The sequence below is a fragment of the Rhincodon typus genome, chromosome 10 (genome assembly GCF_021869965.1).
Source record: "Rhincodon typus isolate 14 chromosome 10, sRhiTyp1.1, whole genome shotgun sequence".
Lineage (NCBI taxonomy): Eukaryota > Metazoa > Chordata > Chondrichthyes > Orectolobiformes > Rhincodontidae > Rhincodon > Rhincodon typus.
This window is the reverse complement of record NC_063341.1, coordinates 30,627,684-30,699,772: the sequence shown is the minus strand read 5'-3', so window position 1 is coordinate 30,699,772 and position 72,089 is coordinate 30,627,684. Positions and strand designations below refer to the sequence as shown.

The following is a 72,089-nucleotide window of genomic DNA, read 5'->3' as shown; positions in this document are numbered from 1 at the left end:
AATTAGGAAAGCAAAGAGAGTGCATGATAAAGTATTGACAGGTAAAAAAAGAAGAAAATGCAAAGGGATTTTCTAACTTTATAAAAAGCTTGAAAATAACGAAGGAAAGAGTTGGTCACATTAGGGGCCATAATCTGTATGTGGACCCAGAAGACTTGGGCACAGTTCCTAAATTGTGTCAGTCTTCACAATGGAAAATGACAATGCTGGTATAGACAGAAATGTGGAAGACTGAAGAAATTAGAAGAAATAAACAGAGAAAAAGGAGTTACTAGACAGTTTAGCAGGCTTTTATCAGCTTTAAAATGAATAGGTCTGCAGGCCCAGATGAGAGGTTATTGTGGGAGGCAAGCGAGGAGATGTCAGGGGTCCCAGCAATAATTTTCAAATCCTTTCAGAGATAGGAGGAACTGCCAATGCTGGAGAACCTGAGATAACAAGGTAGAGCTGGATGAACACAGCAGGCCAAGCAGCATCAGAGGAGCAGGAAAGCTGACGTTTCGGGTCTGGACCCTTCTTCAGAAATGGGGGAGGGGAAGGGGATTCTGAAATAAATAGAGAGAGAGGGGGAGGCGGGTGGAAGATGGATAAATGAGCAGATAGGTGGAGAGGAGATGGACAGGTGGGGATGGAGCCAGTAAAGGTGAGTGTAGGTGGGGAGTTAGGGAGGGGATAGGTCAGTCCAGGGAGCCCGGACAGGTCAAGGGGGCGGGATGAGGTTAGTAGGTAGGAGATGGGGGTGGGGCTTGAGGTGGATAGGTGGGCAGAAGGATGGACAGGTTAGGGAGGCAGGGACAAGCTGGGCTGGTTTTGGGATGCGGTCAGGGGAGGGGAGATTTTGAAGCTTGTGAAATCCACATTGATACCATTGGGCTGCAGGGTTCCCAAGCGAAATATGATATGCTGTTCCTACAACCTTCGGGTGGCATCATTGCGGCACTGGAGGCGGCCCAGGATGGGCATGTCGTCCAAGGAGTGGGAAGGGGAGTTGAAATGGTTCGCGGCTGGGAGGTGCAGTCGTTTGTCGCGAACCGAGGATAGGTGCTCCACAAAGCGGTCTCCAAGCCTCCGCTTGGTTTCCCCGATGCAGAGGAGGCAACGTCGGGAACAGCGGATACAGTATACCACATCGGCAGATGTGCAGGTGAACTGACACCCCTATCCGCTTAGCTGAAGTCGTCCTCACCCTTAACAACTTCTCCTTCAATTCCTCCCACTTCCTACACACAAAGGGGGTGGCCATGGGTACTCGCATGGGCCCAAGCTATGCCTGCCTCTTTGTAGGTTACGTGGAACAATCCCTCTTCCGAAGTTACACTGGCCCTATACCCCACCTCTTCCTGCGTTACATCGATGACTGTGTCGGTACCACCTCGTGCTCCCACGAGGAGCTCAAACAGTTCATCTACTTCACTAACACCTTCCACCCCAACTTTAAGTTCACCTGGACCATCTCTGATACCTCTCTCTCCTTCCTGGACCTCTCTGTTTCCATCTCTGGCAACCACCTAGAAACCGATATCCATTTCAAGCCCACCAACTCCCACAGCTACCTAGAATACACCTCCTCTCACCCACCTTCCTTCAAAAATGCCATCCCCTATTCCCAATTCCTTCGCCTCCACCGCATCTGCTCCTGAGATGAGGCATTCCACTCCTGGTCATCCCAGATGTCCTCGTTTTTCAAAGACCGCAACTTCCCCTCCACGGTGGTCGAAAAAGCCCTCGACTGTGTATCGCGCATTTCCCGCAATTCATCCCTCACATGCCCTCCCCGCAACAACAACCAAAACAGAATCCCCCTTGTCCTCACGTACCACCCCACCAACCTCCTGATCCAACGCATCATCCTCCGGCACTTCCGCAATCTGACCCCACTACCAAAGACATTTTTCCCTCCCCACCCTTATCTACCTTCCGCAGGGACCACTCTCTCCATGACTCCCTTGTCCGCTCCACACTCCCCACCAGCAATTTTCCCTGCAACCGCAGGAAGTGCTACACCTGCCCCTGCACCTCCCCCCTCACCCCCATCCCAGGCCCCAAGATGACCTCCCACATCAAGCAGATGTTCACCTGCACATCTGCTAATGTACCGTATCCGCTGTTCCCAATGTGGCCTCCTCTACATCCGGAAAACCAAGTGGTGGCTTGGAGACCGCTTTGTAGAACACCTACGCTTGGTTCGTGACAAATGACCGCACCTCCCAGTTGTGAACCATTTCAACTCCCCCTCCTACTCCTTAGACATGTCCATCCTGGGCCTCCTGCAGTGCCACAATGATGCCACCCGAAGGTTGCAGGAACAGCACCCCGTATTTCGCTTGGGAACCGAATAGCCCAATGTTATCAATGTGGACTTCACAAGCTTCAAAATCTCCCCACACCTGACCACATCCCAAAACCAGCCCAGCTCATCCCCGCGTCCCTAATCTGTCCTTCCTCCTACCTATCCGCTCCTCCCACCTCATCCTGCCTCCTTGGCCTGTCCGTCCTCCCTGGACTGACCTATCCCCACCCTAACTCCCCACCTACAATCACCTTTACTGGCTCCATCCCCACCTCTTTGACCTGTCTGTCTCCTCTCCACCTATCTGCTCGTTTATCCATCTTCCACCCGCCTCCCCCTCTCTCTCTCTATTTATTTCAGAATCCCCTTCACCTCCCCCATTTCTGAAGAAGGGTCCAGACCCGAAACATCAGCTTTCCTGCTCCTCTGATGCTGCATGGCCTGCTGTGTTCATCCAGCTCTACACCTTGTCATCTCAATTTTCAAATCCTGTCTGGCAACATATGAGTTGCTAGAGGATTGAAGGACAGCCAAGGTTGTCCCATTATCAAAAAAAAAAGAGATGGACCAGGAAATTACAGGCCACCAAATTCAATAATTGTGACATTATTAGAAAGAATTCTAAGGGATAGAACATATCTGCACTTGGACAGACATGGATAGTCAGCATAGAGGAAAATCATGTTTAACAAATTTGATTGAATGCTTTGAGGAGGTAATCAGGAGTATTGATGAGGGTAATGCTCTACATGGACTTTAGTAGGCTTTGATAAGGTCTCTCATGGCAGACTAATCAAGAAAGTAAGATCCCATGGGATGGTGCATTGGATTCAAAATTGGTTGAGAGGCAGGAAGCAGAAGTCGATGGTAGAGGAACACTTCTGTGTCCGGAAGTCTGTTTCCAATGAGGTTATACAGGCCTTGTGCTGGGGCCCTTGCATTTTGTGGTGTACATTAAGGATTTGGTTCAAATATAGGGGTATGAACAAGACGTTTGCAGATGTTATAGAAGTTGGTAGTTTGGTAAATAGTGTGGAGGATAGCCGGAAACTGCAGGAGGATGTGAATGACTGGTCAGGTGGGCAGAGTTGTTACAAATGGAATTCAAATGTGAAGTCATGCACTTGGAGAGGGCTAACAAGACTACATTCTAAATAGTAGAACCCTGGAAAGTACTGATGATCAGACGGACCTTGGTGTGCATATCCACAGATCCTACAAGGAAGCAGGGTACGTGGATACGGTGGTTAAGACAGCATATGGAACAAATGAAACACAGAAAACAAGAGCAAGGAGGTTATGCTGAAACTGTATAAACTGCTGGTTAGGCCTCAACTGGAGTACTATGTGCAGTTCTTGTCACCATGTTAGAGGAAGGATGTGATTACACTAGTATGGAGAATCTGAGCTATGAGGAAATATTGGATAGACTGGGGTTGTTTCCGTTGGAGCAGTGAAGGTTGGGAGGGGACCTGGTAGGGTGTGTAAGTTTATGAGGGATATAGATAGTGTGAGTAGGAAGGCACTTTTTCATTAGTAAAGGGGTCAAAACTAGGGGTCATAGATTTAAGACAAGAGGCAGAAGGAGTGGTGAAGAGAACGTTTTTCACCGAGAATGCTGGGATTCTGGAATTGACTACTTGAAAGGGTGGTTGAGTCAGAAACTCTTGTAACATTTAAGCAGTGTTTACTTATTCACTTTTATTTCCACAGCCACCAGAATGACAGGCCACAAGCTAGAAAATAGGATTAGTGCAGTTGAATGACATGGACATGATGGGCTGAGTGATCGCCTTCTGTGCTGTTAACACCTATGAGTCTATCCTTTCTTAAATAAGGAGATCAAAACTGCACACAGAATTCCAGGTATGGTTCCACAAACGTTCTGTACAACTGTAACTAAACATCTGCATGCTTATATTCCATTCCCCTTGCAATTAATGGCAATATTCTATTTTCCTTCGAACTCGCGAAACCTGCAGACTGACTTTTAATGATTCATGTAGTAGAACATTCTAATCCTTTGCAAAGTGAAGTAGGGAATTTTGGGTGGAATCCATGAGAAATAATTCAAAGCTGCAGACAGCTACTGAGGAAGAGATGTGACTGTGAAAGTGAGAAAAGCAATAATACAGAAGTGTGAATCTCATTAGTGAGAAATAAGTTTTCTTCCTTTAGTTTGAAAAATAAATCAGCTCTTCTTATGTTACAAAACAAAAATACAAGTAAACTAAATATTATATTTAAGTATTTAATACTTCTATTCAGCACAAACTAATGTTTTGCCTTTTCAATTTCAGAGTACACTTCTTAAATTTTAACCTCAAACAAATTAGTGTTGTTGTGTCTTCTTTATATTTTACTTTCCACCTACAAGAGACTGAACAAATATATTAGCAGGATTCAATAAACCTGGTGCTTTGGCATGATGGAGCTAGGGATCTATACCAATTAAAACAATCTGGTCATTTTACTGCCAATAATATTCTGGCCACAACAGAGGTTCTGTTACATGGGCAGTACCAAAGATGCCTCAAAGCTGTGGATCAGAAACACAGTTTACGGCCACTACCTTCAAACGACATGTTTAAACTGCTTATGGGTCAAATTAGATGAAATATTCTGGTGTTATCAAGTGTTTTTCAGACAGTTTTTAGAAAAAGACCCCAAATAAACATTAGTTGCTTCCATCCTGGAACACTGCCGCCATCACCAGACTATTGCTCCTGCTTTCCTCCTCTCCCTTTATATAAATCTTGCAAAACTTCATTCCACGTAAGTTACACAGTTAAAACAACCCAGAAGTACATTACATAACATGCTTGAAATACTTGCTTTCTTTTTATTTGTATTTATTTAAAGCCACATTGTTTGAAATCTGAGCAAATTATAAATTACACTTTAAAAATACTGAGTTAGAGAAAACAAAGCATCACACTGTTTCCTGTTTAAACTGTGCAAATTCCTACTGAAGTTATGGCGATGCCCAGATTGTAAACAGAGTGTGATTCTCTACCTTTCCAAAATCCTCCAGCAACAGATGTTTCAAATTATCCTTGACCCATGCATGGACTATGCCAGAATTGTAAGGTGCCATTTGAAGCCTGATTTTCAAAATTGCAATAAATCTTGGAAGCACTAAGTAAATAAGAGCAGCCCTGTTGACTGGTAGGACTATGGTGGCATTATCTCACCTTAGATAAGGAGTTCAGAGCGTTCCCTGTAGAAAACTGTCATGGACTCTCAGCTTCTTTTATCAGTTGTCTCCTTAAACCTTTTCCCCACCTCTTCCACCTCTGCCTCTGAGTAGTACATGGGCTTTTTTATCACCCAGGTTGAGACCAGCTTTTGGTGCTTTCCTCCTTTACTCAATAAACTAAACTTTTGCTCTCAGCTCCCTCTTGGCCTAGCTGGTCCTGACCAGATATCTCCTACAATTCTACATATTTCTCCCATCTACCTCTACTCAACCCTACTCCTGGACCCCATCTGAGTAAATTGTTGAACCATCCAACTCCTGGCTTGTCTCCCGCATCTCTGAGACATTGTAAATGGCCTCCTTTGCTCAGGTATTATCACCTTCTCTTTCAAAGCCACCATTTTTTGAATGGTGGCAGACAATTAACAACTCACCGAAGGAGGTAGCTCCACAAACTCCTCAATGATGGGGGAATCCCAGCACATCAGTGCAAAAGATAAGGCTAAAGTATTTGCAACAATCTTCAGCCAGAAGTGCTGAGTGGATGATTCATCTCAACCTCCTCCAGTGGTCCCCAGCATCACATAGAAACATAGATGATAGGAGCAGGAGGAGGTCATTTGGCCCTTCGAGCCTGCTCCACCATTCATCATGATCATGGCTGACCATCCAACTCAATAGCCTAATCCTTTCTCCCCATAATTTTTGATCTCATTCACCCCAAATGCTATATCTAGCCGCCTCCTGAATACATTCAATGTTTTGGCATCAACTACTTCCTGTGGTAATGAATTCCACAGGCTCAATCACAAATGCCAGTCTTCACTCAAATGATTCACTTCGTGTGATATCAAGAAACAGCTGGAGGCGCTGGATACTACAAATGCTATGGACCCTGAGAGCATGCCGGTAACAAGACTAAAGACTTGTGCTCCAGAACTTGCCGCATCCCGAGCCAAGCTGTTCCATGACAGCTGCAATACTGGCATCTACCTGACAATGTGGAAAATTGCCTCGGTATGTCCTGTACACAAAATGCAATCTGATCAATTACCATCCCATCAGTTTGTTCTCCATCATCATAAAGCTATAGGTGTCATCGACAGTGCTTTCAAGCACTTAGGTTCTGACTGAACCACTCAGATCTAGACCTCATTACTGCTTTCGTTCAAATATGGACATACAGTCGAATTCCAGAAGTGAGGTGAGAGTAACAGTCCTTGACATCAAAGCCACATTCGACTGAGTACAGCATCAAGGAGCTCTAGTAAAACGGAGATCAATGGGTATCTAGGGTAAACTTTCCACTTGTTTTAATCATACCTGCACATAGGGAGATGGTTGGGGTTGTTGGAGGTCAGTCATCTTGGCTCCAGGGCATCTCTGCAGGAGTTCCTCAGGGTGGTGTCCGAGTCTCAAACATCTTGAACTGCTTCATCAATGACTTTGTCTCCCCATCATAAGATCAGAAGTGGGTATTTTTGCCAACGATTATATAATGTTTAGCGCAATTTGCAACACCTCAGATACTGAAGCGGTCCATGTCCAAATGCAGCAAGATCTGGCCATCCAGGCTTGGGCTGAAAAGTGGCAAGTAACATGTGCACCACACAAACGCCTGGCAATGACCGTTCCTCACTATAAAAATCCTTGGACTTACAGAAACTGAACTGGACTAGCCATATACATACAGTGGCTACAAGAGCAGGTAAGGGGCTAGGAATCCTGCAATGAGTAACTCACCTCCTTACTCCAAAAACCCTGTCCACTACCAACAAGGCTCAAGTGACGAATGTGAGGGGACACACCCCAGATAACTGGATAATTGTAACTCCAACAACATTCAAGAGCCTACTTGATTGGCACCTCATCCACAAACATTCAGTCTTTCAACCACCTGCACTCAGTAGCAGTAGTATATACCATCTACAAGATGCACTGCAGAAATTCACCAAAGATCCTTAGACAGCATCTACCAAACCCATGGCCACTTCCATCTAGAAGGACAAGGGCAGCAGATATATGGGAACACCACCACCTGCAATTTCCCCTCCATGCCACTCACCATCCTGACTTGGAAGTACATCACCATTCCTTCAGTGTCTTTAGGTCAAAATCATAGAACTCCCTCCCTAAAAGCATTGTGGATCCACTTACACTAAATGAACTGTAGCATTTCAAGAAGACAACTCGCCAAAAACCTCTCAAGAGCAACTAGGGATTGGTAATAAATGCTGGCCGTGACAGTAACAACAATTTCACATAAATGAATAAAAACAGAATTCCCCTCTTTTTTGACATCCTTTCCTTTTGGCTTTGTGAAACATCTTAGGATGTTTTTATCTGTAATTAGTTTTGTTTTTGGAGCTGTATCTAACTAAGCAAGAGTTCTGATATCTGACATGAACCCTGTAGATGGTGAAGAATCTGGAGAAGATCAGGATCCATAAATGGTTCCTCTCCAAAAAAAGAGACAAACATACATTGCAATATGAGAGATATTAGTAAGCAGTATACAAAGTAAAGATTCTTTGTTGCAAACTGCATGGAATACTACTGTTTCATTAGATAATGATCCATAAATATGCCCTTTAGCCCATAAGGGGAATGAAATCTTCCAACAGGATGGCCACAGACACCAAACTTCAGAGGACCCTGGGAGGTGGTGAGGAGGGGAAACAATGGAGCAAGTTGGCCCTGGAGAGAAACTCATCCCTTTCATGCCACCTCAATAATTCAGTTCTTGACAAAAAGGTCCAGTAATTCAGTTCTCGATTCACCAGCAGCTGAGATCCTTAAGTGGTCAATTAATGGTGACTTTGGGGCCTCAATTCTCCACCTCCCCAGTCACCTGCCTTCTTAGCCAGCAAGATGGGTGATTAGTTCCTAACTGGGAAAACCAAATCAACCTGCCTGCCAAGATAGGACTGAGGCTTCCAGAGGAGCAGCCAACAGGATGGCTTCTGAAAGTCACCCCTCTCTTGCATCTGACCTCCGCAACCCTCCTCACTTCATGGCCGCACTCCACAAAGAGAAGAAGAATAAAATAATTTAGCTTCTTACAGCTGGGTCCTCTGAAGTGTAGGTTTTGACCAGCAAACCTTCGGACCCAGAAACTGCCAACCTCTGATTGAGTGGCATGCATGACAACCTAGGTCACCAATGTCAAGGCCTGTGATAGGATGAAACCTTGCCTTCCTCTCAGTACGTAATGGACAGATTAGCAGACACTGTAGTGAGTTCTCTCATTGGTAGAAATGGCATGTTTGTCACCAACTAACATGCTGGCCCCCAAACCTAGAAAAGATATTGGAAAATTCCACCCACCAAAATCCAAGCATTGGAACAAAAAACAAAATAAAAAATAAACTGATTCTGCCTAAGGCTACATTGAACTTGATTCATGCCAAACAATGAAGAATATTCCTGTGAGTAAAAACATAAAGTAGTTTCATTAAATATATAACTGAACATAAACTCTTCCAAATTTAATATAAAGAATCATGGAGATAATCCCTAGATTCATTCCAAAGATGACATCGTACACTCCATGACGTTTCTAGAGACAAGCTTTTGGTTATTTGATGGTACTTCCTGTTAGTATCCTCTTTCCTCCAGCAAGAACATTCTGTGTCTGAGTACATTATGTCTAATCAGCTCAGCAGTTTCCCTGTCCTTTATAAGCAATCGATGAGGAAAGGACATATTATCCAGATGGAGTCATGCAACTAAAAGCTATACTTAACGTACATTATCCCAAACAATAATTGTTATTCAGTTTATTGAGGCTGAGTATAATTGCCAAGTAAAGCACAAAATCACTGATCACATTAATTTTAATATCCCCAGGTATTAAAGGGATTAATGTAGCCATTTTTCACAAAGAGATAGAAGTGTACAATTTACTTGCCACAAATTATGCCAATTATGCCACATTAAATGGGTGTCATATGCTTTTGAATTCATTTTGCCTCTGCTGCCCACCTGAATTCTGAACCTGGAGAGATCAGGGATCTGTCATTCATATGCCAAAGTATACTAGAGGTACCGCTCACCAGCCAGACTTATGGTGCATTGTTAAAGGATTAAGCAATGGTCTTTCCATCACTATAATGTGAGTAGAATATCAATCTACATAAGTGCGAGTTTATCATCAGATAATCATGTTTATTGCAGATCTTTGCTCTCATATCGCAACCATTGAGCATCTTTGCTAGTCTAATACCTTTGAAGAGATCAACTGAAATCACCCATTTTGTCTTCAGCTTTGGCACAGTTTGATGCCCAAGAGAGTGCTACACATATGAACTGTGTAGTATTATGCCGCCAGATTAGAGAGCAAAGAAACAACTTTGTTACTATATTAGCTTCAGCTGACATTTCTTACCAGTGAATATCAGCATATTTGTATTCATAATGGGCTGAATTTTCAACTCCTACAGGAGCTGATCAAAGATATGGTTTTGGGAGTTTAAACTGATTGTGCCAGCTATATTAGTTTCCTGTTGTTATTGCTGGGGCTGGCCGTTTTCACTAAGGGAAGGAGACAGTGATCTCACACAATTATTGAGAAGCCTAATTAAGATGCTTAAGGAGTTCATTGAGAGATAATTAATGAGTGATGTTATGAATATAGCAGGAACACTCAGATTCCAATCACAAGAGCAGATCAGCTGACCAAGGTAACGACACAATTTTGGCCACTTAAGAAAGTTAGCTAAGCCCCATAAAAGGGTAAATGGCACAGAGAAGAAATTATCTACATGGAGACAGGGGCACCATTGGTGCAGTGCCAGTGGTCTCAATTTTGGGTAGTAAACACTCAGGTATTGCAGGAGGTCATCACCCTCCTAGCATAGCCATTAGACCTGCAGAAGCAAGGTTGCCAAGCACAACTAGGCAGTCACCACAAGGATGTCAGGGCTGACAATGAGGGCACTGCTCAATTTCTGGGCCCAGTGCCAATGAGTGGCAACACACTCCTCAGGAAAAGCAGAGTCATCAGGAGGGCAAAGAAGAGGGGCAGGAAAGACAAAGAGGCCATATCATCAGTATTGGATCTATAACCGAAGGTGACCAAGAAGCAGCACTGCAAGGAAGTACCACCCTCCAGGAAGCTAGTCAGAGACACTTTTGGTTTCATTGCTGAAGACCTAACATCTCACAACACTGCTCACCATGTCCTGTCAACAGCTAAAGTCACAATCACATTCAACCTCTTCAATTCTCATCCCTTTCAAGAACAAGCTGCAGATCTTGGTGGCATCTCACAGGTCACTGATATACTAGTTGCTAGTGCCTGAGCGTTCATTCAATTCATGCCAGATTGCGGGGGGGCACATCACTACTGAGGGTTGTGGGTTTTGCCACCATTAATGGATCTTCCCTAAGTGTGGAGCATCATTGGTGCAATCAATGAGTCTATGAGACCACTCAGTGATAGTCCACTCAGATTCACTGACAGGAATGGTCTCACGCTCTCGATATTCAGCTCGTCTGCAATCGCAACAAAACTTCCTCCACTTGCATTCATTTTCTTGTCATGTCCTTCAGCTGCTGTCATACAGGTTGACAAAGATCATACCTTCAATCTGCAAAGTTCATTCATAGATTCTAGGATCAAGGGATATCCCTATAAGAGAGGGGCCTCACCTCACTATAGGAACCTTGGAGGAGATACATCAAAGCTACCTGCCTCAACAGAACCCCCAGTAAGCAGACAACTTGGCTACAACAGATGTGGTTCCAGTGCCTGGACCAGTTGGGTGGTGCCCTCCAGTATCTTACCTACAAGGTTCCTGCTTGTTGTCATGGTCTGCTGTGTTGTCCATATTATGATTGCCCAGAGAGGTATGAATCTGAGGATGGGGAGGAAGATGTAGTAGATGGGGAATTGGAGGAACAGGATGCAGAACACCAAAGGGCCCTGGCTATGTGCTGGGCTATCATCGGCGGGACTATCTGATGCAGGAACTTTTTAACTGAATGCCTCTGACCTAGGATAAAGGGCATTTTCTCATGGCAATGAAAGCAAAGCCAGTACTTATTGCCATCCCTATTTGGCCTTGAACTAAATGGCTTGCACGGTCATTGCAGTAGGCAAGTTAGTCACATTGCTGAGGGTCTGGGGTCAGTAATGAACCAGATGTGTTTCTATAACATTCAAAAGTGGTTTCATGGTGATCGTTAGACAGGCTTTTACTTTCAGATTTCTGTATTGAGTTTAAAATCCACCAGCTGCCATGGTAGGATTTGAACCCAATGTACCAGAGCATTAGCCTAGGCCCCTGAATTATTAGTCTAGTGACATTATCATGATGTCACCGGGATCTGGTATACACCCTGAGGTGCTTACATTTTTATTTTCATTCAGGACACAGTCTAGAACATGTCAACTTAATGTCAATGAAGCAAACTCATCTGCACAGAAGTTATGCTGTCACTAGTCAGGAATATCATCTTCTTCATTACCTCATATCTTTTCTTTTATTCTGACATCAATAAAAAGTTATGTCTTATTAATCATCTGCTGCCCCTAAAAGGAGAACAAAACTCAGTTCTGGGTAAAAGACACAGTAGTCACTACACTCACCCGCTTCTATATGCTGCTGCCTCATAGCCTCAGAAGAGTTGGAGACATCCTGCTTATTTGCTGCAGTTTGCAAACAGATGCCTGTGGGCTCATCTGCAGAGGCTGCCATTCCTGAATCATTTCTTTGTCACCAGGGCCCGCTACACATATGTTCTGTCTATCAGAGAACTTGGAGGGAGAGCCAGCTGGAATGCAACTGGCATCTCTTCCAAAGGTTTCAGCATCACCAGTAACACTAATTGGTCCACAATATATTGTATCATGTGCATTGTATGTACATCAGTGCACAATTCCTGCAGGCACTCCAAATGTTGCCAGATATGGCACTCTGATGTTGGCCACTCTCATGGAGGAGTTCATATTCTCAAAGTCGTGATTCATTGTGGTGAGTATAAACTGGGTGGACTTATCCTTTCTTTATCCATGATACCACATTGTCTTAAGGCACTCTGACATATGTAAGGACATATATTACTGCAGTTCCAGGCACAGCCATCTTTCCAACCACTCCAGAAACCACCCTCAAAGCCCAAATAAATGGGGCTACATTTATCCTCTGTCCTCTAAAAAAATTACCTCTACTTCTGGTACCATCTACTGTCCATTAGTTTCATTCTCTTCAATAATGCCGCCTTTATAAACACATCCAAAGACCATGAAGATAAGAATATCTGCACAGGTGGAGAGGGCAATTAGATGATGTGATGGTACTTGCTCAGAGCTTTGCTGCTCCTCTTGGCTGAGGGAACGAGGTCCCCTCACAACAAGGTCTGCAATCTGTGGAAGATAACCCACAGACTGGCTCAGAGCCGCTGAGGACTTTGTAACCCATGATACATGTCCTTCTAATTAACTGTCATTGGCCCTAGCAATATCTGTCTCTCTCTCTTTCTCTCCCCCTCTCTATGACCTTGCAAGAGAAATAGGCTATTACCCAACAGTCTCCTACCTTCATATCATCACCACCATAGGAAAGGGAGCTCTTATCAAGGCCAGGTACATGGACCACAAACAAGTCTTCCCCGTTGTGATGCGCTTTCATGGCGGACATGTGATAGTAGTGATTAGAGACGGCATAGTATTCATCAAGGAAATGTTCTGCACTCCAGCCACTTCCAGGTAGTACGTGCCTACTTCTACAGTGCAAGTCTGTAAATATTTAACAGCATTCGGTATCCTGAGGATCCTCAGCTGGTGTGTCTGCTGGAGGATGACTACCCAAAGGCCTGTCCAGAGGATTCTGTGGTATCACTCACCTAATCAGGGTGTGGCAGGTCACCAAATTTTTTCCTGTGCCGCATCCAAATTCTTCTCACTACACTGTTCTGCTGACTATGGCTGTGATGTTCTTCCTCACTTGCTTTGGCTGAGTAGGTGGCCTCCTCCTGTCACCCTCCATGAAGACCATAAGGAGAAAATAGAACAACCATAAGAATCTCCCTCCTCTCCTCCATCAGGACCTGCAGGGTCTGCATCTGAAAATTGAGAGACTGCCCTGTCACAGAGTCCAGAGCTCTGACTCTACTGAGCCATCATGGAATTCAAGTATTCTGTGATCTTCAATTCCACTGTTACCCTAGTTGAACAGTAGCCACAGTAATGCAACCTTAAAGTTTCTGCATAGAAATTGCGTCAAAATGTTATTAAAGTTTCATTGTGTGTTCTGTTCTCTCAGCATGGAGAAAAAAAGCTCCTGTTCTGAGCAATGCTGACAAATGGCAATACACAGTATTATCGTTGCTTGCTTTTCTCTGTACCCTTTCAAAGGCAATAGTATTCTTCCCAGAATTAGGTGACCAGAACTGCACACAGCTCTCTAGAGGGCCTAATCATACGTCATTCTATAAAATTAAGATATTTTATTTTTCTCAGTACATTACCTTATTTCCCCATTTAAACTTCACACATTCAAGCACTGCGTGCGTTTTATCTGTTATAAATTGGAGACTGAGTTTCCCAATCATTAGATTGTGCCAATGGTTCATTTAACACAAATTCCTCTTTTGGTTTTTTACTCCCATGATAAATAATTGCTTTATGTACACTTTACACTAAATACAATTATTGTGATTATTTAGCTATTCTAAATTGTTCTGAATTGTAATTGCATTGTTATCAGTCATCTGTTTAGACACCAATTTTGCATTTTCTCCAAACCTGGTGATTTTACTTAAAATATCCCATCCAAATGGTTCGTACACATTAAATGTAGTTTAGAAATTCTCTCCTGAATTTTCCCTTCACAGTCACTTTGTTTCCGGTTTCAAAGCCAACTTCTATGCAATTCCACATTTACTCCATTACCTTTTAGCAATTAATCACCAACAGGAACGTGTTTCAAAAGCTTTTAGAAAACTGAAGTACGTCAATTATATTTCAACATTAACACTTCACAATTATCTTCAGAAAACGTCAACAGTTCAGTTAAATATAATTTCCCTTTATTCTATGCTGTTTGTATAGAAAATAATTAACTGATAAAAGTATTTACCCACTAGACCTTTGAAAAAAAAATCATATATAATAGATGCTAAACAGATGGTACAGAAAATGGAGAATTAAACAGCAGGATCATTGTGCCTAACTACAGTTTGAAGTAGGTAAGGCTCTTTATACAAAAATAATAAATGTGTCACTATTTCAAACATAAGCTTTAATTTTTCAAACACTATTGGACCAGTTTCTATTTATTTTACATTTCTGGCATTTTCTATTATTTTTAAATGAAATGTTTTCCAGGTACGGTTTATATATTGTTTAAATCAAACAAAGGACTTTTTAAGCAAACTTCCAGTTTCCAAAATATTTCCTACATTTGGAAATTTACAAAACCGTAGGCTAAAGCTTTATTGATTTCAGTCTTTGTCACTTCCAAAGCGCTTTACAGAATTATTACAGTACAGAAGGAAGCCACTCAGCCCACTGTCGCTGCATCAACTCTAATGCTGTTCATCTAGTACCATTCTTCAGTTTTCTCCTCATACTCCTGCACATTGTTTGTTTTCAGTTAACAGTCCAATATATGCTTGAATGCCTCAACCGGACCTGCCTCCGCCACACTCCGAGTCAGTGCCTTCCAACCATAACTACTTGCTGTGTGAAACAAACATTTCCCTTATATCACTTTTGCCATGACTTTATATCTATGCCCTTATTATCAATTGTTTCACCAGTGGGAACAACTTCTCCTTATTAACTTTGATCAGATACCTCAAGAGTTTGAATTACTTGATCAGATTTCCTCTTAGATTTCTCTTCTACGAAGAAAAGTCTTAACTTCTCTATCTTCATAACTGAAGTTCTTCATCACTGAAACTATCCTCATATATCTCATCTTAATTTAGCTTCATAACAGAGGCTAACTGTTGGGCAGAGTACAGTTGCTTTCCTGCATCTGAACTAGGAAAGCTTGATGCTATCAATGGGAATCTGAAATGGAAATTGTTCCTTTGCCATACCTAACATCATTGAACATAAAGATAAACCTCATATCCTTGAGCAGATAAAGGAAAATTTAGAAAAACAGATGAGACAACCAGATTATGTAATTATGGTTTAAGCAAATGTTCCAAAAACCATGTTGTATTTTCCCAGATGACCCACTCCTGACAGCCTGTGATATTTGACACTTCTACCAGCTGTGATACTGGATAAGGGTTGTTTCAGGTAGTTCACTCCCACCTAACTTCCTGTGTCTTTGCCCTATGTAGTGCTCTGTGGAAGAGAACACACCAGGGAGTACCTACAGAAGAGCACAGGTTTAATGATTGATAGCAATAAGTCTGACTATGTTTGCAATTATCGTAATCACTATGACCTTAGGAGCTGGTATGGATTCATCTGTTCCCTCCATTAGTTGGAGCAGAACTCCTAATCTCTACACAGACTGTGTGATATCCATAGGATGAACATTAACTCCTTTTGAACCATTACCTTGTACAAATCCCAAACCCCAGCCCCACAAAGTTTTGTTTTTCTCAAGGTTAGCCCATTTTACAATCATGTGCATAGTAACATTACATTTACCACCACCCCATTTCCACCCAAATCTGACTTTACATACACAGGTGGTCTGGAGATTTCACAATTCTCTCAGAACGTACTCTCTTCGGACTTCCGAGAATGAATCTTGGTGAATAGTATTGACCCTGGGTCTAATCTATGGATCAGTTCTTCACTGAGAGGTCTTTTATCTCTTGGCTATTCTTCACGGAAGACAATGTTTTTCGTAAATGTTATTGTTGGAGAACGCTTAATCTCCTGAATTTCCTTTACAGATGCACTCTGCTCTGCTAAGTAGTTGACCCAAAATGTCATATGGTAGACCTTTAATCTCATGAATGTCCAACTTGGAAGATAGACCTATTGAAACAAATACTTTCTTTCTTACAGTATCCTGGATTTCTGGATCAGCCATTATCTTTCTATTTGGAAGAAATAATCTCTTAACTGCAGTATTTGGATTCTTAGATCAGGTTTTTTCTTCTTCTTGACCATATCCAGAACCAATGGACATTGGTCTAGCTCCTATTAAGTCACCTTCAGCTTACCTATCTCCTACTGTTGATCAGGCTGGACATTTTCAGTCATGCATTCTGGTTGTTTAACTGGTGAAGTAAGCTTTTGTCAGATTCTTTTTTGTCACTTAAAGTGTGTTGTTCATTCAACGTATCTTTGGCACTGGCATTGACAACTCTGCTGCATCAGCCTGTTCATCAAACTTCTGCTGTCAGAACAACATTAGTTGAATAACCCGGAATTAGCTGGTGAGTTGCACTGTTCATTTTCATTTTCAAAGCTGCTATGTTTCGTCTTCTGATCTTTCTGCAGTAATAACAGGAGTGTTTTCATACTTAAAAATCCTGTTTAAGTGCAGACTTCACAACGAGATATGATATCTTCAATCTCTTTTGAGTTCTCCAGCATGGCTATATACCTGGCAATTCCTAAATGTCTCCAGTGTAGAAGCAAGAATAATTAGCCATTTTGTCATACACTAGTAAGTCATCAATAATTGTGAAATGTTGCTGGTGCTCAATGTGTTCTCAACCAACTCACTGGATTCTTGGTCCAGCCATCAAAAAATACTGGTGAATAAAAGCATAATGTTAGTCACTCTTCTGTTGGAGACTAGTTTGATTAAGCCTCTTTGGCTGGCTGGTCACTATTTATTGTTAGCCGTATGAAATATTTCCTTTACACATTGTAGGTATTCTCAAAAGACTCTTTCTTCTCCCAGTGAATGATTTATTTCTGGACCAGTGGTTCAACAACTGTTAGACGGAGATAGCAAGAAGTGCAGATGCTGGAGTCAGAGTCAATAGGGTGTGGAACTGGAGGAACACTGCAAGTCAGGCAGCATCAGAAGAGCAGGAAAGTCGTGTTTCGGGTTTACACCCTTCAATCAGGATGGGGGTGTGGGGATGGAAGCTGGGAAATAAATAGAGGGAGGAGGGGTGGGGCTGGGAGAATGTAGGTGGGATGGTGATAGGTGGATTCAGGTAGTCGATATTGGGGTTTGGTCAGTGGGAAGGGTGGGTCAGATAGGTAGGAAAGAAGATGGACAGGTAGTGTCAGGTCACGGAGGTGAGGATAAGGAGGAGGGTTGGACATGGGATGAGGCCAGGAGAGGGGAGATTTTGAAATCAGTGAATTCTATGTTGAAGCCATTGGGCTGTTGGCTCCTGAGGCAGAATAGGAGGTGTTGTTCCTCCGGTTTGTGTGTGGCATCAATGAGACATTGGAGGAGGCCCATGATGGACGTGTCACCAGGGGAGTGGGAGGGAAGTTAAAACGGTTGGCAACCGGAAGGTGCTGTTGATTATAGTGTACAGAGCGCAGACGCTCCATTAAAATCGTACACCGAGCCGGCACTTGGTCTCACCAATGGAGAGGAGGCTACATTGGGAGCAACGGATACAGCAGACCAGGTTGGAGGATATACAGGTGAATCCTTGTCGGATATGGAAAGGTTGTCTGGGGCTTGGACGGAAGCGAGAGGGGAGGTGTAGGGACAGGTGTAGCACCTCCTGCAGTTGCAAGGAAAGAATACAAACAATTATTTGTTTCTACACGAGTTGTTCTCTTGGAACTACTAGGACGACTTACTTCTTAAGGCAACTGAAGTTGAAACATGTATGCTGGTTTAAAAGGGAGGATCGTTAATTATGAACCACATATATTAAATTGTCTTACTCTTCTTGTGTTGTGTAGCTTTGCACATTCCTATGCTTATACCATACAGTCTCATCTTTTTAAATGGTAGCTTCTGCAATGATGTGTTTCCATTTCTTCCCAAGCTCATTGCTGTGGCCTTTATAAATCTTACTGTTAAAATTTCCAGTTCTTTCAAATTTATTTTCTTGACTTTCTTCTGCTAGATCCTTTCACTAGATTTAAATTTATTTGTTTACAACTTAAATCATTCAGATTCTGTAGCCCCGGTCTAACATTTTTCCCAGATTCCTTCACCATCTGTTCTCTGACACAATCGTATGTTTTTATTCTTCTGATGCCTTCCCAGTTATTCCAACCTCCTGCTATTGTCCTGGTCTCCCTATTTAACCCGTTTAGGCCCATTCCGACAGCTGGTTGCATCTGCAAAGTGGGCCCTGAGTGAACTCTTGGCAGCAGCGGTGGAGTCGAGTTCAGGCTGGCAGGGGAACCCAGTGGCGGCTGCGAGGTCCAGTGAGAACTTGTGGTGGCGAGATGGCGCAAGAGAGAGTGGTGACTCTTGTTCTGGCAGCACGGCGAGGTGACTCATAGCCAGCTGCTCCATGCGTATGGCCGAGCATTTAACAAGGAGGACAGTAAAGTTGAACTTTATTTATTTTTCTGCCTTTATATTCTACGTTTTGATTTATTTTTCTGCATTTTAAAGATGACGCTGGAGAGTGGCAACACTATACAAAGTACAGTGCAAAATGTTGTAAAAAAATATAAATAAATCAAATCAAAACTTGCACTTACGCCTCAAGGTGGCAGATTTCCAGGTTGACAGTGCTTAATGTGTGAGGGAGAATTCTTTTACATCTCCTTGCCTTTCCTTCTCATCTACTGCCTTTTTTTCCATACAGATCCCATTGGAAAAAAAGAGAATATATTTAACTTTACTTCCTGCAATCTCCTTAAGACTGCCTTTGACTAACACTTCTGTATTTTCTAAGTATGTCTCACTTTTCTCTCTTTTCCTACCCCATGCTCCTACTCCATGAGTATTTACCTTTGGATTGCTGAGCTCACCATTTCACTATCACTTTCTCTTTTGACAATCACATTTCAGCTGCTGACAGTCGATCTGCCTTAAGGCTGTAATGCTGTTAAGAGGGTAACTCATTTACTTGAAATATTTTCTTCGCTTCATGGTGGGACGGAAGGTCCGCACCACTACAACCCCGTGGTATTTTGCCCGATGACCATTCCTGGTAACTGGTGTTTTTGGGCACTCTTTCCACTAGATGGTACTGGACAGGGGTCATTTAAGGTAATTCACTGCTAATATTCCTTTGCTTAGACCGTGCCTAGTAATCAGTGATATTTACTCTATCACCATAGAGTAGAGTAGAGTATTTACAAAAGGACTGATCTCAGATAACAAGCAATGACAGCAATAAGTACAACCACATTTGATCACTCAAATACTAGGCCTCATGGAGCTGGCAGAGGTATATCTGCTCCCTTCAACAGCTGGAAAATAGAATTCCTTCATTTCACTCTCGGACTGTTTGTGACATCAATATAATGAACATTAACAGAAACATTACCATATACAACAAATCCAGCCTCTGCATATCCTTGTACTTGCTGACCGACACTGACTCCCAAGCAAGAATGTCTCATTTTAAAACTATCTTCCTTATTTTCAAATCATTCCATGGTCTTACCACCCCCCCCACCGTCACACACACACACACACCTTCATAATGTATTTGAACCTCACAGCATGTTGAGATATCTACACAGGGATGTGTAGAGCAGGAATGTGGAGATATCGACGCTCCTATAATTCTGACCTCAAACATCCCGATACAAATGGCTCCAATTGGCTATGTCTTCAGCTGTCTCGGCCCAAAGCTATGAAATTCCCAGCCTCAATCTGCACTGTCTATCACTCTTGTCTCATTTAAAACCTATCTTTTTGACCAAGCTTTTATCAGGCCAATATCACTTTCTGCTGTTTGTGTCATACTTTGCTTTACATCTCTATGAACAGCCTGGAAAGGGTTTATATCAAGGACACTATACTAATAACATGAGCCACAAGAACAATTGCTGTGTGGAACAGTTTATAAAACCAATCTTCATTTCAGCATACTATGCACATCATTGAAGAATGACTAATACTGTAGGTTAAAAGGAATAAGACGGATTCTTAGGCTTCATCTGCCAGCACAAAACTACCAAATAACGTCATTAAATGTTAATTATAAACAGTTGTGTTTGATGAATACCCGAACTTAAACTGAAACAAATACAATACAGGCGTTCTCTCAGAATAAGCACAGAATGTCTTTTTTAGTGACAGTAATGGAGGCATTAGGGTGAGAAGCCAATCAACAATCTTGGATTCCAAAATTTCAGCTCTTAGAAGCAATATGGTATCCAGAATTTCCTACAGGCTAAAATGACAATCTGTGCTTCAAAATAGCAGATAGACCAGAGGATGAAACTTGCTGAGTTAAAGCATTTATAGAATTCCTACAGTGAAGAAGCAGGCCATTTGGCCTAAGAGTCCACAATGATCCTCCAAACAGCATCCCACCCAGAACCCTAGCTCTGTAACCCTGCATTTGCCATGGCTAATCCACCAAGCCTGCACATTCCTGGACACTATGGGCAATCTAGCATGGCCAATCCACCTAACCCGCACATCTCTGGACTGCGGGAGGAAACCACAGCACCCAGGGGAAACCCATGCAGGCACGGGGAGAATGTGCAAACACCACACAGACAGTTGCCTGAGGCTGGAATTGAACCAGATCGCTGGTGGTGAGACAGCAGTGCTAACCACTGAGCCATCCTAAGATACATCACGTAAGGAATCACCATCCAGAGCACAACCCAAATGACACATTCAATTGAATCTCTCTAAATTGATTCCACTTACTCGTATCTCCTGCTAATGTTTAATCGGCGATAAAGTTTCACAGATATAAGCACGCCTGTGACTATTCTTCTTGGGTGTTGTCTAGAAGCATTGCAACTAACTTCAATTTTGCATGCAACTAATTAACACATTAAGATTGCTTGTCAGTTGAATTCCATAAAGTAACCGAGAATAGAAATTTTTGCCTGGAAGTTCTTATGGTGCAGCAGTAATGTCCCTACCTCTGGGGCAAAAGGCACAGGTTCAAGTCTCATCATCTCCAGAATGTGTCATAACATGTCCAAACAGCCGCCTTGCAATAGTTGGGTTCAGGATCACCTTCATCCAACAAAGAAAAAAGGGACCTGGGAGGAAATACCTCTGCCACAATAAGCAATCCTCTAATCTGAGAAATCTGTCCGCAACTTCAATCTTCATTCTAAACACAGCCCTTCATTCCTTCTTTTATGTTGAAGTGCCCTCTTGATCAGTAATCTGTTCAGGAGCACCAAGCTTTCCCAATGTGATTGCTTAGGCTTCAAAGTTGTCATTAAAAGCATTGGGGGAACCTGCCTGCCTAATCTGGATGGCAAACTCCAGGGTGACCAATTAGGAGGCAACCTCTGGGACAATTGATCTCTCAGTCTCATTGTTGGCAAAGGCTGGCTCAGGATCTAACACAGAGGTTCAGTGCCAGGGTGAGACCATTCTTCATTGGTAGGCGATCAATGGTGAGTTGTTCGTGCTACTTCCAGCACAATGAATTCCAACAGTTCCTCTTTGTCCAGAGCTGGATCATCTGCTGGTGTTTTGTGAGCCATTCCAGCAGGATGATACCTGGCAACTGACTGGAATTCTTCCAGAAATTATTTATGTCTTGTGATTGGCAGCCATGTTTTAGTTCAGGAAAGTTCAGATCTCTCCATGTCTTGTGGACATAACACAACCAGCATCAATGGATTTAGCAAATGGCTTTGTTGCTCTCCAAGCATGGTATGTTTGAGAATTGGTTTATTCATAGCCAGTGGCCATTTAGAGATAAGAAAAATGCTTAAGCAGTTAATACATCCAACTAGCAAATTATTGTGGGTTAACTTCTTCATCCATAACGCAAGAAACATGTGCATCCTAGTATTGTAGATGCTAGGTGAAACATTTTAAAAAAGCCGTGGGAAATATTTCCACATTGAAAAGGTAGTACATACACAAATATAACTGCTGTTGTAAATGGACAGGTTCACAATTTGTTTCAATGCAGGTTAAAAATTAGGATGTCACATTAAATGCCAAAATAGGTAATGAAAAGTGGAGAGCAATGATTGGTTTGAAAGACCTTTCCTTACACAACTTTTATCATGAATCATTTAACAAGTAATAACATAGCAAGACAGTGAAACAAATTAATAGTGTTAAAGATTGAGTCTCTCTGTTGCTGGCAATCTAAGTAAAGGTGACAATGTAAGTGACTCTTAATACCCTCAAAAGCCTCTTGAGCATTCTCGTTTTTTTCCATTTATACTATTTTAGTCATTACTCTTCTAAATATTGCATTCATGTTTCTCCATAATTCAAACACACCATCCTTACTTCCTACAGTTCATTTTGCCCAAGGGATCAGGGAAGGTTAGAATGGGCCGGTATATCTCGAGAATCTGGGTTTCAATATAACCCACATGAATGTAACAATACTTATTTCTTTGTAACAGAAGGCCCAAGTAAAAAATGTTTAGAGCAACTGATATCAGTGTTGAAATGGGAAAATGTTTAATTTCCAACCATTAACATTAATTAGATGTACATACAAATAAACAAATAACAAAAAAATGTCTATGTTTGTACTTTATTCACATATATTTAAATCAAAACATAAAACTATTTAGAAATAAACTACAGACAACCTAATTAATATAGTTTTACGATTAGTTTGTTAATTTACATTGTATACAGTGAAAAAAGTATTGAAAACTTATTGACAATAACATTCAGTAAACAGTTCACATACAAAAGTTTAAAAGTAGTTTGCGATGTTTGAAGTTTACTATGTTCCCACAGTTAGAATAAATTTCAACCAAAGGAACAATATTTAACAAAAAGTATCCTCCTCCCAAAAATAGCTCAACTCCTTTAAAAAAAATAAATTTGTCAAATAATTTCAAAAAGTTTTTATTTTGAAAAGATCAGTAACCAATATGCCTTTCTAGAATGCTTTATACCAATTGCACAAAAGGGGAAAGTTAAATTTAACAGATTTGTTTTCCAACCAAACGCAATATTTAGTAAAAGCAATCTGAAGGCAAGAAATTGAGTAGAGATCTGTCAACATACAAAATAATAGTGCCAACTATTTTATAAACTATAATTTTAGGCTTGTCTTTTATTTCATATAAGCCATAACCAAAGGCCATTATTTAGGGTACACATTATTTCATTCCCAATGGGCATTAATATCTGGTAAAAGTTCAATTTACAATTCAACTAACTTAGTAAAAAAGGACTATTACTTAAAGACATTAAAGGAAACAAAAATAATAGAATAATAGAAAATGTAACTCATATCAGAATGTTTTACCCCAATTAATTTTGGTTGTATTTTAAAAGGCAAGGCCAGAAATTACTGTTGGCAATATTAATACATGAAACAAAAAATACATACTTTGACCACAGTTCTGTTTTTATTAAAGTCATTCAACACCCCCATTAAAATAACAGAAATATCATGCAAATATATTCGGCATTCATCTAACTCTCACCTTTGATAATTAGATGCACGTTATACCATATTGTGAAACTGAGTGGTCAAAGCTTCCTGAAAAGAACATTACTTGGTCTAGGTTACAAGTTATCAGGTCATTCTAGAAAATGAGAAAGCAAATGCAGTAATCGTTTAAGTGCCCACATGATTTAAATGTAATTTTTCTTTTGTTCTATTTTAAAAAGCAAAGTTGAAACAAAAAACATAGTAAATGCTATTCCATTTATCCAAACTGACAAACATATGATAGCAATGTTTTGAGCAAATATGCAAAACCGTAAGTACTGTATTCAAAGTTGTATCTATATGTAGTTCTTTCAGCTTGGCTTAATGCTAAAATTGAACCATTTGTCAAGGGGACATATCATACAAATGCAGAATTGTATATCATCTATAATTCACTGCCAAATTATCTCAATTTGCAAATACTTCATAATGCAAGGTGTCCATTTTCATAACTCCTTCACATAAATTTCAGGTGCTTGAATTAAGTACATTCTTAAAACAGATGGTTTAATTTAATGTAGATATACAGCCAAAATGATAAAGATCTGAACTCAGCCAAATAAATCACTCTTCAAAATAGGAGTCAGTATGAGAAAGGGTAGGACATTTTGCTAATACAATAGCAAAAATGTCCAGTAGTATTGTTTTTAATGCTTCAATTTCTGAACATAAAAAGCCCTTTGACTAGCGCATAACTGATAAAGAAACATTTCCTGGGGATTGAAGATGCACTGCATTTTGTTTTCTAATACAATCTGGTTTTTAAAGCATTAGAATCTTTCCACAAGCATTCAAAATGGCAGAGATGGGACCTTCTAAAGGACTAAATACGAGCATTCTATTCACTGGAAATTACGTATATTGCCGCATAAGGTGCATTGTAAAAGGTTTTAACACTAGGATATATATTAAGGTTAAAAGATGCACCCCTGAAAAATGTGTTACCAAGTCAACACTGATCAATGGGTGTTCCTTTACCTAAAGAGAGGCAGCCCAGGGTGGGCTAATCAAATAAATTTCAAGCCTGTTACAACTGCATGCATGCAACATTGATCACACATCATGACTCATCAATTTTTTTATTTATACAATGCATTAAGTAAACTATAACTTTAAAAATGAAACTGAAATGGGCAAAGATTTAGAAGCGACTTAGGGACAATTTTCTGCTCAAAATTGTAACATTATCACCACAAAATACAAAAAGTAAAATGTTGTGGATTTGTGTGATCACACCCCATGTGAGTAATTTCTTTCACTGGACTGTACAAGCAATTATTTGCATTTTCCCATTTTCAGTTCAAGTAAAATTGCCATTTTGGAGAAGAGACAGCTTGGTGAAGCCCCAGGTAATGAAATCTCTAAAATACAGTCATGAACTTTACTTCTTAATGTTTACAGTTAATTGAAAACACAACATCGAAAAATAGTGTTGTATACTGCACTTTAAGTTTGGAGTTTTAATAATACAATTCAGTTTCAATGCCAAAGGGTCATCAAATCTACTACCACTGTTCCCAGCTAAAGTCATCACCTCTACCAAATACTAAGAAAAAGCCCAAAATGGTGAGGAAGATTACTGCATTGCCTGCCAGCACGAGTCCACAGGCTCCCCACTGGATCTGAAACATGGAACAGAGATTAAAAATCTCAACATGATGGCCTGACTAAAATTCTTACATTATTTGTCTCCTTCTACAATATGACCATTTAATAAGACTAAAAAGTATTTTGTATGCTGCCTGCAAGGTTGTCATTATGTTCTGGCTGGGTTATATTCTCTTACAGCCCCTTGGAGGGCTTTCCATAATGAAGGAACCAATTCCAATACTCAAAACAGCAGGAGCCCTAGAGAAGTATATAATGTGCAAGGGAAATTTAACAAGCAAATTAAGGGAACAAAAAGAGGGCATAAAAGAATAATGACAGGTAAAATAAACGAAAATCTAAAATTATTTCACAAGTACCATGAGGATAAAAGAATAACTAGGGAAAGAGGGGAGCCCATTAAGGACCACAGTGGGTAGGGTTCTAAGTGAATACTTGTCTTGGTATTTGCTAATGAGAAGGATCACGTAGGTATAGAAATCAGGGAGAAGGACCATGATCTCCTTAACGAAATTAACACAGACACAGAGGAGGTACTACGTGGTCTGACAGGCTTAAAAGTAGATAAATTTCAGGGTTAGATGAAATGTCTCACAGGCTGTTGAGTGACATAGGGAGGAAAAAGCAGGGATGCTGGCAATCATTTTCAATTCCTCTCTGGCCCCAGGAGAGGTGCTAGAGGACTGGAAGAGAGCCAATGTGGTACCAATATTAACAAAGTGAGCAAAAGGATAAACCAGGAAACTACAGGCCATTCAGTCTAACCTCAGAACTGCTTCCAATAGTTTCCCCATGACTCAGGGACAGAATCTGGGACTAATCAAGAACAGGTGGCAAAATTCTGCAAAGGGGAGGTTATGTTTGACCAACTTAATTGAATTTTTCAAAGAAGTAACCAGGTGTGTAGATGATGGCGACGCATTCGACACAGTCCATTTGTACTTCAGCAAGGCTTTTGATAAGGTCCAACGTAAGAGACTGATGGCAAACACAAGAGCCCGTGGGATCTAAGGAAATTTGATTAACTTGATTCAAAATTGACTAAGTGACAAGAAACAGAGAGTGATCATCAAGGGGAATTTTTGTAACTGGAAACCTGTGTCCAGTGGGATGCCCAAGGATCTTACTGTTTGTAGTATGTACACAAGATTTAGGTCCGAGAATGAGATGGTTGGTCAGTAAACTCACAAATGATACCAAAGCATGGGGATTATGTTCAGCATGGACTGGTTGGACCAAAGGGTCCGTTTCCATGCTTTATGACTATGACTCTGTAAACGGTTGGGATGCTAAACATTGAGGATAGCCTTAGATTACAGGAAGACACAGACAGGCTCGTCAGTGACAAATAGAATTCAATCCGAACAAGTGAGGTGATGTACTACCGCAAGATAAACAAGGAAATACACGATGAATGATAGGACCCTGGGATATACCGAGAGTCAGAGAGACATTGGTGTGTATCCAGTCTCTTAAAGTACCAAGACAGGTAGATAACGTGGTTAAGACAGCATATGGGATATTTGCCTTTACTACCTGAGGAATAGCATTTAAGAACAGGGAGGTTAAGCTGAAAAATGTTGGTTAGGTCACAGCTAGAATATTGTATGCAATTCTGGAACCCACATTATAGGATAGATGTGATTGCACGGGTCAATCTGTACAGAAGATTTACCAAGATGTTTACCAGGAGAATTTCAGTTATGAAGAAAGACTAAGTAGATTGGGATATTTTCCTTGGAGCAGTGGAGACTGTGGGAGACATGATTGAGATATATAAAATTACAAAGGGCTTAAATGAGAAGGAACAGTTCCCCTTAATGGAGGGATCAATGACAAGGTCGCACAGACTCAAGGTTAGGGGCAAGGTGTTTTTCGGGGATGAAAGGAAAATGATTTAAAAAAAATCACCCAGATGACGACGGAAATCTGGAATTTATTGCCTGTAGGGTGATGGAAGCAGCAACCATATCACATTCAAGTAGTATTTGGATGTCCACTTGCGATGCCAAAGCATACAAGGCTATGGGCCAAGTGCTGGTAAATGGGAATGAGAATAGTTAGGCAGTTGATTCCAACTGGCGCAGACTCAATAGACCAAAAGGCCCTTTTTCTGTGAAGACCTTTCTGACTGTATAATGAAGCATTTTTGAGTCAACAAACAGATTATATAAACTGCTATTTATATTACCCAAATGATAATCTTCAGATCCAAAGGAAGGAAGAACATTGCTGGATAGTGACAATTTTAATTATCATTTTGAATTATAGTATATAATAACGTAAACATTTCATATGTAACAAATGCATAAAGTGTTGGAGTAATTCAGCAATCTGGCAACATCTGTGAAAGAGAAAGAAGTTTACATTGAGTCCAATGATTTTCCAGTTACCTCTAAGACATCTTCCCTCTCCAGCATTATCCCTGCTCCTTTTCCTTCTGATCATCTTGGAGCGAGAAATATTCAGCACCTAATTCTTTCTTTGTTCGAGTCAGATCTTCATTGTCGTCACATTATCAAATTCCCATGTGACTATTCACATGTGTAGTGGACCAGGGTGCTCACAAATTTGCAAAGGGCTACAAACAATTAAAACTCTCTCTCTTTCTCAGTCAGAGAAACGATTCGTCACTTGGGACAGGGGAATTAAATTGATGTGGTTTTGGACAACTAGTTATTGGAACACCCTCTATCTTGTGTTTCATTAACTGTTCTTTTTTTTGCCTCTGATAGAATTTAATAATTTACAGACTCTATTTTCAAAATTTAAAACAAATAATTAACATCCAGAGTAGTCTACTTTGGACGTGGGGGAAAAACCCACTAGTAAATGTTAAAACTAAATAAGACGGCATATGGTGGTTGGTACTTGACTAAAAACTTACCACTGAAACTCGAGCAAGAATTATTGGGAGCCCAAAGGCAGAAACAACAATTCCTGTAGTGAAGAAGTATGCAAGTTCACGACAAGCACTGCTCGCTGCATCAGTGTCATCTCCCAATCTTCGTGCAATAAAACTTGGAATGGGCGACAGGAAGTAAAAGATCAGCACAAACAATGGCCAGTAAACACTGTGGAGGGATTAAAAATGAGAGAGAGCACAATTAAAATGGCAAGATTATTGTTAAAAGCCTAACAATAAACTCCAATAGAACAGACATTTGTATGTCTCTGATGGAGGCAGGACTTAATGTTATCCCACAGCCATTTCAGAAAACTGTCAACAAAGCTAATAATGCTTGATCAGAGGTACCCAAGTTAATAGACACAATGTAAACAATGTTGCAAGCTGGTATAAAACATGAGGCAATTAAGTAAGACGCTTTGGTTTGAAAACTTGCAGACAGTAGGAAAAAGGTAATAGAAAGTTGCACTGAAATAAATTCTCACTTTGGCAGCATATAAAAGCATTAACAAGGAATCTGGTAATGGTAATGTTTCACCTTCCATTTGGTGATTTCCAAGCATCTGTTTATTTAAGACTAAATTTCCTCTACATCCCTTGAGAGTTCTAGCTCCCTGACAGAAGTCCCTTGTGTAACATTGCTTCCAATGTTCTGCCAACCAGGAAGTTGTTTTTGGTTGGATGCACAAGGGATGTTCTGAAACTTTAAACTCAAAAATGGAAGGGAAGGCCCGTAGCAGGGCAAGGGAGAGGGATATAGGACAGCAGAACAGAACAAAATGCTAACCAAAATGAACAGGAGAGAGCACAAGAATTCACCAATAGTGGAGAAAGCAAGGTGGTGTAATAGGAGCTAGAAACTGGTTATGGACAAATGCGATTGTTAGGAAGGTTCTGAAACCGGCAGTTTGGGTTCCATTTTTCACAAAACTGCTACACTTTGACTACACTCACCAACCCCTACAAACTTCAAATATTGGTAACTCCCAGTAGCCCATTAGTCCTACCACAGTCAATCCCCTTTAATGCTCCCTACTGTCAAATCTCCCCACTCCTACCACTAGTTCTGTTTGGACCGGTTTTGTCTCCCAAACATGTTAGATATCAGAGCATTTGCAGTGTTCTTCAACCACAACATTTGTGAAAATCTTGAATCACCCTTCCCAATGCACACAGATCTAAAACAAATCGCCCATTATTTCAGCCATTGACCAGATTTCATAATTCGCTCTTCTAGGTTCCCAGGCCTTGGACTATCATCAAGGTGCTGCTACTCTCCAAGGCATCTATCTCATTGCTATCAGAATCCAGCCCCTACTTTTACAAGACTGCTCCTCATTTCCCCTGTAATAAGGAAAAGCCAATCTCCCTAATATTATGACTTAACATTGAGAAGCGTTCACTAACTAGTAAATAGGAATCACTACCTCTGGTTGTTTTTCACCCCTCCGCTCTCTTCCCTGACCTCTGGTTGCTAAAGTTAGAGACTTGCACCATGGATTTTCAGCATTACACACATTCAAATCAGAAACTGCATGTTATTGGAATGTTTTTGATGTTTTGAAAATAAACATTAAGCTTACGAGGCGACCAACACTAGGTTGTTTTTGGCTTTATTTTCCCTGCATATTTGAAGCCAGAGAAGCAACAGCAGCAGAGTGGTAAATGATCGAACAGTAGGATGGCAAGCAATAAAACAAAAAGAGTACTGAACTATTTCCAAAGACCTGCCCATTCTGTGCATTAAATATCAAGATTTTCTTGAACAAACTGGTTTTTACTCATTAAAAAAGAATCTTACCCATACTGTTCAAGGGCACAGCCTAACATGAGGAAGGTTAGACCTATGGCACCACTGAAAGATAAGCCAACCAGAGCTGCAATAAAAGTGAGAAAAGAGCAAGTTATAGTAGTATTGTACCAGTACACTATTAGAAATATTTTACCTCCAGTAATGGGGCTGAGTTATTATTCCTTGTGCTTAACAAAATGAAGTAGTTTGTTGCAAGAGTGTTAATTCTTCTTTCAACTACCACTTCTTTGTTCATCACAGCTTTCAATAGCATTTTGTTTTATTACAAACACAACAGTTTGTATTGCCACAATTTTCCTTCTTTTTCTGTTCTTCCTGCACACCCTTCCTCCTCCCTATACTGAAATAGAGGCTATTGACTCATCTCTTGTCCGAACTCATTTTTTTTCTCAGCCTCCTAAAACTGGAATTCCATAACTTACAAGGAATTTCTTGAAAGCTATAAACTTTTTTGGAACCCACGTTAGCAACAATTAACTTTCTTTGATTTCCTTGCTTTTTTAAATCTTGCCGATAGCTTTCACATAAACCTGGCCTTCCACCAAGGTACACTGTGTAACTGTTTTGCCGTTGACCATTTTCATGTTATTTCATTCAGTTTCTATTTTAACTGTATTAGCAATATTCCAGAGCAGATGTCTTCTATCAATCTGTATTAAATGTATGGATTTGAAGCAGCATCACATTCCAATTGGTCCACAGGGAACTGGTTACCCATCTTTCCATTGAGTGATTAGTGTAAACTCCATGTCATCTCTGTCGATCAGACTGTTTGTCAGAAACAAAGTTAACTCTGGGGGATTCAGTTTGCTTTGTTCATAGTATGGCAGATTTTCTAATGCCTAACTATCCCAAACTCACTAACCTGAAGTGACAATGACTCTCTTTTTTCCCTTTATTCATTCACGGGGCAAGGGCGTCGCTGGATGGGCAGCATTTATTGTACATCCCAAATTGCCCACAGGGCAGGTCAGAGTCAACCACATCGCTGTGGGTCTGGAGTCACATGTAGGCCAGGCCAGGTAAGGATGGCAGTTTCCTTCCCTAAAGGACATTAGTGAGCCAGATGGGTTTTTGCAACAATCGACAATGGTCATCATTAGACTGTTAATTCCAGATAATTATTGAATTCAAATTCCACCATCTGCCAAGGCAGGATTTGAACCCTGGTCCCCAGAACATTATCTGGGTCCATGTATTAACAGTCCAGAGATGATACCACTAGGCCATCGCCTCCCCTATGCCAGTGGTTTGACTTGCTCTATTTTGTCCCTCATTGAATACTCCTAAACTCCATGCTTCTCAATGTAACCCTCATCTCCACCCATCAGAGTAAATTGCAAATCAACTAGAGTCAGAATCAATCCCTGTCCCTTCTCCAAATTAGAGGTGTCAAAACGACTTGCAACATCTCTCTTGCATTAGCTAATTCAGGACAGAAGTTCTAAGTTTGACCCAGTGGGAGTGCTCATGCTTGTGTCCAAAGGTTGTGATTCCAAGCTCCCTCCAGAGCTGGAACATAAAATCTAAATGAATACTTCAGTAGAGCACGGAGGAAAATTTGCATTGTTTGGTAGGAAAATGAAAGATAATTTGTCCATTAAATGTGTTGTATCATTCAGTTAGATTATGATGGAACTATACTCAACTTCATTTAGTATCACAGAAACATACAGAATGAAGTCATATGGTCCATCATGTCTACACTGGCTCTTGATCCATATCACTTGATATCTTTATCAAATGAAGTTCTCTCAAGAGAAGTCCTGAAAATTTCAAAAGACTCAGCAGGCACAAGCACCAAATGGAGAGTATTCCATACTGCTTCGTGATTTCACTCTTGAATGGTTGAGCTCTCAGTTTAAAATTGCATCTCCTTGTTCTGGAACTCCTCACCCAAGGAAATGGTTTCTCTGTATTTACAGTATCAAATCCTTTTATCAAGTCAAGCACCTGAATCAGACCATTCTTCAATCTTTCTTGGGCCAAACCTCATACTCCCCGACATCAAAAGTCTTTTGCCACAATTTAACCTGCTCACCTTTCAGATGAAACAACAGACTGAGCTCCATTCTGTCTGTTCAGGTGGTTGGAATGGATATGACAGAATGTGAAGAGCAGGAAGCTATCCTAATACTCTTAAGTAACAATGACAAAACAGATTCAGTGTCCATTATCCAACTTTTGGATATTTGCTGCTGAGCAGGAACCTACTTCAATAGGGGGTGATTCATTAAGCACACTGGGCCAGTCTGAAGACCAGGACGGAACAACTGCAACACAATTCTTTTTAAAAAGCCTTGGAGGCCAATATGTAGACACTCATTAATCCATACAACTTGGTCCTGCACTGAGCTGTGTACCTTCTGACTGAAAAATTGAGAAAATACAGGGCCCACATATCCCAAGAACTGTTTGAAAACCAAGTGCTGAAGAAACTCAGTAGGTCCGGCAGCATCTGAGAAGAGAGAAACAGAGTAAACGTTTCAAGTCCAAGGCCTGTATCTGGGCTTTAGGTATTCTATGACTCATCTTCAAAACCTGACATTGCATCGTTATACAATGATCTCTGCTGAAAAGTGCAAAATGGACATTAAACAAGAACTGGACAAACGTACTGTTCAATAGCAAGTGAATAGTCTGCTTGGGGTAGAATATTCACTTTGGGCACAATTGCAATCTAGGTATAAACACAGCTTTTTTTTTGAGACCAGCTCACCACCCCAGCTTCTACTCAAACTCATTTGCAATTTTTTTCTTTATTCATTCACAGGGTGAGGGTGTCGCTGGCCAGGCAGCACTTATTATCCATCCCTAACTGCCAAGACAGCAGTTCAGAGTCAGAGTCAATCACATTGCCGTGGGTCTGGAGTCACATGTAGGCCAGACCAGGTAAGGATGGCAATTTCTTCCCTAAAGGACATTGGTGAACCAGATGGGTTTTTCCAACAAATCGACAATGGATTCATGGTCATCATTAGACTCTTAATTCCAGATAATTATTGAATTTAAATTCCACCATCTGCCCTGGCAGGATTCAAACCCGGGTCCCTAGAACCTTATCTGGGACTCCAGATTAACAGTCCAGCAATACTACCACTAGGCCACTGCCTCCCCTGAAGGTAATATCTGTGATGTTGATGTTAGGAAGGAGGATGTGCTAGAAATTTTGAAAAACATGAGGATAGATAAGTCCCCTGGGCCAGACGGTATATACCCAAGATTTCTACAGGAAGTGAGGGAAGAGATTGCTGCTCCTTTGGCAATGATCTTTACGTCCTCACTGTCCACTGGAGTAGTACCGGAAGATTGGAGGGTGGCAAATGTCATTCTCTTGTTCAAGAAAGGGAATAGGGATAATCCTGGAAATTACAGACCGGTCAGTCTTACTTCTGTGGTGGGCAAGTTATTGGAGAAGATTCTGAGAGATAGCATTTATGATTATTTGGAAAAGCACAGTTTGATATCTCTGCTCGTGTACTCGGATCCTCTCGCTGTGAAGGTCAACATACCGTTTGCCTTCTTCACCACCCTGCTGTGCCTGCATTCTTACTTTCAGTAACTAGTGTACAAGGACACCCAGGTCTCATTGCACCTCCTGCAGTGATCACAGTCTTGGTCACCATTACACAAGTTTTATATTACGTGAGGGGCAGGTCATGCCTCACAAGCCTTACTGAATTCTCGGAGGATGTGACAAAACACATCGATGAAGGTAGAGCAGTGGATGTGGTGTATATGGATTTTAGCAAGGCATTCGATAAGGTTCCACATGGTAGGCTCATTCAGAAAGTAAGGAGGCATGGGATTCAGGGAAATTTGGCTGTATGGATACAGAACTGGCTGTCCAATAGAAGACAGAGGGTGGTAGTAGATGGAAAGTATTCAGCCTGGAGCTCAGTGACCAGTGGTGTTCCACAGGGATCTGTTCGGGAACTTTGCTCTTTGTGATCTTTATAAATGACTTGAATGAGGAAGTGGAAGGGTGGGTTAGTAAGTTTGCCGATTACACCAAGGTTGGAGGAGTTGTGGACAGCGTGGAGGGCTGTTGTAGGTATTAACGGGACATTGACAGAATGCAGAGCTGGGCAAAGAAGTGGCAGATGGAATTCAACCCAGAAAAAAGTGTGAAGTCATTCATTTTGGAAGGTCGAATTTGAATGCAGAATACAGGGCTAATGGCAGGATTCTCAGCAGTCTGGAGGAACAGAGGGATCTTGGGGTCCACGTCCATAGATCCCTCAAAGTTGCTACCCAAGTTGATAGAGTTGTAAAGAAGGAGTATGGTGTGTTGGCTTTCATTGGCAGGGGAATTGAGTTTAAGAGCCGTGAGGTTATGCTGCAGTTCTATAAAACTCTGGACCACACTTGGAATATCGTGTTCAGTTCTGGTCACCTCATTCTCGGAATGATGTAGAAGCTTTAGAGAGGGTGCAGAGGAGATTTACCAGGATGCTGCCTGAACTGGAGGGCAGGTCTTAGGAGGAAAGGTTGAGGGAGCTAGGGCTTTTTTTCCATTGGAGCGAAGAAGGATGAGAGGTGACTTGATAGAGGTTTACAAGATGATGAGAGGCATAGATAGAGTGAATAGTCAGAGACTTTTTCCCAGGGCGGAAATGACTATTATGAGGGGACATAATTTTAAGGTGATTGTAGGAAGGTATAGGGGTGACGTCAGAGGTAGGTTTGTTTGTTTGTTTTTTTTTTTTTACACAGAGAGTAGTGGGCATGTGGAATGCGCTGCTGGCAGTGGTATGGACTCAGATACTTTAGATTTAAGTGACTCTTGGATAGGCACATGGATGATAGTAAAACGTAGGGTATGCAGCGTAGATTGATCTTAGTAGGATAACAGGTCGGCACAGCATCGTGGGCCAAAGGGCCTGTACTGTGCTGTACTGTTCTATGTTCTATGTTCCAGAACAAAGTAGGAGTGTCTAATCCATCATTTGTGAATAATCCAATTTAAATATCTAAAATAACTATGTAAAAGCAAAGTAATCTGTTTCTTAATAAATTAAAAGAAAATTCAAGTGCTATTTTACCCACCAATGAGCATTCTTGCACCCCCAAAAATCCAGCTTAATGTCTGGAGCCTCCTCAAATTTCGGAAGTGGGGTCAATTAAAGGAGACAGTGAAATTGTGGTTATGTTGCACCACAGTAATCCAGGGCTATTGCTAATGCTGTGGAGAACGCGTACAAATCTCACTATGGCAGCTGATGGAATTTACATTCAGAAAATGAAACCTGTAATATAAAACCTGTGTAATGGTGACCAAGACTGTGATCACTGCAGGAGATGCAATGAGACCTGGGTGTCCTTGTACACTAGTTACTGAAAGTAAGAATGCAGGCGCAGCAGGGTGGTGAAGAAGGCAAACGGTATGTTGAACTTCACAGCGAGAGGATCCGAGTACACGAGCAGAGATATCTTGCTGCCATTGAACATGGCCTTGGTGAGACCACATGTAGGTATTGTGTGCAGTTTTGGTCTCCTTATTTGAGGAAGAATGTTCTAAGGTTTACCAGACCGATTCCTGGGATGGCAGGACTAACATGCGAAGAGCGACTAGTTTGGTTAGAACTGTATGCATTGGAGTTTGGAAGCAGGTTGTTTCCAATGACTGGGGGGGTTCAGAACCAGGGGTCACAGTCTAAGGATATGAAGCAGACCATTTAGGATTGAGGACAACTTTCTTCACCTAGAGAACACTGGGTTTATACAATTCTCTGGCATAGAAAGCAGTTATAGCCAGAACACTGAATCCTTTCAAGGAGGAATTAGATAGAGTTCTTAGGGCTAAAGAAATCAAAGGGTACAGGGCAAGGTCAAAAACAGGGCACTGAGTTGGAAGATCAGCCATGGTCATATTGAATGGCAGGGAAGGTTGAAAGGGTTAAATGACATACCCCTGCTGATTGTGAGAAATATAGAAACTATGATAATAACAACATCTTGCATTTATGTAGCATCCTTAACATTACAAAATGTTGCATTCTGAATAATAAGTTACATAAGGGGAGATTACACAATAATCACCAAAAGTTTGGTCATCAAAACATGTTTGAAGGAATGTCTTCTGGGGGAAAGAGAGACAGAAAGTTTTAACAAAGGGATTCTAGAGTTTAGATCCTTAATAGTTTAAAGCGTGACCACCAACAATGAATGGATTAAATAAGAGATGCATAAATTGGTAAAATTAGACAGTAACAGGGTGACTCGGGGTGAGTTAGGATACAAACACTTTTGAGTTTTGGATGCTGTTGAATTTATGGAGGTTGGAAACTCGGACATCAAGGACTCAATACAGCAGCACTGGCAGAGATAGAGCCAGGCAATGCTGGCAGAGGTGAAAATAGGCAGTTTTAACAAAGGCACAGATAGGCTGTAGTAATCCTATCTGGTGCTGTGGTTCGTTCTGTTGGCGTGGTCTGCTTCTAGATCAACTCTTTGAGAATTAGCACCGAAGATTGAGGAAACTCAATTTATACCGAGGAATTTTAAATGCAAATTACATCCAATGGTTTGCATTTTGTCAAATTTGGGGAAATTATACAGGTGAAGTGTGAAATGCAGGAGGACCTCTCATTATAGTAGAGCCAAAGCTAAGCCAGAAGATGAGAAAATTAAAAAAAAAGTGCAGGTAAGGGAAACAGAGGAAAGCCAAAAAAAAAATGCTACTCTCAGACTACACCTGTCATATATATTCCCTTCAAGAATTTATAGTACTCTTAAAAAAATGTGAATTCAGATGTTCCCACGCCAGTAGTCTCACACAAACTGAATAACCACTAATGGAAAAAAAAGTAATGGGGATTAAATGTGAATGAGACAAGAAACAGAAAGCAACTGAAAGCAACTGTGCTTCACACCAAAGAGGACTTGTCTGAGTTTTCCTAGAGTGCTTCTTTAATATTATAAATATCCACAGATTTGAGCAAAGAAAAATATGGCTTTTGAAGAACTGTATGTTAGAGAGAGAAAATACTGCAGTACCATCTAGTGTCCAACTAACAATCAAGACACTGAACAACTGTTCACAATGCTACCATTCACATCATCTCTAGACAGATTTTTTTTTTTTTTTTTGCTTTCCTGATACCATTCCCTTTGCCCTTGCACCATGAAACCTTTGTATTTAATCACCTCTACCGTCTATCTTATCATTGACCATCCCTTTCTCTAGCTTGAAACCTATTATCTCTGACTTTTCCCAGTTCTAAAGAATGTTCACAGATTTGAAAATTTAACTGTTTTTCCTCTCTCTGTAGATGCTGCCAGATCTGCCGAGTATTTCCAGCACTGTGTTTTTCTAACATTAATCAAGAATTTGCCAAGTTTTAGTCTCAATAGGAACAAAGTGCAGTGAAGCATAATGATTCAGAAAAAAAAAAGCCTTTGCCTTTCCAAACTTCTCTGATGCTTAAGAATTCCTTTTTGTATTCCACTTAAACAATCAGATCATATTCTAAAAAAAAATTAAGAGGGATACTTGGGAAAGGCTCACCTTATTAGCATGCTCGTGAAATAAATATTAGGACATAGTAACATATGGCTTTATGACGAAAGGAGAAGAAGGGTTGAGCCAGGACTTGGCAATGGACTTTCATTTTTGTGCCCAAACCTCAGAACCACTAAAGAGATGGTGGCCTCAAACAAACTAACTGCCAAACACATTTTTATGGTCTGTCTGGCAGCAATAAACAACAGTGCTGGAACAACTAGTCGAATATGTCCACTTGCCTCTTTTTTAATGTTTCTGATACTACATTTTTAAAACTCAAGTGCAACCTTCCACTTGATATTCACTGGTTTGAGATAAGTGACTGAGACTTTAGTTACTTTCAATTCATTTTCTTAAAATAAAAGTGTACATTTTATCAGCTTAATACACTTCACGGATGTGGAAAAATCTATGATTTTCTGATTAGTGGTGTTTCTTCTTTTGTACTCAATTTAAGTACATGAATTTAGTCATGTGTACTTTTATATGTTCGCCCTTAATTAGCATTTTAGAATTTCAGTTGGAGAAAACGATTGCAGAGTAAAAAAAAAATGTATTTATGTGGTCTTTCACAACTCCAGGACATTCCAAAGTGACTGCAGCTTATGAAAGATGTTCTTAAAATATAGTCACTGTAATGAATGCAGCTGCTAAATTATATACACCAAGGTTCTTCAAACAACAAGGAAATAAACAACTGTTTGTGGAATATATTCATACAGAAATTTATAGTAGAAAAAAGTTGGCAGATGCATGAGCAAAGAGAATGAAACAAGAAGCACATATAGACGTATCTTAATTTTGAATCGCAAAAGGACCCAAAGTATACAGCCATAAATTTTGTTCTTTCAAACTTCATTTTGATTCTAATACAGTGATGAAATTTGATTTCTTACAGGTCTATTGTGGAAAATGGTGGATCCGATTTGATTTGCTAAACTAAGAGTCTCATAAAAATTAAACTATAATGGCTTATGATGTAAGCAAATTATGGGAGAGGCGATGGCCGAGTGATATTACTGCTAGAGTATTAATCCAGAAATTCTGTCAATCTTCGCAAGACCCAGATCCAAATCCCACCACAGCAGATGATGGAATTTGAATTCAATAAAAACAAAATCTGGAAGAATCTATTGATCGCCATGAAACCATTGTCAATTGTTGGAAAAACTCATCTGGCTCACTAATGTCCTTCAGGGGAGGAAATCTGCCATCCTCACCTGGTCTGGCCTACATGTGACCCTGGAGCCACAGCAATGTGTTTGACTCACAACTGCCCTCTGAAATGGCCTAGGAAGCCACTCAGTTGTATCAATCACTACAAAGTCTCAACAAAAATGAAACAGGACAGACCACCTGGCATTGACCTAGACACCAGAAAAGACAATGACAGAAACTGCCGACCTTACAAAATCCTCCTTACTAACTTTTTTTTTGCGGATGGGTTACATAGGCTAACATAGTCATATTCACAGAAACGTACCTTACAGACATTGTCTCAAACATCACCAAGAGCATCCCTGGATATGTCATGTCCACCAGCAGGACAGACACAGCAAAGGAGGCGGGACAGTGGTATACAGTCTGGAGGGAGTAACCTTGAGAGTCCTTTTCAGTGACTCCGGATCCCATGAAGTCTCATGGAGTCAGGTAAAACACGGGCAAGGAAACTTCCTACTGATTACTACGTACCGTCCTCATTACGATGATGAATCGGTGCTCCTCGTGTTGAGCAACACTTGGGAGGAAGCACTGAAGGTGGCAAGGGCATAACATTAACTCTGGGTGAGGGATTTCAATGTCCATCATCAAGAGTGGCTTGGCAGCAGTACTACTGATTAGGACCTGACCAGCTCAAAGGACACAGCTACTAGGCTGGGTCTGTGCTGAGGGAACCCACAAGAGGGAAAAACATACTGGACCTCATCCTCACCAATCTGCCAGCTGGAGATGCATTTGTCCATGATAGTATCGGTAAGAGTGACCACCAGACAGTCCTTGGGGAGACAATGTCCTGTCTGCTCACTGAGAATACTCTCCATCGCATTGTGTGGCACTAGCACCATGCTAAAACAGATCCAGCAACTCAAGACTGGGCATCCATGAGGCACTGTGGGTCATCAACAGCAGCAGAATTGTACTCCAACACAATCTGCAACCTCAGACTGGCATATACACAGTTCAACCATTACTATCAAGCCAGGGTATCAAACCTGGTTCAACAGAGTGCAGGAGGGCATGCCAGCAGCAGCATCAAGTATACCTGAAAGCAAGGTGCCAAGCTGATGAAGCTACCAAACAGGACTACTAGGATGTCAAACAAGTGATAGACAGAGCTAAACGATTCCACAACCAAGGGATCAGATCTAAGTTCTGCAGTCCTGCCACATCCAGTCGTGAATGGTGTTGGACAATTAAACAACTCATTGAAGGAGGGTCCACAAGCATCCACATCCTCCATGATGGAAGAGCACAGCACATCAGTGCAAAAGACTGGGCTGAAGCATTTGCAACAATCTTCAATCAGAAGTGCAGAGTGAATGATCCATCTCAGCCTCCTCCAGTGGTCCCCAACATCAATAAATACCCGTCTTCAGCCAACTCAATTCACTCCACGCGATATCAAGAAATGGTTGGAGACACTGAATACTCCAAAGGCTATATGACAACATTCCGGCAATAGTATTGAAGATCTGTGCTTCAGAACTTGCTGCTCCCCTAGCCAAGCTGTTCCAGTACAGTTACAACACTGGTATCTACCTGACAATGTGGAAAATTGTCCAATTAGGTCTTACACATAAAAAATAGGACAAATCCAACCCGGCCAATCACCACCCATCAGTCTCCTCTCGATCATCAGTAAAGTGATGGAAGTTGTCATTAACAGTGCTATGAAGCAGCACCTGCTCAGTGACGCCCAGTTTGGTTTCTGTCAGGGCCACCCAGCTCCTGACCTCATTACAGCCTTTGTTCAAACACAGAAAAAGGCGCTGAATTCTAGAGATGAGGTGAAAGTGACAACCCCTAACATCAACGTTGCATTCGACCAAATGTATCATCAACGAGCCCTAGCAAAACTGAAACCAATGGGGATAAGGGGGGGGAAATTCTCATGCTCGTAGGGCGACATATTTGGCACATAGGAAGATGTGGTTGTTGGAGGTCAGTCATCTCAGCTGCAGGACATTTCTGCAAGGTAGTGCCCTAGGCCGAACCATCTTCAGCTGCTTCATCAATGTCCTTCCCTCCATCATAAGGTCAGAAGTGGGAATATTCGCCAAAGTTTGCAAAGTGTTCGACACCATTCGCAACTCCTCAGATCCTGAAGCAGTCCATGTCTAAATGCAACAAGATTTGGATAATATCCAGGCATGGGCCAACAGTGGCAAGTAACATTGCACCACACCAATTTCATGCATTGACCATTTCCAATATGAGACAATCTAATCACTGCCTCTTGACATTCAATGATGTTAACATCACTGAATTCCCCCACTATCATCAACCCGGGGGTTATCATTGAACAGAAACTCAACTGGACTCACTACATAAACCCAGTGGCTACAAAAGCAGGTCAGAGGCTAGGAATACTGCGGCAAGTAATTCACGTCCTGACTCTCCAAAAACCATCCACCACCTACAATACTCTCCACTTGTCTAGATGAGTGCAGCTCCAACCATACTCAACAAGCTGGACACCATCCAAGACAAGGTAGCCTGTTTGGTTGGCATTGCATCTAAAAGCATGCACTCCCTAAATCATCGGCCACTGCTGTGCAATCTACAAGCTACACTGCAGAAATTCACCAAAGATCTTTCCAAACCCACATCCACTTCCACCTAGAACAAGGACAGCAGATACATGGGAACACTACCTCCAAGCCACTCACCATCTGATCTTGGAAATATATTGCTGCTCCTTCACTGTTACTGAGTCAAAATACTGGCATTCCCTCCCCTTGAGAGCATTGTGGGGTCAACCTACAGCATGTGGACTGTGGTGGTTCTAGAAGGCAGCTCACCATCACCTGCTCAAGGGCAACCAGGGACAGGCAATAAATGCTGGTAAGCCAGCAACACCCACAAGTGAAGAAGAAAAAAATTGTAACGTCAAAATCTGCATCTGTGTCTTTAAGTCTGTTTTGTAGTCCACCTGAAAACTTTACAGTTCCACATTATAATTGATTTCTGATGACAACAATGGTAGAAATTATGATTTTAAATATATTATGGGTATTATTACCAACTTTACCAAAATATAGGTCAAGATAGAAATATAAAAATTAGAGCAACACAGAACAAATGGGCCCATCTGGTTTATCTTAGTGTGTTGTTAAAACTGGAATTAGATGAGTAAAAACAGAATCTGGAATTATTTTTATGAAGGTTCTCAGAAAAGCAAGCAAAACATTCTGTATTTTAAAAAAATGTGTTCACGGTCAGGGTGGCAACAGCAGGGGAAAATGGTATTCAGCTATCATTAGTCTGACATGAGGACCAGAGAAAACATTAGAAGTTCTTAAAAGGAAATGTACGCAAGTGATAAGATTCAACACGGATGTATATAAGGGAAGTCACGTGAGAATAAGTTTTTAATGAACTAAAAGATACAAATAAAGGAGATAATGTAATCCAGTTTTGTATTTTGGTAAAGCTTTTAACAATATTTCTGAAAATGTTGTCTGATAATTGGCAATCATGTTACTACAGCAGAAGGTGCTGAGGACAGGCTGAATTGTGGCTGAGATACAAGAGGCAGGATATGTGTACACATAAAACTTTCTGCATGAAAGTTGTCTTGGAGGTGGCCATGTTGACATCACTATTGCAACATTTTAACCAAAGAATTGGAAAAGAATAAAATGTAGCCTCCTTTTAATTTGCAAGTTATATCGCAACAGGATTGGTTAATACGGTGGAGAATGCACCAAACTCAAAAGGACGCAGACTGGGGGAGTAAGCAGAAAATTAGCAAATGCCACTTCATGCAAATGTGTGTGTGTTAAGGCATAAGAACAGAGGATACAGGAGTACGCCACGTGGCCCTCCATGTCTGCTCTACCATTCAATAAGATCATGGCTGATCTCGTCGTAGTCTCACCTCCACTTACCTGTCTGCACACCATAACCCTTGATTCACATGTCTATGAAAAATTAATCTTGAATATATTTAATGATACAGCCTCCACTACCACTGGGGAAGAAAATTTGAGAGAAAAAGAATTCTCATCTCCACCTTTAAAGGAAGGTTTCTTATTCTTAAACTACATCACTTAGTTTTAGTCTCCTGCAGAAGGAGAAACATTCTCTTAGTATCCAACCCATTTAGTGCCCTGAAGATCTTGCGTCTCAGTCCTCGAAACACCAATAGAAATAGGCGTAACCGTTCAACATTTCTTCTTTAGACAAACACTTCATCCCAGGAACTTGCCCAGTGAAATTTCTCCGAAACATTTATATCACAATTATATCTTTTTCAAATAAAAAAGGACAAGAACTGTAGATGGTACTCCAGATATGTTCTTACCAATGCCCTGTTGACCTGGAGTAAAAACTTCCCTACTCATATTCTGTTCCCCCTGTAATAAATAACATTTGCTTTCTTAAGCATTTATCATGATTTTCAAACAACCTTGCTATTGGCAATTGGCCTTTTGTTGCCTGCTTTATTTCTTGAATACAGGGTTTACATTTGCTATTTTCTAAACCATTAGGAACAATCTAAGGAATCTGAAAGATTATAATCAATGGGTCTACTGTCTATGTTGCCATTTCTTCTAAACCTTAGATTGCAAGCCATCTAATCCTGAGGACTTATCAGCCTTTCGGACCAATCATTTTCCTAGCACTTGTTCGCTGGTGATGGTGATTGTTTTAAATTCATCCCTCCTTATCTCCACTTGGTTTTCAATTATCTTCTGAAACTTTTATTTCAGTCTTCCACTGTCAGACACAAAATACCTGTTCAAAGTCTCTGCCATTTCTTTGTTTTCCATTATTAATTCCCCATACTCTGTCTTTGGGAGGATCAACACTAGCTTTAGTTATTCTTTTCCTTGTCAAATTCTTGCAAAAAAACTCAATATCTATTTTCATATTGTTATTTGTTTTTTTCTCATCCTGTGCTTTCCATCTCAATTATCATTTTTAGCCATTCTTTGTTCTGCCCAATCATCTTTGCAGATTTGAACAGTGTTTTTTTTTCAAATTTACTACTATCCTTAACTTTCTTATTTTACCACAGATGATGTATCCATCTCAAAGTGCCTTACTTTCTTACAGGGATAGATCCTTGCTGCAAGTTGTTAAAACATCTCCTTAAAAGTCTCCCACTCAACTCTACTGACATTTTATCCTAGTTTCACAGTTCACCTTAGCCAGCTCTTGCTTTAGAACCAAAGCTCTCCCTTTTCAACCAGAACACAGAATTCCATCATGATGTGATCAGAGATTTAAGAACATGAAAAAGGCAGAATAATTGCAGAAAGGGAAAATAAATTGATCAATAAAGGGATCCAAACATCAGGGTGTATACAGACCCTGAATGTAATATTGCACATTTCTCAAAGGAAGCAAATGTGAAGTTGTGCAGTATAAAAGATTAATGGAGTGCTTATTAAACATGTGCAGAAAATGCTGGTAAAACGCAGGTCTGGCACTGTTAACGTTTTAAGTCCAATATGATGTCTTCAGAACCATAAGTGGTTGAAAAATGGTAGTTTTTATACATTTTGATACAGGCAGAGGAGGAGCAGGAGGGTAAGAGTTGGTAAGGAAGCCCAGTGTAAAAGACAAGGCGTTGCTAACTGTAGCAAAAAAGAAACAGATATAAAATGGTCATAAACTTGTGGAATGGAGAAAATGGATCTTCTCTGATGAGACCAAAGTAAACAAGACACAGCTGTGGGGGTGGGGATGCTGCAATTTGAACAAAAAAAAAATGGAAGGAAGGTGTCATGCAATCAGGCTCTGAAGCTGCAAAATTCAATATTCAGCTGTACAGGCTGTAAAGTGTCTCAACAGAAAGTGAGGTGCTGTCTCTTGAACTGGTGTTGTGCTTCAGCGGAACACTGCCACGTGTCAAGGACAGAAATATTAACATAACAGCAAGACGGCTTATCAAAGAAAACCAACCACTGGGATGGGGGAGTGCAAATGAGAACCCATGTAACATTTAGTCAAGAACATGTGAAAGGGAGGGTTGGCTCCAAGCAGCTGAAGTACTGTCATTAGCTCCTTATTGCTAAGGAGATGAGACTCAGAGAACTGACAGATGGGACAAAGAAAGGATACAAGCAGAGACTGTCTACTCGAGTGGATGGATCATGCCATTAATAAGATGCTAGGATGCAGACTTAAAAATCCAGTAGGCTGCAGTCTTGGAAGAAATAATTGAGCAACTGAAAGGCAATCTGGCATTGGGACCATCTGAATGAGAGTGACTGTTCAATGGAATGCAGAGACAATATACTGTAAAGGGAGGAGGTGATTTTCCTTGTAAAAACAACAAGCATTTTAAAGGATTTTTGAGACTCAGTGATCACTGACATCTGGGTGAGTTGCTGAGATAATTTATGAGACTCATTTTCTGGTGTCACAAACTGCATATTAAATTGTAGACATGATCAACCACAGTTTACCTATTTATTTACATTTACCTCCTGTTAGTTCTGGATGTTATGAGTTTAAGATAGATAGCAATGGACAGCTTTGTTGACACTAATATTTTTTGTAAAACATGCGTTTGCTTAAAACTGTATAATTCTGTAAGTTATTTTTACTGAACTCCTGAAATTTCAAATACTTTACAAAAAAAAAAAAAATTTACTGGTCCCTAACTAGATCATAAGAAATTATAGATTTAACAGGGATCATAAAAATGTGGACACAGATTGCTTCAGTAACTGAGGAGTTCACAACTGCACCGAACAATCACCAAACACCAAAGTCACAGCAACCCCATTTAAAAAAACATTTAAGTAGATTCACTGGGTGCTAGGCCATTTCTAGTTGCTGTGAACTGTACAAGAGAGGTAATCACATATTTTGTTGTTTTTGTTTGCAGCTCCTATTCAGTAATTTAAAGGGACTGCTTTTAAAATCCTGGTTGCATTGCAGTCTCACGCCCCTGATCTAAAAGCACTTTCTGCAGAGAGGGGCAGGCAGACTGGAGGGTCTTGTGGGTTTGCGCTTGAACTGGCCAAGGTGACCATTAACACGTCTAGGCCACAGTGGAGGTTGTGGGATTGAACTGTCTGCCCTCTTGAGGTTACACCCGCACTCTGCTGTGCATGGAGTGGAAGCATGTGTAGTCCACCTGCAAAGAACGTGCCTTCAACTATAGACAGATGGGTGCCATAGGGGCTGGGGCATCATTACACCAGGATATAACATGTTAATTTTATTTTGATACATATCCCTTTAAAAAAATAGTTACAGAGGCTGTCTAACCCATTTTGTTTAGTTTATACATTCTTTAAAAAGAACAAAAGGAATGTTATCAGTGAGGCAGTCGAAGATAGTTAGCCTATGACATGATCCTGAGAAACTCCTGCAATATCCCCATTCCCAGGACATTATTGGCCTCAAATAATGACATGCATACTGAATAAATCAACACATGAATTTGACAAATCAGATGGCCAAAGATTGCCTAAACAATAAGTTCATAAAGTGCTTTAGGGACAGTTTCTCTGAGCAGCATGTTGTGCAGCCGACCAGAAAACTGGCTATTCTAAATTTGGTAAAATACAATGAAACAGGATTGAGGGAGAGAAGAATGGATCTAAGACTAGCATTTTAATCTTTAATAAGGCTAGCTATGAGGGCATGAAGACAGCTGGATTGTGTGAACTGTGAAATTAGGTTCAGAGATAGGTCAGTACAGATACAACAGCAGACGCTTAAGAATACTCAGAAAACGTACACTTCAGGTGACTAAAGATTATTAAGGGCTCAAGAAAACTGACTAGAAATATAACAGTTAAGATTAAAAGTTCCCACGGGTTTGAAAACAAAGAGATAAAGTGAGCATTAGATCTCTAGAGAATGAGACTGGGGACCTAACAAAGACAAACAAGGAAATTATGAATGATATTAACAAATAATTTGCATCTGTTTCCTCTTTAAAAGGGTACAAAGACTATCCAGAAATAATGCTGAATCAGATGTGAAAGGGATAAAGGAACTTAAGATGATTACAACACCAAGAATAGGGTATTGAGAAAATTACTAGAAATAAAAGCCAACAAGTCCTGAGATACTGGCAAACTTTATCTTCGGACTGAAGGTTTGTAGTTAAATGTGCACAGTATACAAAACAAAGGTAAATGAGATTCTAGCACAAACTGAAATTGGCTGGTATGATACTGTGGGCATCACAGAGACAGAGCTGCAAGGGGCTAGGGACTAAACATCCAAGCATATGTACCCTGTCAAAAGGACAGGCAGATGAGCAGAGGAGGCAAGGGTGCCTTGTTATTAAGAAATGAAACTAAATTGATAAGAGATATAGGGCCAGAAGCACAGAAATCGGTGGGGGTAGAGTTAAGGAATCACAAAAGGGAAAAGAAAACTCCCATCCGGGTCATGAAAAGCCTCCATAGCAGTAATCAGGACGTGGGACAAAAAGATGAATCAGGAGATAGAAAAGGCATGTAAGAAAAGCACTATTGCAACAATAATGGGGGACTGGGAAAATCAGGTTGGTAATGGGTCCCAAGAAAAGGAATTTGGGGAATGTTTGGTGCGGCTTGGAATTTTGGGGAATTTTTGGTGCAGCTTGTGGTGGAGCCCACTAGAGAACAGGCAATTTGGGATTTGGTAATGTGTAATGAGTTGATTTGATTTGATTACAGAGATTAAGGTGAACAAACCCCTTAGGGGACAGTGACCATAGTATGATGGAATTCACCCTGCAGTTTGAAAGAGAGAAGTTGGAATCAGATATTTAGGGAAGGAGGAGGTAACCATGGCTGACAAGGGAAGTCAGGGACCACATAAAAGCAAACAATGTAAACATTGGGAAACAGAGGATTAGGAAGCCTTTAAAAAACTAAGAGGACAATAAAAAAAAGCAATAAAGGGGGAGATGAAATATGAGGTTAAGCTAGCTAGTAATATAAAGGAAGATTGCAAGAGATTTTTTAAAAAGATATGTAAAAGGTTACAGAGAGGCAAAAGTGGACATTGGATTGCTGGAAAATGAGGCTGTTGAAGTAGTAATGGGGAACAAAGAAATGGCAAAGCAATGAATAGGTACTTTGCATTATTCTTCAGTGAAAGGCATCGGTAGCACTCGAGAACTTCAAGAAAGTCAGGAGCAGAGGTGAGTGTAGTGGCCATCACTAAGGAGGTGTTGAGGAAGCTGTAAGATCTGAGGATGGATAAATAATCCACACCCAGTAGACTACACGGAGGGGTTCTGAAGGAAATAGCTGAGAAATTGATCCCCATAGAACTGGAAAATGGCTAATGTAACATCTCTGATTAGGAAGTGAAGGAGGCAGAAATGGGAAATTGTAGGCTCATTATCCTAACCTCCGATGTTGTTAAGATTTTAGAGCCCATTCTTTAGAATGAGATTGCGGAGGTGTGAGCTAAAATAAGGCTGAGTCAGCATGGCTTTGTTAAAAGAAAGTCACACCTGAAAAATCTGTTAGAATACTTTGAGGAGGTAACAAGCGAGTTAGACAAAGGGAGCCAGTGAACATGATCCATTTGGTTTCCTGAAGGCCTTTGACAAGGTGCCGCACAGGAGGCTGCTGAATAAGATAACAGCCCACAAGGTTAGGAGCAGGGTACTGGCATGGATAGAGGATACAGCTGACTGGTAGAGAGTGGGATGAAGGGGCCTTTTTCAGGATGGCAGCTGGTAACTATTGGAGTTCCACAGGGGTCAGTGTTAGGACCACAATTATTCACGTCATACCTTAACGATCTGGACAAAGGAACCGAGGGCATTGTTGTTAAGTTTGCAAATGACACAAAGATAGTGCAGGGGCAGCTAATGTTGGAGGAGATGGAGAGGCTGCAGAAGGACTTTAACTGGCAAGGAGAGTGGGGAAAGATGTGACAGGCGGATTACATTTTAAGCATGCACTATATCAAAGATTACTATGCATATTAAAATCTCATGGTGTGAGGGTGTCATAATAGGATAGATAAAGGATTCGTTAGCTAACAGAAAACATTAGGCCCAAATGGGTCATTTTCAGATTGGCAAGATGCAATGAGTGAAGTGTCACAGGGATCAGTGCTGAGACTTTGATTATTTACAACTTATCATAATAACTTGGATGAGAGGATTGAATGTTTGGTTGCTAAATTTGCTGACTGATACAAAGACAAGTTGTGTAGAGGACACAAATAGGCTGCAAAAAGGCATCGATAGATCATGTAAGTAAGCAAAACACTGGAAGATATGCTGCAGGAAAATGTGAAGTTCTCCACTTTAAGATGCAGATGATTAAGGAGAGTGGAATGTTGTTGCTTATGCAAGGACTATAAAAGAATATAGATGAGTGTCTTGCAGCAGTTGTACAGCCTTTAGTGAGACCACATTTTCAGTATACAGCAGTTCTGGTCTCCTTATTTGAGAAAGAAAATAAATGCATAAGAAGCAGCTCAGAGAAGGTTCATTGAGCTGCTTCCTTGGATTGGGGGAGGGGGTGTATTTTATGAGAAAAAGGTTGGACAAGCTGGGACAATATCCATTGGCATTGAGAAGATTTAGGGGTGCTTTTGCTGAAATACATAATATTTGAGGAGGTTTTACAGTGTGGACGTTCAAAGTATTCTTTCTCTGGCTGCAACTAGAACTAAAGGAGTCTCCCATTTAAGATGGAGATGGGGAGAATTTCTTTTCTCAGAAGGTGGGGTACTTTTCGAACTCTCTGCTCTGGACAGCAGTGGAGGCAAAGTCTCTGAATATTTTTAATAAAAGAGCCAAAGGCTGTCTGAACGACTTGTTTCTCCAACAGTCCCAGTCCTCAGATGTGCAACCTTGTCAGGCTTTCCTTTAAATCTAATACTATCTTTAACTTCGCCTTTTCGCTGCAGGGGTCTCACACACCCTACTCCAACCTCTTCCTTCACCTCAAATACCTCACTCACTTGTACAGTCACCCATTCGCCAGAGAAACCAACCCCAGCCCCTCACTCCCGGGGCGTCTCTCAAAACAACTCCCTACCCCACCCAACCACAGTCCTCCCCAGGGACACCCAATGACCTGTCTCAAGGGGCTCCCTCAAATTCCTCTGCCATGCGACCTTCTGACCCGGCCCTAGGTTCTCACACAAAAGGATCCCATCCCGTCCCATCCTCTCCCCCCTCCCCCATGTCTTCGCCTTCGATCCCAAACCCCACTCCATATCACTAGAAAAAAATATGCCCTCTTCCAAGCGGCAGTGTCTTTCACGCTGCTTGACAAACTGAAGACGGACCTAGTGAACACACAGCGTAACTGCGAAACCCGGTCCTACCTTTAATACCCGCCATCTTCTCGCTGCTCCGAATCCTAACTCACTTCCGGCCCCAACCAGGAGCCGGCCAATCAGCGAAGCCAACCGCCTTACAACCAGTCGCCTTACAACCAGTCAGGGCAGACCGAAACCCAGCCCTTCAGCCAATCGACTTCGGCTTTGCTGTACGGGTCGCCAATCAGCATCGCCCTCATAAAGGACTAGCCAATCAGTCAATAGTTCCGGCTTGATATCCAATTACCTGCACGAATTGACCTGCAGGATCCTCCAATCGTCGACCTCGGATTGTTGATTCTGACCAATTAGTGGCGCAGCTGTTACCCTCGCTGGATATATTATATCTCCATCCAATCGCCTTCACTCCTAGAGGAAAGGAACTGAAATTCAAATTTATGATTGGTCAACCACTGTTATAAGCGGATTGATGTTTGGAAACGTTTTCCTGCCTTGAAAATGAAAAACAGGTTTCAACTCTTTAAACAAGGAAATAGGGAAAGATAAAAGTCAATTAATAAAACATTTCGGGCACTAGAAACAGCTTTTTATTTAACTGTCAAAGACATTATGATTAATGATTTTGAAGATATTTATTGGATTTAATCTTCTCTGCTCTTGGACATTGGCCCTAATTAGTGCAGTGTTTGTACACAGGTCATCGTTCCTCCATTGTAATAAATCACACTTGTTTCCTCACCAAAGCTATACATTCTTTCCAAAACATTGTGCCTCAGATTGGCTGCAGGGCCAAATAACGATGCTGGACTAGTGTTTTGAAAAAGATTTAACCTAATGGTGAACTTTAGAACTTTCCATTAGTAAAGTCAAGGATGCAAAATAAGCGTTGGTGACTTTCCTTTGACAGCTTTTGCAGGCAGATGGGTTTTTTTTTAAATTCACCATCCATAAGATTTATTACACCGGATTTTTCAAATGATGGTAAGTGGGAAATGCAGCAGGGAAACTACCCAGACATTTTTCTTGGCAATCCACAGAGATTTGAGAAACTTGGTCACTGTTACGTCCGGTGCCCTGTACAATTATTTTAAGAATTTTAGACTGTTTTAAGTGATTTTTCCGAGATAAAAATCTGAGATATGAAATCATTTGTTGGAATTAAAGATTAATAGTTCACATATAACTTATAATAAACACAAAAAAAACAGTTAATCAAATTGTCAATACACAAGTTGAGCACACATCTTTCTCTCAAAAGCTTATAGATTGTGGACAGTTAGGAGGGCATAATTCTTGAACTATTCTTTTGAAATTGTAGAAATTAACTACGGATTAAACAAGGAGGAGCCAATGATCCCTTTCAATCAGTCTGGAGAGGAAACTTTTATGCTGCTAATTGCATGTTCATTGTCTGCATATACAAAAGATATTAGCTGGTATGATGAGCTTCAAAACAGAAGCAGTAACGTCAAATCAACATTACACACAGATTGACATCACAATCTCTTTATTCATTAACAGGATGAGGGCATCACTAGCTACGTAACATTTATTGTACATCCCAAATTGCCCACAGAGCAGGTCAGAGTCAGCCACATTGCTGGGGGTCTGGAGTCACTTGTAGGCCACAGCAGGTAAGAATGGCAGTTTCCTTCCCTAAAGGACATGAGTGAACCAGATGGGGTTTTCCTGACAATTGACAATGGATTCATCGTCATTAGATTCTTAATTCCAGATATTTTATTGAATTCAAATTCCACCAGCTGTCGTGGGGGATTCGAACCTGGGTCCCCACTATGTCATGTGGGTCTTTCGATTAACAGTCCAGAGATAATATCACTAGGCCATCACTTCCCCATGTACCTACTCTGCATTCTTTCAATCAGTGGCGATTGCATGTGGGTTAATGCTCCCATCAAAATAGCATTAACGCAACTCACACAGTGTCCCCGGCTGAGCACTCAGATCCTGTGCGGATCACATCTCCCTCCTACAAGCCAAAGTCCCTACCTGCTTCAAGAAGCACACCAGCATCCCCATACCTAAGAAAGCATATGCCTTAATGATTACCACCAAGTAGCTCTGACCTCAATAATCAGCAAGTGCTTTGACAGGTTGGTCACAGCCACATCAACTGCAGTCTCCCACCCTGCCTCAATCCCCATCACTTTGTCTACTGACATAACAGATCCACACAGTGGAAGCCGTACACCTATGTCAGACTCCTGCTCGTTGACCAAAAGAACTGCAGATGCTGTAAATCAGAAACAAAAACCGAAGTTACTGGAAAAGCTCAGCAGGTTTGGCAGCATCTGTGGAAAAAAAAAAATCAGTTAACATTTTGGGTCTGGTGACCCTTCCTGTTCTGAGGAAGGGTCACTGGACCCAAAACATTAACTAATTTTTCCTTCACAGATGCTGCCAGACCTGCTGGGCGTTTCCAGTAACTTCGGTTTTTGTTCCACCTCATTAGCTACAGCTCCACCTTCAACACCATATACTCCTAGACTGATCTCAAAACTCCATGATCTTCATCTCTGTTCCACCCTCTGCAATTGGATCCTCAGTTTTGAGGAACAGGCCATAGTTAGTGAGTGTAGGTCTGCATAACACAACACTGGAACCCTCCGAGGAGGCGTCCTCAGTCCCCTACTTTACTCCCTGTACACCCACAACGGTGTTGCCAAATTCTAAACGAATGCCATCTACAAGTTCGCTAACGACCCCACCATAGTGGGATAGATATCCAACGACGAGTCAAAAATAGATGGGAGATAGAGGGCTTGGTGACATGGTGCAATGAGAATAACCTCTCCCTCAATGTTGGCAAAACTAAAGAACTGACCATTGACTTCAGAAAGAAAAGAGGAGAACACGCCCCCATTTACATCAAACAGAACTGAGGTTGGAGGGGGTGGAGAGCGTCAAGTTCCTCAGTGTGACAATAACCAACTTGTCTAGGACTTCCCATGTAGATGTGATGGTCAAGAAGGCACAACAACACTTCTTCCTCCTCAGGCTGCTCAGGAAATTTGGCATGTCTGTAAGGACCTCATCAACTTCTACAGATGCACCATTGAAAGCATACTGTCTGGGTGCATTAAGGCCTGGTGTGGCAATTGCTTTGCCCAGGACCATAAGAAACTACAGAAATTGATGTGCACAGCCCAGACCATCACAGAAGTCAACTTTCCATCCATGGACTTCATTTACATGGCTCACCGCCGTGGCAAGGCTTCCAGCATCAAAGACCCATTGCACCCAGTAATGGCCTCTTACAACCTCTTTCATCAGGCAGAAGATACAGAAACCTGAACACATGCACCAGCAGGTTCAGGATCAGCTTCTTCCCAGCTGTTATTAGACTGATTCACAGTCTCTCTAGCCTGAAACAATGCTGATCTTGCTAACGTTGATCTCGATTAGCACACACCCTGTGCAATGTAACCTGTATGCCTCTGTCTAAAGTCTTTTTGATCTGTACATCCTTGCTTACTATGATCTGCCTGTACTGCTCATACATTGTACACACGACAATAAAATCAATCACACCAGAAGTGGGCTTGCCTAAAAAAGTGTCAGAGAGACAAGCATCACCCAACCAAATTTTGTGGCCCGAGTTTTAGCAAGAAAGAAAAATAGAAATCACTGAAGTAGCTTTGGGAAATATCCAGCAAACAAATTGATTTCCAAATGCTGAAAGGAATAAAGGAGAGAGGAGAATAGAGAATAATTCACAAAGCTGAAAAGCACAGTAGTCAGAAACTGCTGATGTATTTAGAACCATTATGACACACAAGGCACTGATAGTATCTGCAAACGGATGAGGGGGGTCTACACATTCTGATCAGATCGAAAAACATTTGAAATAATGCCACCTGATTCACGGACGAGGGACATCGTTCAACATACGAACAAATATTTACCAGTCATTGATACTGAACAATTACAAGTCAGTGGTTAAAATTGGACTGCCGTTATATTTTTAATGATTATTTACGATCCAACAAACAAGAACATTTTAAATGAGACATTTATACTAGGTCTGGCTCTGCAATCAGCTGGAGTTAAACAACCATCCACCAAGAGACGTCCAAAGTACTGTGCTAGAGCTACTGACTCTGCTGCTTCAAAATTGAATCCTCAGTAAGTATTGCTCGATGCTCTCTTTATATTTGTGTAAGCAGGTTTAATAGTGTTAAAAAATGAAATAGAATTTTAGTTAATTAAGACTGATTAGTGCGACTTTCTTTGGCTGGCTATTGTGTAGGTCCTTGAATCACTGGGAATATCCATTTCCCTACATTTTTCCACAATAGGTGATACCCAAAGAAAAATAAGTTCCTTAGTTATTATGGTGATGAAAAGCAGAAATCAGTTTTATCTGCACTACAAAAGTCAATATTCAGCAACACAAATTTGTCTTTATTTCATGTCAATTACAGCCAGTGTTATGTACAAGTTGGAATGAAGACAATAATCTACAAATTACAGACATTTTTAAATAGCTATATTTCAAATAACTTGATGTCAGATGTAGCAAACACAGACTACATCATTAACATAACATTCTCTCAACCTAACCCTCCCTTGCCTCCCCACCCTATCCCACAAGAGCAAACAAGTATTAGATCAGGGTTAACAGAATTTCTGTACTGTATATGCAGGCATAAAGATTACACTGTAAAGCTCTTGTATTTGGAAATGTTAATGATCTACATGATTCACACTCTCTTGTGAAAGGACAATAAATAGTTTAACTTTTCTGTAGTATCACAGACTGCAGAGTAAAGAAAGATGTTAAAAATGGAATATTCAAATCATATATGGTACATATGAACAAAATGACATCTTTTAAATAAAATATTGGGAATAATTCTCAAGTTAACATCTTAAATTTTCTATTAAACTAAACACGAGAAACTGTCTGAAGGAAACAGTTTACCTTCTACACAAAAGAGTGATCATAAAACAGCCCAATGTCCATTTGCAGACATCTTCCAAAGACTTCTTGTTCAATACATCTCCGTCTTCGTTCACAGCCTCCAGTTTGAGGGTTGTTGATCTTCCAGAGAATCAGTGCAGTTCTCCAATTCAGCAAAATAAACCAGTGAAACATTACTGGTTGCTTCAGCCTCTGTGCAGCAGAGGAAAAGATTTCATGACAATCTACAAGTACAACTATTCGTCCTGTATGATTTGCTTTTGTTCGTGATGCTGCATGTGTTCGTACACTTGGCAATTGTTCATTATAGCATTAGGACTTGTGGGAAACAGAGTCACACCACCTTACTTCACAATGCAGCATATTGCAACAATCTCGAGTGGCCCTCAAACTAGATGGTGACCGAAGTTGCTAGTGAGTAATACTGATTATCGGGAGATGATTTTATCAATGATATTGTAAAGCTTGTCATAAATGTCTATGTTTTGATGGAGACTCAATGATGTTACATTGTCCAGCAATTAGTAACAATCTTAATTAAACTATCAACTTCAAATGAAAATTGTACAGCTGTAATGTGACAAAAATCACAAAACATATTTCAGAACAGAATGAAGAGATATGCATAGAGATAAGATTTAGGCAGTGTGCATTGCAATCAAAATCACAAAGTAAGGGCCAAATGTCACCTTTATCTCAAAAGATACTCATGTTTTCTTTTCTGTTTTCAATGTAATCTTACCAAAACCTCACGTGAAAGGGTAAACAGATAAATAAAACAGAGTTCTTAAGTTGAGACTGCCATTTAAACAATTAATGTGATAAATGAGTGCCTGCATACAAGTTTACAGGTGATAAACAAAGTACATCAACAATAAAGCAAAAGAAAGTACATTTAGCATAGGTACAGAGTCACCTGGAAATACAAGCAAGTAGTTTACGTTAAATTAGTACAGAGGCTTTTGACCTTGACTTTCAAATTCTGACCAGGCATCATTCAATTCCATGAATATCATCTTGGCATATTGTTCATATGGCTGACCAGTGGCCTGTAGGGAAGAGTATATAAAATTATATTGAGAAAAAAAATTATAACTGGGTAATCACCAGCAATACTCCGATTTTGTTTGCAACAAATTCAACACAAGATGAATAACTGATGCCGAGAGCTACACATGAAATTAAAATAGGCAAAAGTGTAAACAATGACTTCAAATATTGTAAACAAAATATGGGATGAGAAAAGGACATCATTGCTCAATCAAGCCAGGTCCTTTGATTAATAATGCCACTTTATCTATTTTATCATGGTGTCTGCTCAAATACTACATTAAAACTAAGATACATTTTATTTTAGATCTCCACCATCCATAAAGTGCAGGAGAAACGCAACAGGTCTGGAACATCTGTTGAGAGAGAAACAAAATTCAACATTGCAAACCTAATAGGACTTCTTCAGGACTCGAATACTGTCTACCTAATCTGATGAGAGGCAATATTTCAATTTACATTTAGCACAACCACACCCAACAGGATAACACAGCACGACTTCACAATATTAATTTGTACTTGCATTTCCTTTATTTTAATGATGGCAGCTGTATCATAATTCTTTGATGCATTTGGGGAAATTTAAAAGATGTAAAGAGGTGCTATGACAAACTTATGTTTCCATTGCATGCTTAATCACATCAGTGATTTCACAGATTCACTACGCTGGACTTTTATTTATTATTCTTTCAATTTTGTACCAAATACTTAAGTATCTGTACCTAGGAATCTTGCAACTAAGATGGTATCATAAGCAGCAGCATTGCAAACTTTTCACTGCACTCATTCGACAGCATGTGACAATAAAGCTAAGTCAATTCATTTGTCGCAAAACAGGAGGCTATTTAAGCCCATGTTGTCCATGCCAACTCTCCAGAGCTGCTTATTAGTTCATGTGCAATCCAATTACTCTTTGGATGCCTCAATTAAACCTGCCTCCACCATACTCTCGGGTTGTGTATTTCAGATCCTAGCCAATCACTAAACGTTTTTCCCCCCTCATGTTGCTATTGTGTCTTTTGCTAATTATGTTAAAATCGATGGCCTCATATTCTGCATCCTTCCACCAATGAAAACTTCTTAAAAACCTCTCGCCCATTTGCTTCTGGAGATTTCTTACAGGTATTCAAAATCATCAAATTTTCTCTCAATCTTTGCTTCTCCAGGAAATATTCCCAAATTATCTATGTAACTGAAGATCCTAATCCCAGAGAAACTTTTCATGCATCTTTTCTGCAGCATTTCAAGTGGCTTCAAATCTTTCCTACTGTCAGTGCCCAGAACTGAATGTAATACTCCAGTTGAGGTGGAACAAGTATTCTGTACAATTTTATCATAATGTCCTTGCTGTATGCCTTATTAATCTTATTAATAAAGACTAGGATGCTGTATGCTTTATTAACACTTGGACCAACATCTTTCAATTCCATTCAGGAACAGATCTTTGTCCAGTTATTTTACATAATGATAAACATTTAAGAATTTACTGCAGAACATGGAGACTGGAGGTAAATTAATGATGGTAACTATTTATTACACATCATTTATGGTAATATAGTTCTTTACAGAAGCAAATCCTTTTAAAATAAAAATTTTTAAATTCACAGGTTATCAAACATTACAAAATGATTATAATGGATCTGAATTTTTAATGTCAATCTAATCTTTGTAATATATACAATGGTCACTGGGACTAAGGTACTGGAACTCCCATTCGAAAAATGCAGAAGTAACTCCACATTGCACCAGTTTAAGATTATTTATCAACACCTTAAGAACAAAAAAAAATTGAAATAAGTACCAGCCTTGCTAGTGATGCCTATTTTCCCATAATGATTCTTGTTTGCAACTTTAGGGATTAGCACTGGACAAGTCTAAAAAGATCCAGTTGTTTTCCAACATGCAAATTACAATTCAAATATAGTATAATATAGATGTATGATGGTAGCTGGGAAAAGAAAATTTATTTGTAGAGAAATGTACTTATTCATAGGCACGATTGTTCTTTTGGTATGAATCTAATTGTATTGTACAAAAAACATATGGAACAGTAAGATAACAAAACTATAACAAGTACGATATATCCATATCTATAGCACTCGGCATTCTCAACACTTGCGTCATATAGGCCTCGAACTTCTGTGGGCACTGGCCAAATGAGGAGAGACCTAGTGTTATATTGTACATTGCCTTTAAGAGAGTTCACCTTTAAGGACTTCATCTGTTCAATGCATATAATGTTGTAACTCTGCTTACCAGTTAGTCTGCTATGGATTTGCAAGCTGCACATTGTGATCCGAGATGTGTGATTTATATGTATTTCAATATGATTTAAAGTTTGGATTTTGAGTAAGTGGAATGTGGGTTTTGATTTGTGTCCTCGATGGCATTTAATGATTAACTTGTCAGTATTTCTGGAGCCAGAGGGTTTTTTTTAAAAAAAAAAAAGAGATTGGGAGAGTTTTACAAACAGATTAAACATTGACGAGCATTAACTTGCTTTCTGTTTAGAAGTATCAGAATTTTTATTTTGTTTTGGGGACAATCCCATAGCTTGGAAAGCTCTCACCCCACCCAGTTCAGACATCTTGGCAGAAGTTAGATGTGTGAAACAGTTTCTCCTGAAAGATGATAGTTTAAAACTATTAGTAAATAGGTTACTTCAGTGCAAAAGGTATGAGCTTGAAAGTTCCAAACCAGCAGTGTTTGCTTAGAACCCTGAAGGGGTTATTTGCACTGGAGAAAATCTAAACTCAGTTACGTGATTAGTCAAGGAAGAGCCTACCAGACTGTCAAGATGGCAATTAAAATAAACAGTTAAGTTAAACTTATGGATGTGATACAAAAAGTGAGCTCTCTGATGTTCGAGTACTGTAACATGATGGTGTTGGGATAGATTGGATTGTGTATTTTGAAACGTTTCAAATTATGTTACGCAGAAATAGCTTGTCTTTTAATGTCACGTTCTGTCCTTACATTATAAACTTCTGTTTTATTGTTAAAACCAAATCTGCAGCATTGTGTGTTAGTGAAAGACCGTCATGTTTTTAAAAATGATCTATCAAGCCAGATTTCAGCCTGGGATCTGACTTGTCCAGTAATAACATCAGTTGGTCTTCTGTAATGTCTGCTTCACAACTTGTAATGCACTTTACTGTTTGAAGTAAACTAGCCCTTGGAGCTGATCAACCCCTGATGAGGAATTGATTAAGACCATTATCATTAACATGACAACCAGGTCCTTGCATCTTCTTGGTTATTCTTTCCCAAACCTCTCCAATACACCAAATGTCATTCTAAGACATTAAAAGGCTTGAAATTCTGTGGGGAGAAAAACAGTCCATTGGTGGAAGAGTGGTGCAGCAGAACCTCATTTTTCACACAAGCCTGGACACTAGCCCTACCTCAAATTCTGAGCATAAGGTACATTGAAAAAAGTGTAATCTGCCATGCTGTAAAGGGCACATCCACCTCATCTGCCCTGACCTAGCTTTGTACTGTACAACAGCCAATGATCACTTTGGCCAAAAGATAAACAACTTCAAAAGCCTTCAATTCCAAAACAGAGCTATTTTGTTTCAAGCATAAGGCAATCAAAACTCACTTGGCACAATTTACCCGAAGAGACAAAGTAATTGCAAAGGCTAAAGAGAAGATCTGCTCCTCTTCACCCGGCGGTACTGTTATGTAATGTGCTTCTACAGTGAAATAAATGCACAAGACGCCAGTATGCCGTTACCAAGTCACCCTTTAGTTACACGAGCACAGTACATGGACACTGACCAGCTAACTCAAATCCAGCCCCTAAAGTGAGGAGAATCCCTGTTACTCCTGTTTATATCTGTCAATCAGCCAGGGCTCCCTAACTGACCCAGAAACAACCCCAACCAGGGATCTCATACTCAATGAGATCCACCGAGCCAACCTTGTTCCAATCACTACATACAGCACCATCGTTTATGGCAGCATACATCAGGACTTGGAGTGTAGAAGAGCTGAAAAATATTTAAGAAAAAAAAGTGTTCCCGAAAATTAAACACCTAAAGTCAAGAACAATGGTTTTCAAAATTGCTGTAGATCCTACAACAGTTGCAGTGAAAACTTGTGCTGGCAATCAGTGACAGATAGGTAAAGACAGCAAGGTGTAGGCTGCTCTTCATTCACATAGGAGCTACAGTGCTCAACACCTGCCTGAAATTACAACTAGATCCTTTTCTTCAAGTATTCAGAACTATGTTTTAGTTGAAGCTTAAAAAGGACTATGAGCTATAACCAAGATAAACTTGTAGTCGGTCTGCAGTGGTATGCGAAATTCACGAGAAAGATCGCAGGTTTGAAAACCTGTTGTTATCTTAACTGATTATCATGAACACAGTAGTTACGAGATTATAGATTAGGTTTTGTTTTAAACAGTCAAAAACCTCACTCTAAGCAGACACAACTGGCTAAAAGCATGGCTGCTACAAGTCAACTCATGAAACAACTATAAGCTTAAATGGATCATTAAATAGACATGCCCATGAGACCCATAAAATGTCAAGAACATCCAAACAGACAAATGGAGATGTGAAAATTTGAGCTTCATAGAAAACAGCAGACTGGAGGAAGATGATTAAAAAAGGACTCAGCAAATAATTCAATTATTTGCTTTGTGGAACTTCTGATTTCTCAAAGTTAACAAACCACCATTTTGAGATTTTAAACTATACAAAGAAATTTGACTAAGAACAGTGACTGTGCAGAACTCAGAGTTGATCAAGTAGGGAACAAAAAAAAAGTCCATCTTGAACCATCTGGGAAGAAAGCACTTCTCCAGGCAAGCAAAGAGATCAAATAACAGACAGACGTGTTAAAATATTTAGTGCTCTGCCCTAAAATTAAAAGTGCCATATCTGCAAAAACAGAAGCCAGGAATCTTCACTTTCCCAGAATCCACTGTTCTGAGGAGTGTGTCTGTACAAGAAACCACTACCATTGCAGCTGTTTGATCTGACCTCAAGTGTTAACCTCTCTGCTTCAATGACAAGAAATTCCAAACAACACACCTAATAGTTTACCATGGAGAATTACTATGGCTTTATTAAAAGTATTCTCTTTTTACTTTCAAAAGTTGTGTTTGTAATGTTTTGTTCATAACTTTCTCTCCTTATCCCCAAGGAACCTGGAGTAATAACTTGTAATATACTAAATTTCCAGCTGATTAAACAAGAGCTTGATTGTTCAGTTTTAACTTGAACCACTACAAATTAAAAAAGGGGGCTACACAAACTACATTAATCTATAGTTCACTGATCATGTGGCTGTCATCTCTGGTGGCTGTGATGTGACCATAGCAGGAAGAGGATAACTCACTATATTTGATCTTGAAAGATAAAATAAACCAGATGCTAAAAACAAAAGAGGAATACAAAAACACATCAAGTTCCTAATTTCTTATTATCCTGCTGGATTTAGCAGCACAGCATACACATGGTTGATATAAAAGGGAAGATACTGCAGAAAATTATTGGAAGAGTAGGTTCTGTGCTACTAGTATTGTTTGAGAAGAGTTATAGTATCACATTACTTCAGATTTTTTTTATTAGCAGTATGTAATGAGAAATGCCTTTAACATAATACTTAAAGTATAAACTCAGGGTTTCCCAAGGATAAATTCTGTCATGAAAAAATGGAAATAATTCACTTTCCAACAGATATACAGCAATGTTGCTTTAGGAAAATGTTCCCAAATTTTTCCCCTTTTCTCCTACAAGTTAATTTTTGCAATTGTGTAGTCATACAGGAATTGGCATCCTTCTAGTCTCACTCTGCAAAGCGGAAGCATTACTCCCTTCCGATAGCCCTTTATGTAAGGGTAGGGTCACTTAACAGCAATCAGGATTGGTAATCATGGCAGACATTTCCCCTTTCATCATTTCAATCAGTGCCTCAGCTGAGATCAGCTAACTGACATTTTAACACTCAATATTAAACAGGATGTCAGATCTCCTGCTGACATCTCCAGCATTTAGAGATCACAATCACAAATCATTACTTCAAATTCTCCAAATAATATAGTTATGCATCTCTGTGCAGGGCAATATTTAATGTGCCAAAACTTACACCCATCATGTGAGTGTGTATGAAATTTAGTTAATTCTGTAAAATAAGTCAGACAGAAAAGGTAACTATGGTTTTCAGTTTATAACCAGTAGGGATTATGGGAATTTATGCAATTAGGTCCTTAGTTTATTCAAAATGATTAAATTGTTCAACTGCTTCATATTATCAATTGAACAGCCATTTTAAAAAAAATGAAAAGTATTAATTTCGATTGCTATTCTTTCAATTTTCTTCATACAGATCTTGATGGTCGAATTCATGAGATAATGCCTCATTGTGTTTTTTGAAAGACAATGAAGAGATTCAGGCAAATAACTGACCAATTACCCTCAAAACTTTCTACGCCCAAATTAGAAGACCTAAATCCCTGTGCTGTTGGAGCTGTAGATCTCTAAATTAGTGCTACAGAATAATCATTAGCTTCATTCCACTCCATGAGTGTTATAACGTGGAGGTTGATGACCTTTCCCTCCACCGCCCCCAAGAACTAAAACCAAAACATCTCACCCTATAACCTGTAAAAGGAGTGAGAAGTGGTGTATCCTGCCTTTCAGCAACTTCTAGTGGTTAAATAAAATAAATCCCTGACACTCGCTTTACAATCAACAAGTAACAAAATTTATATATCTAACTCTAGCATTGAGCATATTAACTACACTAATAACAAACCGAATAAACCCCTTCCTAACTATTCCCACATAAAACAAGATTCTAATAGTATGCTGTTCCAATAAATACAAGTCCCACTTGTATAAAATAAAAATAGAATTTAGTCTCTCAAAATTACAGCCAAGTTACATATCTTCCTGAATGTTCTGTGCCTTCTCCACTGATTCTTCTGTCAGGTTTAATCACTAATTGTACCATGGGTACCTTTGTTCTTTAGATGGTGCTCTCTCTAAGTCAGAGTAGGCTGCGAAAGCCAGAGATTCTCTGAAGAGCTGAGGGCTATTAACTCTGGCGGTTGGCAGTTAGCGCTCCTAAATTTGTCAAAGTGCCCTCTTATTTTATACCCTTGATGACATATCAATTTCTTACACTAGGTTTGGTCCTATGTTGTCAAAACCAACCAATTAAATTCAATTGGTTTTAAGAATCGAAGCACCTGATTCAAATTGATTGGCTAAATTCAAAACTTGCTGTCTTGGTAAAAACTGCTGCTTTGCCTGCTAACTCTGTAGCTTTTTGATACAAATGTTTCAATTTGGGTCCTCTCTGTATTTGCAAACTTTCAACCTGCTGCTCACAGACATTATTTCAAATATCTAAGCATCGAAAAAGCACAGCATCTTTCAAAGAAACCATGCAATGCTTTCCTCCCTCGCATTTTACAAACACCAAATTCTAATTTCCTGCCTCTCAATCCACAAGTACTCTAACCAACTTCGCAGCTTTTAATATTTTACAAATGACCAATCATTTTTGTTGACTTTTTATTTAAGATAAGGCGTACCTAAATAAAAAAACTTTTACAGTTTAGGCATTCAGCATTAGTTCTCTCATGGATAAGTATTTACACACACTATTGCTTGTAATCTCCTTCAAACCTTTAGTGACATCCTTAACTGGAAACATTACATTGCATGGATGTATAACTTGTGACACTGGGACTATACAAGGCCAACAAATCCTGACAATTTAATCCATAACAGTCATATTTAAGAAAATATTTCAATTTGTTGGAGACATTTCAGAGAAGTTTCACTAGGATAATCCCCAGTATGGATGGATGGTCTTACGAGCAAGGGCTAAACAAGTCAGGACTCTACTCAGGAACAAAAAAAAAGTTGCTAGAAAAGCTCAGCAGATCTGGCAGCATCTGTGAAGGAGAAAACAGAGTTAACGTTTCGGGTCTGTTTTCTGCTTCACAGATGCTGCCAGACCTGCTGAGCTTTTCCAGCAACTTTTTTTTTGTTCCTGATTTACAGCATCCGCAGTTCTTTTGGTTTTTATTTAGGACTCTACTCACTAGTGTTTAGAAGAGTGACAGGTGATCTCATTGAAACATGTAGGATTCTTAAGGGGATTAACAGAGTGAATGCTGAGAGGATGTTTGTATGAATGCAGCCACAACACACAAGAGAATAGAAAAGTTCACTTGGCCAATGATTCTATGACTTGAATCAAGAAACACCATCAAGTTGCACTATGACTTCATTGTGTTCTCAGCCTGAGGGGGCAACAAAGCTGTGGAAATACTATTACATAAATACCCCTCCAACTCACTATCCCAATCTTTATGTATCTTGTCCTCCTTAAAAAGTAACTGTATCAGCATCCTGGAATTTTTTACTTATCGCAATAGGATAACAATGATTCAATAAGGCACTCTCCCAAACCCACACAGTCAGGGTAACCAAGAATGGCAAATAAATGTGCTCTCATCATCATTGGCTTCAACATGAAAATTAAAATCCCTGCTTACTTACACCACAGTTGTTATTCCATTTCTTGTACCAGTCAAATTCACCACTAATCAATTTATTTTGGAAGAATAATGTTGGTGTCTCTCAGAAATGGGTCATAACATTTCAGATGAGGCATTAATTGGGTGAGGACAAATTGTCCAACGCAAGATGCTGCATTTCAACATTCAGGATTGATCCATTTTCGGATGAAAAGCAAGTATTAAATCCAGTCAATTTGGTTCCCAAACAATAACAATTCAAATACACTGTGGAGTGATCACAAATACAAGCACAACACCACTTAAAAAGAAAGAAACTTACTTTATCAGGATGTACAACGAGTACTGCCTTCCGATAGACTTTTTTCACCTGTTCAGGAGTTACCAGGTCTGCCATGCCGACAGGCTTCCATTTGGTCTCCCCTTCCCACAAAACAGTATGCATTGTTGACAGTAACGCCCGTATATTTCTTTCTTTCCCTTCAATCCAATCCAATAACTGAAATGATCAAAATACATAATCTTAGCTTGATCAATACCAAGAGAACAATCAATAACAAAAGCAAAATTTAGATACTGGAGGTTTGAAATCAAGAAATCAGAAAATCCTGGAACTACTCAGGGCAGGAGGCTTATGTAGAGAGGCCAGAGTTCATCTTTCAGATTGATAAACTTTAAGTGTTAACTTTGTTTTTCTTTCCACATCCATTACCCGATCTGTTAGAATGTGATTTTTAATTTTGAGCATAAGATATTGCAGTGAAAGCCTTTCAGTTGTGAATTCTGCACAAAATTTCAAATACGTTTGAAACTTCATCCACAATCAACTCACAAAAATAAATCAGTTGTGAATTTTTACTCAAAGGCAGGCATATTTATATTGGGGATGAGAATACTTATCATTCTTATTGCAGAGTATCAATATCTCATATACCTTGTTTAGGTGTTACACAAGTCAGGTGAAGAATAGTAACTTTTTTTCATCAAAAGCATTCCATTTCGGTTATGTATTAACTTTACAACATTTTCCACTTAAGTCAGATATCATTTGGGTGAAATGTCAATTAATAAGCAGTTTTCTGCTGTGGTCATGCTAGGAAATGTCTGAGATTCCACAAACACATTTTAATAGAGCACCAGCTGCGAACCCAGATGTAGCACTGCAACAAAAATTTCTAATTTCTTTCAAGAATATTTCCAATTCCACAGACTTTTCAGAATGTGCACAAAGGAGTGTAAAGGAATCAACTGTTCTGGTCTTGGACAATAACAATTACTAATCCATGTGACCTGGCAAACTTTGAGCTGGTAGCATCAAGGAGGAAGTTACGAAAACATGGAAGCAGTGTGCCAAACACAAAAAGGAGTTAGAGAAAGAAGCTGATCAGAGTTCAGATCGAGACAAACAAGACAGAGAAAAATGAATACAGAATTCCTCTAAATCTCCCCGAGAAAGAGGTTTCTTTATGTTCAGCAAAAAAAGGGAACAGGAGCATAGAAGAAGTAGTCCACAAGCTAGGTAAAAAGCTGTAAAACATGGAAAGCCACATCAATAACTCAAATGTTTTACGAGCAGGGACAAACCATCAACAGAGACGTTATTGGGTGGTCAGTTGGGAAGGAACACTGGAAAGATACATCAACAGAACTGTTGTCACCAAGGGAGAAGATGATTTAGTAAAACTGTTTCTGCTAATGATAATCATACCCACAAAAACAGGAAGAAAACGGTTGTTGGATAGGATTTCTGACCTACACCACGTGAATAAAGAAAAGCATATTGTGGAACAGTCTGACTAATTAATGGCATGCATGCTAAAGGGAAATGCTGGTGGTTTTGTAAGATGCATTTTATTGCATTGATTACTTAGAAGAAAATTTACCTTATTTGAAGTATCATTCACCTACTATTTCATCTATTATTTGCATTAGTCCTAATTGGCATTAAAATAAAAGGAACATCATAATTCTTTGAAAACCTGGCTATAGTAAGCTATTTTCTTACTTGCATGATATATTTCTTAAGATTTTCAGAAAAGATGCTGTACATTACCTGACCTTTTAATTGGATCTTGATACATTTCTTTGACAAGATATTTCTCTGTTCAGTCTTGGCTTGAAATCAAAAATTAAAGTTTGCTAGATTTGTCTTGATCAGCTAAGATTCAGTTGCTCTGTTTTGTGCTGCTCATTCCTTAACATTGTTCCCATCATAATGGAGCCAAATGCAGGGCTCAAATTAAAAATACTGAATACTTAGTGTTCTGGAAGATACCATTTAGTTAAGATGCAATAAGGGTAGGGAAATCAACGTTTTCTTCATAGACCTTTAAGACTCTGAAGTTGAGTCACAAACTTCCTCATCTGATCATTGGCAAAGTAAATTGATTGCTTGAAAAGGATGCTTTTTTTTAACTATTTTACATTTCAGCCAATTTTCCCATTCTAATTCAGACAAGTCAGTCTTTTTATCTTTGTAATTGTTTTTATTTAAGCTGAAGACAGTTTCAGACCCCAGCATCACACCCTCAAGCCGAATGTGGAATTCCATTATGATACGTTTATTCTTACCAATACAATGTTTACTGTAAGAATCATGAATTAATTCTGTCTAATTATGTTACCACTTCTAAAATACCTGTTCCCTGGTTTGATTCCAAAACATATTGATCTGAAAAGCTGTCCCAACTACATTCTGTGAATTCATCCTCAAGGTTCCTTTTGCCAATTTAACTTGTCCAATTCCAAGATTATCAAAATTGCCCACAATTACAGCAGTTTCTCTCTACAAGCCCCAATTAGGTCTTGATTTCTACTCAATCCTACAGCACAGGTACTGTTAGAAAGTCGACAAACTGCTCCCACCAGTGATTTATTTGCCTTTCTATTTCTTATCGCCATGCAAATTGATTCCACATCTTGATCTTCCAAGCCAAAATAATTTGTTATGAAAGTATTGGTCTCATCCTTTGTCATCAACACTATCCTGCCTCCTTTCTGTTCCCATACTTCCAGAATGTTAAGTAGCACTGAATATTCAATTACCAGTCTTGATCATTTTACAATCATGTCTCTCTAATGGCCAGTTATTTATTTTCATTTGTGCTATCAAACCATCCATTTTACAAATGCTGCATGCACTCTGATAATTAAATTGTCTTTTTATCATTTTTCACTACTATGACCCTATTTGTTGGTGTGATCTTATGTTTGTATACTCTGTGCCTTCCTGTCATACTCTAGCTATTAACAACCATATTGCTATTATTCACTATTGCCTTGTCCTTTCTTGAGGTTGGTTGGCTTGCCGAGCTGGTTTGTTGTTCTGCAGACGTTTCGTTACCGTGCTTGGTAACATCCTCAGTGCAGCCTCTGATGAAGCGTCAGTGTGTTTTCCCGCCTGGTTTTTAAACCCTGGGGTCCATTGCGATGGATTGCCTCACTTCCGGGTTTCCTCCGTAGTGGAATGTATATGGGGTCGAATTCAATGTGTTTATTAATAGCATGCTTTGTGGAGTGCCATGCTACAGGAATTCTCGTGCTTGTCTCTGCCTAGCCTGTCCCAGGATCTTGGTGTTGTCCCAGTCGAAGTGGTGGTTCTCCTTGTCCCATGTGGATTGAGACGAGTGAGTATTGGTCATGTCTTTGTAGCCAGTTGGTGTTCATGTACTCTTGTTGTTAGTTTCCTTCCTGTTTGTCCGATGTAGTGTTTCTCGCAGTCTCTGCATGGGATCTTGTAGATGACATCAGTCCTGTCCATGGCGGAGAGTGGGTCTTTAGTTCGGGTGAGCACTTGTCATAGGGTTGATGTGGGCTTGTGTGCCACTCTGATGCCCAGCGGTCGTAGGAGTCTTGTGGTGAGTTCTGACGTGTTCCTGTTGTAGGGTAGTGTGATGAGTGTGTCAGGGCATGTAGAATCTTTCTGATGCTGTTTCTGTAGGCATCTCCTGACCCAGTTCTTTGGATATCCATTATCCTTGAACACTTGGAAGAGATATTCTTCTTCCTCTTGGCGTAATTCCGTGTTGCTGCAGTGTGCTGTTGCCCTTTTAGTGTTCGCACGCAGCTTCGTTTGTGTGTGCTGGGATGGTTACTATTGAAGTTCAATACCTGGTCTGTGTGTGTGGCTTTTCGGTGTACTTTCGTTTGCAGTTCCCCATTTGTCTTGCACTCTACCATGACGTCCAGGAATGGGAGTTGTTTGTTCTTCTGCAAATCCAACTTAAACTATGGATACGCTACGTAGACGACACCTTTGTCATCATTAAACAGACCAAATTAGAAGAGACACACAAGCTCATAACCACCACCCTTACCGGAATAAAATTCACCAGAGAGGAGGAAAAGAACAAACAACTCCCATTACAAACAACGCTACAATCGGACAAACAGGAAGGAAACTAACAACAAGAGTACATGAACACCAACTGGCTACAAAAAAAAAAACACGACCAATACTCACTCATCTCAATCCACATAGACAAGGAGAACCACCACTTCGACTGGGACAACACCAAGATCCTAGGACAGGCTAGGCAGAGACAAGCACGAGAATTCCTGGAAGCATGGCACTCCACGAAGCAGGCTATTAATAAACACATGGAACTCGACCCCATATACATTGCCTCACTTCCGGGTTTCCTCCGTAGTGGAATCTATCGCAACGGACCCCAGAGTTTAAAAACCAGGCGGGAAAACACACTGACGCTTCATCAGAGGCTGCACTGAGGATGTTACCAAGCACGGTAACGAAACGTCTGCGGAACAACAAACCAGCTCGGCGAGCCAACCAACCTCAACACCCACGACCCGAGCTACAGATCTACTCCAAAACCTTGTCCTTTCTATTTTTTTAAAAAATTTCCCTCACTCCCATTATTTAATTTAAAGCTCTCTCTACAGAGATGGTTATTCAATTCACAAAGGTACTATTCCCAAGTAAACAAGTCTTTTAGAATTCTGCATTGTCATACATCTAAGTTTGACATTCAGAGACTATGTTTTTCTTGCTAGTCATCCCATCACACTGTGCAATTAACTCAAATAATGGTGATTCAGCTGTTCGTGCCCAGTTTCTGTATTGTATTGTTTGAAGCCTGAATAGGCAAAAGAGGCAGTGTCATGCTCTTAATAAACTGAGAGATCAATGTATTTGTGGAGGGTCTAGGATCACTGGATGCAGAATCAGTTTGGGTGGTGCTAAGAAACAGCATGGTGCAACAAACATTGGTGGGGCTTGTTTAGTGACCAAATGTAACTGGTAATGTTGGCATAAATCTGGAAATTCGAGATGCATGTAACATGGGCAAAAGAGTAAAGATGGGGAATTTCAACTTCCATATAGATTAGAAAAACCAAATTAGCACTAAATCAACAGGGAATGAATTTCTAGAGTGCGTACTGGATAGGTTTTTGAAGCAGTGTGTTGAAGAGCCAACTAGAGAATGGGCTATTTTAAAATTTCATAGTATGTAATGAGAAATGGTTAAATAATAAATCTGCTCTAAAGGATCTTTTGGGAAATAGCAATTATTAGAATTCTACATCAAGTTTGAATGTGATATAGTTCATTCTGAAACTAGGGTTTTAAATCTGAATAAGGAAAGCAACGAAGTTATCAGGGCAAGCTGGCTGTGATGGATTGGGAAAATATACCAAAATGTTTGGGGTTTGATACACAATAGCTAGCACTTAGAGAAAAACTTATGGCCTACAATGGATATAGTTTTCTCTAAGGCACAAACACCCAATGGGAATGGCAAATTAATGGTAGCTAACAAAGGAAGCTAAAGGTTGGATTCAAGGAGATTCTAAGGCCTCTATAAAAGGTCAAAAAAGTGGTCAGCCCAAGGATTAGAAGTAAATTTAAAATCTAGCAAAGGATGACCAAGAAACTGAGAGAAAAAGTTAAAAAGAACCTTGCAGAGTTATATTTACGGCACACAGTTGTGAGGTGTAAGTTGGTAACTATGAATAGGTACACAAGGACCCTAAACTGCAAGTTGCCAGTTTCCAAGAAGGAACACCACTGTAGATGTTAACCCTCAATGACTATAACAATATGGGATTGATGGTAAACCATGGGAAGATATGTTGGATTTCCCTGCCATTGCTCGTGTCAAACTGTCTGTATGATGGCAATTAAGTGATAATCATATCTCCACAAAAGGGTAATTTATTCAACCAACTTCATGCAAGAACCCATTAAAAATACCAGGGCACAAAGGTGGATAACCATGTACACAAGTCAGACACAAATTGACCTGTTAAGTACAAATTAAAATTAAAATTTGGTTGTATGTATATGCTTTAATACCATTTGCATGTTACAATTAGATAGGCATACCCATTTTGTAATTGGTTAGTTGTGTGCATGCTGTAACCCTAAATTACGGTACTAATTAGATTTAGATAACTGTACACCTTTTAATTGGCACATGCTACTTTCTTATAACTGACTCTGTAATCCTTTGTCCTGAGCCTCCAGTGTGTCATGGTTTGACATCCTGGGCTCTTGCTACAGCAAGTAATGAAGGCTGTTTTAAAACACACTGAAGATCTCCGTCTGGTCACACTCCGTAGATAAGGGTTGGAGGATAGCTGAGCAGCTATCAGAAATTCCAGAAAAAGGCAGAAAAAGGGAACAGGAATTCAAACTAGTGAGAAGCATAAAGGCAAACTGTAAAAGTTTATTTTGGTATGTATCTAGGACAAACAGAGGCTGATTAAAAGTGGAGGCAAGTGAAATTATAAGGAAGAACAGGGAAATGGCAGAGAAATGAAATAATTACTTTGTGTCACTCTTCACATAACATGATATAAGAAGATCTCCCAGAAATACTAGGCAACCAAGGGACTTGTGAAACTGAGGGACTGAAAGAAATCAATGTTAGTAAAGAGGTAGTTCTCGAAATGGTAACTGGATTGAAGGGCGATAAATCTCCGTGAACAACAGGAGCTACACCCCAGAGTGTTGATGGAGTTGCCTATAAGCATAACGGATACATTGATGACCATCTTCCAAAATTCTAATCAGTTCTGGAAAGGTTCATGCAGACTACAAAGTAACATATTATAGCCACACTATTTTAAAAACAAAAAAGGAGAACCACACTTTTTTTTTTTTTAAGAAAGGGAGATGGAGAACTACAAACCAGTTAGTCTGATGTCAGTGGTTTGTTATATACGACATAGAAGCCGAAATAGACTATTCGGCCCATCAAGTCTGCTCCACCAATCAATTACAGGGAGGCAATCACCTAGATGTATTCTTGCTGGACTGTTAATCCAGGAGAGCCAGGTAATGTTCTGGGGGCCTGGGTTCGAATCCCACCATGACAGATGGTGGAATTTGAATTCAATAAATATCTGAAATTAAGAGTCTAAC

At 40.1% G+C, this 72,089-nt stretch overlaps 2 protein-coding genes across 2 annotated transcripts in view; both read right to left on the bottom strand.

Annotated features, from left to right (window-relative positions):
* Nucleotides 1–22,990: 22,990 nt before the first annotated feature.
* Nucleotides 22,991–50,365, bottom strand: LOC109912592 (leptin receptor gene-related protein). The gene is made up of 4 exons (XM_020512022.2): nt 50,244–50,365; nt 30,242–30,317; nt 28,420–28,606; nt 22,991–25,546 (listed from the first exon to the last, which is right to left on the bottom strand). Exons 1-4 carry the CDS (start codon nt 50,257–50,259, stop codon nt 25,430–25,432), a joined length of 396 nt encoding a protein of 131 aa, XP_020367611.1. The 5' UTR covers nt 50,260–50,365; the 3' UTR covers nt 22,991–25,429.
* A 4,237-nt stretch (nt 50,366–54,602) lies between these two features.
* Nucleotides 54,603–72,089, bottom strand: part of dnajc6 (DnaJ (Hsp40) homolog, subfamily C, member 6) — a 121,609-nt gene continuing 104,122 nt past the window's right edge. Inside the window, exons 11-12 of the mRNA XM_048602075.1 lie at nt 65,025–65,201; nt 54,603–56,192 (exon numbers count right to left, since the gene is read on the bottom strand). Coding sequence (XP_048458032.1) covers nt 56,091–56,192; nt 65,025–65,201 — 279 coding nt within the window. The 3' untranslated portion in view covers nt 54,603–56,090. The remainder of the gene's footprint in view (nt 56,193–65,024; nt 65,202–72,089) is intronic.

What these genes read in the sequence shown, in the direction of transcription:
- LOC109912592 (XM_020512022.2), bottom strand. An exon ending in TGTGCCCTTGAACAGTATGG is followed by an intron (nt 28,607 to 30,241) that starts GTAAGATTCTTT and finishes ATCCCTCCACAG; the next exon opens with TGTTTACTGGCCATTGTTTG. An exon ending in TTCTTGCTCGAGTTTCAGTG is followed by an intron (nt 25,547 to 28,419) that starts GTAAGTTTTTAG and finishes TCCATGTTTCAG; the next exon opens with ATCCAGTGGGGAGCCTGTGG.